At 35.7% G+C, this 72,089-nt stretch overlaps 3 protein-coding genes across 10 annotated transcripts in view; all 3 read left to right on the top strand.

Moving 5' to 3' along the window:
* Window positions 1-1,081, top strand: part of LOC135226155 (zinc finger protein 513-like) — a 12,203-nt gene extending 11,122 nt beyond the window's left edge. Inside the window, exon 4 of the mRNA XM_064265596.1 lies at window positions 683-1,081. Coding sequence (XP_064121666.1) covers window positions 683-1,081 — 399 coding nt within the window. The remainder of the gene's footprint in view (window positions 1-682) is intronic.
* LOC135226365 (zinc finger protein 219-like) lies at window positions 1,080-5,554 on the top strand. 2 transcript variants are annotated; one of them, XM_064265839.1, is made up of 2 exons: window positions 1,080-1,558; window positions 3,227-5,554. In XM_064265839.1, the coding sequence occupies exon 2, from the start codon at window positions 3,317-3,319 to the stop codon at window positions 3,710-3,712; it is 396 nt and encodes a 131-aa protein (XP_064121909.1). In that variant the 5' UTR covers window positions 1,080-1,558; window positions 3,227-3,316; the 3' UTR covers window positions 3,713-5,554. The 2 variants fall into 2 exon arrangements, with proteins under 2 accessions (XP_064121909.1, XP_064121908.1); XM_064265838.1 differs by having other exon boundaries at window positions 1,080-1,566.
* An 11,359-nt stretch (window positions 5,555-16,913) lies between these two features.
* Window positions 16,914-45,519, top strand: LOC135226364 (methionine adenosyltransferase 2 subunit beta-like). Of its 7 annotated transcripts, none has more exons than XM_064265836.1 (6): window positions 16,914-16,935; window positions 32,459-32,570; window positions 33,078-33,265; window positions 40,730-40,882; window positions 42,595-42,785; window positions 44,306-45,519. In XM_064265836.1, the coding sequence occupies exons 2-6, from the start codon at window positions 32,464-32,466 to the stop codon at window positions 44,549-44,551; spliced, it is 885 nt and encodes a 294-aa protein (XP_064121906.1). In that variant the 5' UTR covers window positions 16,914-16,935; window positions 32,459-32,463; the 3' UTR covers window positions 44,552-45,519. The 7 variants fall into 7 exon arrangements, with proteins under 7 accessions (XP_064121906.1, XP_064121905.1, XP_064121902.1 ...); XM_064265835.1 differs by lacking the exon at window positions 16,914-16,935 and adding an exon at window positions 30,439-30,460; XM_064265832.1 differs by lacking the exon at window positions 16,914-16,935 and adding an exon at window positions 30,611-30,651.
* The last annotated feature ends 26,570 nt before the right edge of the window (window positions 45,520-72,089 follow it).

Here is a 72,089-nt window from a genome sequence, read left to right as displayed (position 1 = left end):
GATAAAACTCCCTGCCAACTGAGTAGTATTAAACCCGATACTAGAAAATTGTCTACTGTATACAGCAGCAGCCTTCTTAGTGTGGATTTTGGTGTATAATAAAAATAAAACGTTCGTTTTTACCTAAGTATATAAAATCTTACTCGTGATCTTTTATGGAAATTGGTATGGGATTGTATCGATATGAATAACTATGTGAAAGTCTTGTAGTTTTTTCCATTATACTGGTATTGAAGGGGTCTTTGTAAGATGATGCAATAGCTCGTCTTGGATATGCATTGTTGCATCTATTTTGATAGATTTGAGTGTAAACTCGAGGGGCAGTAATATTGACGAAAACCCCCATGCAAACACGCACACACACACACACATAGTATATGTACACATGCATACATAGACACCACTGCCTCCCAATTTTGAAAACGAGAAACTTTCACAAACACGTAACTACGCTGATAAATTCTCTCCACTCAGAATTAACACTTGACCCATGAAACTCACACAAAGTTATAGGTGACCCAAACCTGTCCCTAGAAGCTTGCAGGTTGTGAAATAGTAAACGGTGACATAAGCTCAACCAACCCCTTCCTCGCTTCAGATCTCTCTAATTTTAGCTTTGCCGAAAAAAAAAATAAGTGGTGCCAGAAAGTGACCCTGGGTCCTCTTTGTCTCTCCCCTGCAGCAGCTGCAACTCCAACACCCACAGCAGCAGCAGCAGCAGCAGCCCACAGCAGAAACAGCAGCTGGCGTTGTGGTGGTAGACCCTACCATGCCTTTGCCTCCTTTGGGCCAGCAGCAGACTCCCCAGCAGCACCAGTATCATCAGCAGCATCCAGCCCCTTCTGCTGCTGCTGCTGGAACGGACGGCCGTATCCGGCCGTGTCCCTTCTGCTGGAAGTACTTCCGGAGGAGCGACCACCTCCGCAGCCACATCCGGACCCACACGGGCGAGAAGCCGTTTGCCTGCCCCGTCTGCCCCTACCGCGCCGCTCAGAAAGTCACGATGGACAGGCACGTCAGGAGACACCACATCCACCAGCAGGAGATGGAACAGCACCAGATGCACCACCTGCAGCTTTAACAGAAGGAACAGCAGCTGCAACCCCTGCGGCTTTAACAGCAGAAACAGCTGCTGCGCCACCTGCAGCTGTAACAGCAGCAGCAAAGTCACCCTGAACAGAAAAAAAACTGAGGCAAATCACCTTGAACAGAAAAAGACTGAGGCACAACCTTCAGCTTTGAGAAACAGCAGTGGAAAAGAGCATAAGAGGACAAGTACCTTCAAAGATATGAAAAATGGCAGCTCCACCATTTACAGCTGAAACAGCAGAAACAGCTGCGCAACCTGCAGCTGTAACAACAGAGACGACACCTTGAGTAGAAAAAAAAAAAACAGGCACAATCTTTAGCTTTGCAGCTTTTCAGAGATGAAAAATAAAACCTGTACCATTTACAGCTGTTGCAAGAAGCAACACCGCCGGTAACGAGAACAGCTGAGAGGAACAACAGTCAAAACAGCAGAGTCGTTCACTAGAGAACCTCTCGAGGGAATGTCCAAGTAATTAAGTAATTATTAATTTTTTTTCCATCACGATACGAACTTGTATTCGAAGATTGAAATGGAAATACGGTATCTTGTTTAATATGAATAAGCTATTGGTGAAAAGCATTAAGGAATCCTGTGGGATTGTTTACATCTCTCTCTCTCTCTCTCTCTCTCTCTCTCTCTCTCTCTCTCTCTCTCTCTTTGTGATAGGGATCATGATCATCACAATTCTTCTGATATTGGCATATATTGCATTCCTCTCCTCTCTCTCTCTCTCTCTCTCTCTCTCGTCTCTCTCGCTCTCTCTCTCTCCTCTCCCAAACCACGCAAAACACACAAACACAATTCACACAAAGAGAGAGTAGTAAAAGTATTAATTAGTCGACTGGCGTTGGTCGTAACCAGTGTAAAATAGACCTGAGGATAATTATCTAATTCCAAAATCTTTTGAAAGCTGGGAGGATAATGACTTTGAAAGGACGAGACATATATGGTTTATATAATATATATATATATATATATATATATATATATATATATATATATATATATATATATATATATATATATATATATATATATATAGATATATATATATATATATATATATATAATATATATTATATATATATATATTATATATATATTCTATATATATATATATATATATATATATATATATATATATATATATATATATATATATATATTTATATATTTTTTCACAAACATACAAACATTAAGCTAGGAATGTCGTTTAACAGCGAATTGGATATTAAAAGACATTTATAGCTTAATGATTGTGATATTAAAAAGTTACGGGGTATGTAAGGAAAAAAATATAAATATTTATATTTATATGTGTATATATATTATATAAAGAATTAAGAAATAAAATTAAATTTTAAGGAAATAAAAATTAAAAAATTTTAGGAAAAACTGTTCGGCAATTTAAAATTGATTATTAGAAAAACGAATTTAAAAATTGAAGAACAGAATAGAACAGAATATACTCAATACATTCTGTGTTTCAGCTCCGAAATGGATATTTCTAAGTCACTAGCCAAAGCAACTTGGAAAAATCTGTTTTTTTCCTTCTTTTCTGTCTTATTTTTTATATATTTTCTCGGTTGTAATGCATGCAGTTGACTTTTTTTTTAATAATTTCTTTATTATTAAAGGATCTTGTGTGCAGGCACAATAGCTAATTCGGAATTAAATATTGCACTTGTTCTTTATAATTATTGAGAACAGTCAAGAAAAAATTTAAATTATCTGTGGCTTTTACGCTTTTCTATACATTTTTTTTGTCATTTGCTTTGGTAGAATAACTTTTAGGAATTAATAGCTATTAACAAATTTCTTTGTTAGTGTGTATGTGTATATATGTATAATTTCCTTATCATTAATTTCTTTCGCCATGGTTTGACAGAGTACCATTTAGATTGATAACATTATCAGATAATTCATTTGCGTGCCTGAGTGTGTATGTGTGCGTGTGTGTTTGTGTTAGTGCGTTTGCGCTTGCTTGCATGCAAGCTTGCTAGAACCCCATTTAGAAGACATAACAACCCCAGCTATTTATTCATTTGTGTGCATGTGAGAGATGATGTGGATCATTACCTACACGCATTGATGTCACCTGATCTGACGAAGGGTGTTGCTCTGTGTCCCCCACAGCTGAGCGGAGCAGGAGCAGGAGGACGCTGCCGCCCGCCGCGACCGCCGCCGTCGGAAATCCCGCTGAGGCCCGCCGCGCCCTTCTCCCTGATGAGGGGCCCCTTGGCCGTAGTGGCAGCGGCTGCAGCAGCCGCGGCGGCTGTCCAACAGCCGACGACGACGCCGACGCAGAATCAGGTTCCTCCTCAGCAGCAGCCGGCGTCGGCAGCATCACAACAGCAGCATTCATCGTCCTCGACTCCCGCCGGAGGCGCTGTAGGAGGAGGTGGTGGAGGAGGAGGAGGAGGAAGCGGAGGTCTCGAATACCTGATCTGCCCCTTCTGCGGGAGGCAGAGCAAAAGGCGCGACCACCTGCGCCTCCACATCCGCACCCACACGGGCGAGAAGCCCTACAGGTGTCCCTACTGCGAGAGGCGGACGAACCAGAAGAACAACCTCAAGTTGCACATCAGGAACGTCCATCCGGGACAGCCTGCCGAGTTCTGAAGAACAACTGTTGTTTTCTTTTTTTTTCCTTTTCCTCTTGTTATGAGCTCTCTCTCATTCTCCTGTCTTCTTTTTCGTCTTCTTCTTCTTCCTCCTCTTCAAGTGTGGTTCATCTCCAAACGCTTTTCTCATTTGCTGTTCTTCATCATGTTCTTCTTCTTCTTCATCTTCTTCTTTGTTTTAATCCTTAATCGTTTTAAAGTTTTTTTATAGATCGTTAGTGAATGGTGCACTAGCTTTCAATCCTTTTGTTGCGTTTATAAAAAAACACAGAAATTTAGGATGCTATTTTTTTATAAAAAAACATAATTTTATTTAAAGCCAATCGAAGATTTTTAAGTTAATTTTTGGTAGCCGAACGACTCATATTCTTAAATTTTAAGTTACAGCCTCAAAATCGTAAATTTTTCCGCGTCTATTCAGGTCAGGTCTTCAGTTCTTTCAAAACATTCGAACAACAGCTTAATTGAAGAATCCAAAGATGATGAGCCGTATCGAAGTCTCAATCATTGACATAAGTCCCATCATCTGATCCATGACGTCATTCGTAACGTAAACTCTTCAAATAATTCGTTATCTGTTACGTAATAACTATTTGAACGAACTCAATCTTAACACACTCCCTTTTCTTATGCCTAGTCGCGTTCATTTCTTCACTTAGGTGCGTTCATTTCGTAACTTTAGACAAGTTCAGTGTCTTTTAAGCGCGTCGTCACCTATAGTTGCGTTTAATCCAGCGCTTTGGTAAGGCGCCCTAATTGAGGTCAGGTGTTGACAATCTAACCTTCATCTTCTGCTAGAGAGAAATTCTGCAGGTTTTATACAGCGTTGATGATAATGACGAATAATTCCATCGAAATTAACGTATATCCTGTGACCATGTTTGTAAACCTGGCCTATTTGAATATTTTATTCAATAAATTCTGAATTTCAGTCGAAGAATCTGATGCTATTCTTGAAAATGCACACCAATAGAATATGGTTCAAGTTCAGCATATTTGTAATTTTTTTCATATCATTATTAAGTTTACACAAGATATTTTTAACATTTGTTGCTTGCTCTTCAAGATGACAATGAGTTCTTCAATGGAATTTATTTCAAACATTTTTATTTACTATTTATTTATTTGTTTAATTTTTCTAGTTACACGCATTATTCAAAGTTCGTCAGTAGCATTTTTTTTATCGTTTTCGGAATTTTCGAAGATTCATTGACACATGACAGTTGTAAGGACTGATAAGTTTCCTACTTTCAAGTTGATGCGTATTTTTCTGGTTTGCAAGTCCTTTGTAGTTTTTCACGTTCACTTCATCAAGTGTTATGAACGTTTCCAGATATGGAAATTTGGTTTTATGAATCAAGCGCTATTGAAACTTTTACAAATGCTGCTTTTCAAGTGGTCTGTAACTTCACCTTTGATATGTCAAGTACTTCTTTTGACATTTTTTCAAAGCGTTCTTTAGGTTTAGTTTCTTAACATCGAATTCTTTAACGGCTATTTTTCAGATGTTATTAAAAATTAACAATTAAAAACAAGTACTGTTTATTTATGTATTTATTTTTATTTTCTGAACGATCTTTTTTTCTATGTTTTTATTCAGCAATTTAATATGCCATGTCATTTTTTTGCGAGCATCACTTCCCTTTCAGTTGGTAATTGCTTGATTACTTGTCTTAAGTTTTCGTCTAAATTTTCTGTTAATTGTAGCACGAATAGCAGGTTCTCATCGTAAGATGGAATTATAATCATATCAGTTTAACCTTGACCGTTTATCGATACTTAATCAGCCATAAAGATAGAACGGTTTTTTTGTCGGTCTATTTGTTAACAGGCCACACACTTTTTTTTCAAAAAAAAAAAAAAAAAAAACATTTATACGCTAATTGCACCTCAAGATTAGCAGCAGGTGATCGGATTTTGGTAGAGATAAAGTGAGTCGGGAGAGGAGACAATGAGGTGAGGGGGTGGAGGTGCTAGTTGTTACTTCTCACACGTAAGGTATGTTTTGGCAAAAGTTAAATCTACAGTTTTACAAAGTTTTGACCAAGTGACCGTCTTGAGATAGAAAGGAATCAGGGTAAAGGACCTCTTTTATTTATTTATTTTTTCTTGGGGGTGGGATGTCAAGAAAGACATTATTAAACATTTCTGCCTTGACGAGGTATGTGGTCTACGAATGCTAGTGTGTTATTGGTATAGTGTATGTTCTGGGTATCATGTCAGGGCATTGAGTCAAGTTTGCAGCAAAGTTAGATTGAATCTGATAGAATGCAATTAGTAATTAGTTCCATCTTCATCAGGGTATGAATTATGAGCATCATAAATTGATGCTCAGTTCCAGAAAATTATCAAGGGTTATTTTTCTTTTTATTATTTCATAATATATATATTTTAAGAGCTGCTATATGTTGTCCTCACTCGAGAAATTAATCCCACTCTCCAAGAACATTTTGTTGCTGTTAAATTCTGTAACCAATATTGTTATGTTGTCTCTAGCCTTTTTAAAAAGCTGTTAAAGGATTTGTCATTATACATTTTTAAAAGAGTGATTTAGAGCATTGTTATTGTTAACTCTCGTTCATTTATACATCTCCCATATTTTTCTATATATTTGTTCCCATTTCGTTTCATAATTTGTTTTCTTATTTCTTTTATTTACTCGTGTTTTCTTTCATTAGTCTGTTCCTATTCATTTATTTCCCATTTTCTTTCATTTTCTGTTCCTATTGTCTTTCATTTATTTACCATTTTCTTTCATTTTCTGTCCCAATTCTCTCTCATTTCCCATTTTCTTTCATTTGTTTTCCATTTTCTTTCATTACTCCTATTTTCTTTATTTTATTTCCCACTTTCTTTCATTTTTCGTGTTCCATTTTTTCCGTTATTTGCGTCCCATTTTCCTTCATGCTTTGCTTCCTAGTTTCTATTATTATCTTCTTCCCATTTTCTTTAATTTTTTGTCTCCCATTTTCTACGATTCTGGAAGCACCGTTGTTATTGTTAACATTGTTTTGTTTTCCATTCACCAATTTCTTATAGCGTAGCGTTAATTCCACTTCACTCCGCTGTAGTAGAATGATTGTATATAAAGTTGTAGATAGTTCACGTCAATAAATTATTCATTTCTTAATTGTATTTTTATTTTTCTTGTTCCTCCATAAATCAAGTTTTTTTTAAATGAAAGAATGGAATTGTATTGTAGTTTTATTGTTTATCCATTAATGTAGTTTTTTTAAAATGAGAGAATGAAATTGTTTGCATTTTTATTTTTATTATTTAATTTTTTTCTATTAAGAAAGGTTTCATCTCTGTTTAGATTTTAAAAAATGTATTTTTATTGACTTCAATTATTTTGTATCAAAACTATTTATTTTTGTTGCACTGAAAATATTTTATTTTAGTCTATATAAAAGCACAATATTATTGAAATAAAATACTTTTAACGGGACTGAAATATTACATAATGTATTTAATTGTAATGACCACAATGACCTCTTTAACTTCTCGAGTTCTTAACAACTTTTGGATACACTACTCATTAAAAGCCTGAGATCCAAATGCAAGAATCTGAAGTAATTCCGATGCCCGCAGCAGGATTCGAACCTGCATCCAGAGTATCAGAAGAAAGCTGAACCAGCAAAGTGACCTCGTTCTGATTCTGTGGGAGAAGGTTCGAACCCTTTTTCAGTCGGACGTCGGAATTGCTTCATGTAGACTTACATTTGGAACTCAGGCTTAGTAGTGGTAAGAGTATTCAAAAAGTTTGAAGAATTCTCGAAGTTAAGAGGGCGCTGTGGGTGTTATAATAGTGTCTAGTAAAAAATGAGTCGGTAGATTATATATATATATATATATATATATATACATATATATATATATATAATATATAATGTGTGTGTGTGTATATATATATATATATATATATATATATATAATATATATATATATATATAGTATACATATATATATGTATATATATATATATATATATATATATATATATATATATATATATATATATATATATATGTGTGTGTGTGTACACACACACACAAAGGGCGCATGGGATTCAGATGTCACTGATAAAGTTTTCATTTCAACCAAACTCAAGAGGGGAAAAAAAGAAGATTCTCAGTGGAAGAATTAAATTGGCTTAACTGTGGATGGATCTCTTGGTATAAATACCACCTTGTCTGTAACTTTTCTCATTCATCTACCTGAAGAGGGAGACAGCAGTCTCTGAAATAATATAGTATTTTCTCTCTATATTTTGGCGTTTTTATGGGAGCTCCTTTTATTAGATGGAATTCTGTTGTAACAGAACATTTTTACCAGTCATATATATATGTGTGTGTGTGAGTGTGTGTGTATGTATGTACTTTACACATATAGTTATATCATGGCATTAAGAGTCTGTATTCTCCACCCCACCAGGTTTACACGCCCACCGTGGACGGCTTGGACGGACAAGGAGTAAGGGCAGCAGCAGCAGCTGCCCCTCCACCCCACCCACCGCCGCCTTCATACCCAACCTACGACCTGCCCCTGGAAGGTCCTGCGGACAGGGGAGCGGAAAAGGGGTACCACGAATGCTCCTTCTGCGGGCGTTCCTTCGACCGTCGCTGGCTCCTGACGAGGCACCAGCGGACGCACACGGGAGAGAAGCCTTACCAGTGCCCCTACTGCCCCTTCAGGAGCGCCCAGAAATACAACCTGGTGACGCACGTGGCCAAGAGGCACCACCCGCAGTCAGACGCCCAGAATCCGTATTATAGTAGATTCTCTCAGCTCTCCGGAGGGACCTCTTGAATGATGTTCGAGAGGAAACTGGTTCTGCTCTCTCTTCGGGATGTGTGGGTTTAGTGCTTCTCGAAGCCTTCAGGTAGTCACACCAATGCCCGTGACATTGACCACTTAAAATACTGGAAAATAAATAATAATAATAAATCCATTGTATTTATAAATGCGAGCTAAGCATAAATATTTAAATAGAAATCTTTAGCTGTATGCGTGCATGCATATACCTCAAATCATTATGTATGGTTATATATACGTTTATATGCATATGTATGTTTGTACAGCCAGTTGATTTTCGTATGTATGTATGTATGTCTAAAAAACAAAGTTTAGTGCACTTTGGTAATATCTAAGTAAATCCTTTTTTTGTATTTTAAATCTACCTGATTTATTTCAGTTAAAGTGAGAGAATAAAAAAAACCACTGAATGATTTGTGTAAGACTTTGCCCATAACTGAAAAATCAATCTTTTTTTTTTTTCACATCAAACTGTACTGTATATATTCGTTCACGTTTGACAGCTAATGCACATACAGATATATTTATATTTTTCCACGTCAAAAATCTGTAGAATAAGTTTCTATTATATTTATTTGTTCACCTTTAAAAATCTCACTATTGATTTTTTTAATTCCGAAAAGTAATTTTGTCCACACCTGAACGGTATCTATTTATTGTCTGAATCACACTTAAAGGTATCTATTTATTGTCTGAATTTTGAATGGTCATTCTATTCACACCTGGAAGGTATCTATTTATTGTTTGTATTATGAAAGTTAATTCTGTTGACACGTGAAAAGTATTTATTTAATTTTTGTTCCTGACTCAAAGATACTCTTATTTATTTCTTCACCTTTGAAAATCACAGTATTCATGAATTTATACTCGAAAGGTATACTGTATTTTACTGTGTACACCTGAAGGGTAATGTATCATTTGTTCAGAATTCATTTATATTGTACACACTGTAGAAGTTACTGTATTTTTTTTCGTAAGTCAAAGTTGCTGTATTTTATTATTTGTATGCCACAGAAGGTGTTGCAAAAAAACTTGTTCATGTATAATAGGTTACAATTGAATTGTTGTTCAAATCCTCAGTGTATTTATCACCTTTGTTCAGGTAAAGTAACTGTTCCATTTAACTATTCACATGTGAAAGGTAATTATGTTCGTCTGACCACATCAATAAGGCATTATAATATTTGTTCAAATGTACAATGTATCGCCTATGTTCAAATAAAAAAAAGGTAATTTATCACATCGCATCAAAATGGTCTTGTTTAGGAAGACGGTTTGTACGAAGAACAAAATATTGAAGGAAATATTTATTCCAATATTTATTCCATTTGTTCCTTGAGCCAATATTGCTTCCATTATCAGAGAAATAAAGCTGTGTAACGTGTAAGAGTCTTCAATACACTTACCTGCCACTGGTAATAAAAGACATAATAAGCTATTGTTTTTTATATATATATATTACAGTCATCCTATTCGACTGGGTGGTTTTATAGTATGGTTCCAAGTTCCATCCTACCTCCTTAAGAGTCCATCACTTTTCTTACTATGTGCGCTGTTTCCAGGAGCACACTCTTCTGCATGAGTCCTGGAGCTACTTCAGCCTCTAGTTTTTCCAGGTTCCTATTATTATAATATAGAAAATTAACCCTATTCATATGGAACAAGCCGACATGGACCATTGATTTGAAATTCAAGCTTACAAAGAATATTATTATTATTATTATTATTGTTATTATTATTATTTAGAAATTTTTGAAATTGATGTGAGAAGATTTATAGAAAATAATTTATGAATGGCTTCTAGAAACTGAATCGCTTTCTCTCATGTCTGATGCACGATAATCCTTCATTTTAATTTTGCATTTATCACCCAAATTCCGGACTGATGATTATTTAACCTTTGGTAGTTATTAAATCAACAGTTATTTGATAGTTATTTCTCCCTGTGAACACGTTTATAATCTATCTGATCGACCATTCTTGAAAATTATAATAATCGTCTTTTGTGTGATTGAGAGAAAAGTTTCCAGTTAGTTTTTATTGTTATTTTTTAGTAATTCTAGTTGTCACTAGATGGCAACACCCGTTTGTAAAACATTGCCTCATTTAAATATGGCGGTATGTACTACGGGGAAATAATGAACTGTCATATATAACTCTCCTTTATAACATTTGAAAGCTAAATAAATGCGTACATTAATCTATTAATTAATTTATGTCGCTATTTCTTAAGTATTTTTGTGTAAGTTCATAATAATTGTATTTGATACTGAAGGTAACAAAGATCCCACTAAAGTAGAAAAAAAAAATGAAAAACCCTCTAGTTTCATCAGCCAATAGGAGAATAGCCTAAAGCTTCGGCCAGTGAGAGAAGGCGTTAGAAAACAGCCTAATTTGGGTTCGTTGGAGGCCTCTGATTGGCCAAGAGGAAAACTATCTTGAGTGACGTCTTGGTCTTTCCCGTTTTAGAGCAGTTCAGTGAGCCATGTTGGACAAAAGTCTAAAGTTCTAGACGCCGAGTTTCGGCTGCAAATTTGTAACGACTATTTTTTGGTTAAGACCAGGATCCTGTAAGACATGTGGAATTTTGTAAGTAAGTATACGCTTTTTGTGTCAATCTTTTCTAGTATTTATTGTTTAAAGTGACGTGGTACTTATCTACTTGAAAGTGAATGAGTATGGGTACTTTATATTTGATTAGCAGAATTCCCAGTGCCGTTCGAAGACCGGTTGGTTGTCTGGTAAATTTGGCCAATTTTATGATCTGAAGATTGGTTTTAGCCGTTTAATTTAATAGTTCGAAACAGTGGTCTCTCTCTCTCTCTCTCTCTCTCTCCCTCTCTCCCTCTTTGTGTGTGTGTGTTTAACAGTTTCATTTTCTTACGCTTATTGCATAAAATACCTCTTACATTTAAATTTCAGTTTTCCGCAAAAGATAGGAACTTAATTCTTGCGCCTGGTTTTTTTTCTTCGAGTCTACCTCCCTTGACGTGCTCTATTCAGGCCTGGGCTAGATGCGGACTGTGTTTTAACGTTTCACGAGTTTCTAAATTAAACTTTAAAGTTTTATCAGATATTTAAGAATCATTCTGTACGAGACAAACCACGCCTACTATATAGCCTTTGAGCTGATGTTGGCCATTAAGAAAATAATTATATCACGTGGTGATATAATGTCTCGTCACGTAATCTTTAGTAAAATTAAAATTACTTCAGACGCAATTAACATATATGTAGAAATTACAGGGAATGCATGTTTAGGTTAAGGAAATTACGTTGTTTTGAAGTATACTATTACATAAGCAGAGACTGTGTAGAGAAGCAGGACTATTGACTAATGTAATTAAGGAAAACTCCAATTTGATTTGAACTGAACTGAATATAGAATTTACACCACTGGCCAGGCACTGGGGACCTATGGGGTCATTCAGTGTAGAAACTTGAGGGAACAATTGTAAAGAGAGTGGAAAGTAAAATGGAAGACAGCTTCTGAACGTTTATATAGCAAAAGAAATGAAAAGGGTTGCAGCTACTGGTCGAAGGGACGCCACAAAGAACCATAAGGTAATACCTACATTGCACCGAATGAGGTGCACTGGCTACACAGCTCCCCTGCGGGGAATTTGATTTGAAATTCCGCAAATGCAAGATTAGTGTTCCACAGTTCGGAAATTCTAATAGGGCCTTCCAAGGATGGAGGTTACTGAATATTTAGTAGTTCAGTTCAAAGTATTCCTGGGGGTTTGTCTTGTTAAACTAACTTGTTGATATTCAATAGATTGCCATCCTATCCTCTAAGTTTTGTTGACAAAAGTTTTCTCATGTTCCATATAGTCGTGTTAATAATGGATAATTTTAATATATCTAATAAAAATTTTATTTTCAGGTCAATATTACAGAGGAATAGGATAATTCTCAGACCAGTATTCCATAGGATAATCTGTAATTGGACATAGGAAGTAGTGTTACCAAATCGCCATGGAAATGAAATAGGATCCTTTGTTGCAGTGGAAAGATTCTTACAGGGACAGTCCTTAAGCAACCGAGACCATAGGATGTTAACACGACGCAATTTGATGGTAACAAAGGGTATTATTAATATACAGTTTATTACCTTGCATATTCTTTTTAAAAATGATTAAGATATTTTAAAAGCTTTTATTCATTAAGTATTACTGATTTGTACTCATTAGTTGTGGTTGAGGGAAAGTTTTCAGTAATGCGTGGAATCTTATCTTTAACACCACCTTAGTTTTCTTCTTATCAGTTCATATTCCACAATACTGAATGTTTTAAGCGTTGAAATCTGCTGCAATATGGAGTTCACTTGCTGAAAAATTTAAAGTGCTTTAGGCTATGCTATTCTCAGCTGATATACAAATTGTTTTGATGAAATCCTTAGCTAAGTAACTTTTGCTAATATTTCAATTACGTCGATTATACACTTTGTTAGTAGTACATCAAGCCAACACTAGAAAAACGTAAGTAGTATACATACTGTACGATATGTATACTATTGTGTACAAACTCCCTGTAAAGCATAAAATATGTACATTGATGCATATGCATATCGTATAGTACGCGTTTTTAATAGATCAAGCCGACACCTAGCAGTCGTACTGAAGTACGTATATATGTTGTATGGTATGTATACTATGATGTACAAATTTCCTGTAAACTATGTGGATTCTGCATATATATATATATATAATATATATATATATATATATATATATATATATATTATATACATATATACATACACATACTTATATACATACACATACATATATATCGTAGTATCTACAATGTCCATACTGTGATTTTAAAGTTTTAAGTGTCTTCACGATATTTTTGAAAAATTTTAATGCCTATCTGCACTAAGACAAAACTGTGAGCTTATATTATTTTTCAAGGGAAATATTTCATACCTTTATAATGAGGTTTTAGGATTACCAACTGTGCTATTTTAGTGTTATTCAAAATTCAGTGACAGGATTTATAAGGAGAAAGTTCTGCAGTTTGTCACTGTCATGTTAGGCCTATGTGGGCAGTCGTGAGGCCTTTTTCCCTGCTTGTCTTGTGAATTCAGTTGCTTGTCTTGTGAATTCAGTTGCTTGTTTTGTGAATTAAATTGCTTGTTTTGTGAAATAAATTGCTTGTTTTGTGAGTTCAATATTTCATTTGAATTTGCTCTCTGGATATGGCATAAAATCTAGAGGATGTCTTTGTATTTTTAAGTTGTGGTTGTAGGAGACTACATATACTCTTTTTTTTTCATCTGTCCATCCACCTGCGGTGTTTTTGTATGGTAACACTCCGTCCCGGGCTTTAGATAGTTACGCTAATTGTAAGTTTTAGGTAAATAAAAGGATATCTGGGTGTACATTTGTAACTGAAAAGTGTTTTAATAATTTACTGTATGCGAATTACACCGTTAATATTCGAAATAGGATATTATTATAATCGTTGAATGTAAGCTGAATGTAACTATCTAAAGCCCGGGACGCAGTGTTACCATACAAAAACACCACAGGCGGATGGACAGATGAAAAAAAAAAAAAAACCAGAGTATAGTCAGTTTAATGCAAGTCTAGTAATTCCATCAAGGGTATTCCTGCTCATGTCTTAAGCCATCCTTTGGCCACCAGCCGTGTTTTGTCTTACTTCACATTTAGTTTCTCGTAGTCGTCTTGACTATTCACTTGTTTAAACCTTCCCCTGCTCTAATGTTCACCTTATTTAAGGGCATTTTCTTCAGCTTGAACGTCGGTCTGGTTTTTTGTCTTGAGGTCATAATAGTGTGATGGCACCCACGTTTCTCATGGCTCAAGAAGTGATAAAATATCCTTTCCTTTCTGTTACTAGGCATTACGATAAGTTCCACTGGGAAAGAGATTTTGTATCATTATACACTTGAGACTTAAACTTAACTCTGTTGCCTGGTTAAACACTTGAATTATGTGGTTATAGCCTCAAAGATATTGAGTGATAAATCTTTCAGGTAATTCTTCAGAAGCAGTCCGCACTGGATATTAAAATAAATAATCACCTACATGGAAAGAGCATGTGAAAAGCAATATAAAAAGCATAGTCATTATATGAGAGATGGAACGGGGTGGAATTAAATGAGCTTGATAAGTTTTTACCTCGAATTTTTCCTAAGTCGGGAGAGGTGTTTCCTCTACGGTAATGTTTACTTTTAATGAGCCCTCTAACTTATTTTCTTACGCAAAACAACCAGAAAGGAGTGCTTTGCAGCAATAATAATAATTGGGAGCACCTACTGATTCGCGGGCCCACTCGACCGCCGACCGAAATCGGCGGAAGAACACCAAAGCCAATATGGCGGCGATACCAAAAACAACAACAAACAAAGTAAGGACTACATATCGCGACCATCGATTATGTGTGCTGTCAGTAAGGCCGTAGCGGAACGGCGCTTCGCGCCTTATCCGCAAATTTAAAGATTCTTGGCAAGCACGGCATGTACGGCAAGAGGTAATGTTGCGCTGCGCGCGCTACCCACAGGGTTTACAGTAAGGCTACTTACCGTGGCAGATAGATTTGGGTGTCGCATCGCTTACGCCGACGTCCTTTCGTCACTACAGAGCGATCACACCCAAAGGCGTTCCTGTTGTAGTCGATCCGACAAATAGCTCCACAACACTCGCAGTTTTTTTGGCTGAAGATTTAAATAATGTCTCTGAACATATTCAATCACAACTTCTTTACCACCACCACTAGACAAATAACGATAAAATTCACCGTAACCCACATTGCACTGCAAACAATCGGTAGGAAATCGAAGGTCTGTCAAAATTAATGCCAGAAGGGCCAGCCACTACCTCTGCCATAGCTACAGGAAGACAAAATGCCAGTTTTTGCTTCATTTTTCGAGTATTCAGTCAAACAAGGATTCCAGTGGACACTGGACAGCTAACTTTATTACTCCGCTGAAATGCTAGTGAAACTTAGTTTTCGACTAAAGTCGTTCGTAATTGGTTATGAAACCCATGACGTCATAACGATGTCACACCTCTCAGCCAATAATGAGTAACTGGAACTGCTTTTGTTTCCGTAAGAAAGTAAGTTAGAGGGCTCATTAAAAGTAAACATTACCGTAGAGGAAACACCTCTCCCGACTTAGGATAAATTCGAGGTAAAAACTTATCAAGCTCATTTAATTCCACCCCGTTCTATCTCTCATATAATGACTATACTTTTTATATTGCTTTTCACATGCTCTTTCCATGTAGGTGATTATTTATTTTAATATCCAGTGCGGATTGCTTCTGAAGAATTACCATCTTTCATTTCTGCTGCCAGACATTAAGCATTAGTTCCAATTGGAAAGAAACTGTATTAGTATACACTGAAGACTTAAGTTTTAATTGTCTGGGTAGACACTTATAACAACACAGACATTCTTCTTATGTAGTTGGGTCATAGTCAGTCTGCTTTCTCCTAAAAAGGTGTTTTTGTTGACTAATCAGGCCATACTGCTTACCCATTAAGGCCCCATACCAGACTAAAGGGGTTGCATTCTGTAATTTAACATTGCTGTGAAGTCTTTCATATCAGCCATTCATCCTATATTAAGTTTTTCATCGACACTGGCAGCGTAATTGATTTGTTTCCGTAAGCTGTCGTCATGACAGTGGTAAACTGAAAAATAAATACTAACCATTTGGTACTGGCCGTTTCAAATAAACTGAAGCTTACAAAAATGTATCCTTACATTCATTGTTGTCGTACACATCTGAATAATTTTTTCGCAATTATATCTATAATTATATAGAAATAACCAAAAAATTTTGCAAATCTGTAAATTATATCTTTTGGAGAACGACCACTAACACAAATAACCAAAGCAAATATACAACAAGATTTATTAGGATAGAAGTGATTTTCACGAAGAGGTCCAACAAGGGGTGATCTTAGTCACCTTCTGCAGAGGCTAGTTCTCGTCCTTCCTTTGACACGTGTAATGAAATTAAGACCTAGAGGTGTTTTCCAAGTCTGGCAAAAGGGATTGTTGTTCTGTCTGCACTGAGCTGGCAATCAAGCTAGCAAATACAGGCACTCCCTGCTCAGAGAGCACACTGTAGTATTAAAAGTCAAGCTTTGATGTACGTAGTTTATTAGGTGATTCGGATATTATGTCGAATAGAATATCTTGTTTGCTTGCCATATATGTTTACAAGCTTGCTTTTAGGTAATTCAGTAGTTGAAAAGTTTTACAAAATATATCTTTTCTGTCTTTATATGATAGTTTTTTTTCTATTCCAGTTTAGAGTACTGTACATGAAAGGGAATCTTGATGTCAACTAGTATTTCAAGTTTGAGATATTCTTTGGACCGTCTGGGAAGAGGGACATCTGGTCATTACTTAAGATTAATATTGTAAGTATCAAGGTCTACATATCAGCTTTTGGGTTACTGACATTCGTCTGTTTGCTAGAATATTTTGAAAATGTAGCGAAAGTTTTGAAAGTGTAGAGAAAGTTTTGAAAGTGTAGAGAAAGTTTTGAAAGTGTAGAGAAAGTTTTGAAGGTATAGAGAGAGTTTTGAAAGTGTCGAGAAAGAAAGTGTTCAAAAGGTTACAGAAATTTTTAAAATCTTAATATGAAACTTTTGGATTAAGAATATTATTATTTACTGTTAATCAGTAGATGATACCTATACATATGGAACAAGCCCACCAAAGGTCATATCGACTTGAAATTCAAGCTAAGAAAATTAGGGTGTTCCATTAGGAAGAAGTAAGAGGAAGTAAAGGAAATACAGAAAAAGATAGCACTTAATAAAATAGGTACTACTACAGTACTTACATCTTAACGTATGCCGTATTTTTTTCTTTTCAACTTATTTGGAGCAATACTCTTCGGAAGTTCTAAGGTATTTTTGCATGATTTAATCGTAAATTTGAATAATAAAATCAGGGCGACGTTTAGTTCTAAAGATGAAGGTATATAAGCAAATATTAACCGCCTTTTTACAAATAAATTTTTTCGTTGTTACCAATATTTCAAAAGATGCCTAATTCAATTTTGAATAATTTTTATCAATTGAAAATTTTAAATTTAACTGATTTGCACCTGAATATAAGTAGTTAAATAGGCTGTATGTTTCCCACTTTACAGTACTAGTTCAATACTGTTCAAAATCAAAATAATTTTACTTAGAGAAATTCTACCACATCATATCATTTTACTTGAAGAGAAATTATACCACACAATTCGCCCCTCCATCTGTGTTAAATATTTAGGCCTTTAAGTGTTAGTCTATTATTCCTGTAATTTCTAAAAGTTTAACAGATTTAAGTTAGAATGATAGTACAGTATTGGGCATCTTGTTACTGAAGGCGCCTCACTGGTTTTAAATTTGTTACACGGGGGTGTCATGATAGTTTCGGCATGTTTTAAAACTTAATTATAACTCATGAACTAGCTAGCAAGCTCGCTCTCTCTCTCATGAAATACAATCTAATGCCGCAGCCTATTTCATATCTCGGATTAAAGTAACATTTGCACATGTACCTTCAAATACAAATTGAAATGTCATTAGGATGTATTTTCAAAGTTTAGGATCAAACCAATTTAAGGTTCAATTTCCAAATTAAATATTTTGAAAATAGAAACGCAGTTACCAACTGACTCGAATGGCGTAATATGTAGTTTAGTTATCCTTTATATTTTCTAGTTTTCTTTAAACTTCAAAAAACTTCTAAAAGAAAACTACTAGTCAGAGACTACGTAGTTTGTTTGTATTTGTCTTCAGTTGTTTAGAAAGTGGAAATACCCAATTTGTATTTATATTATTGTAAATTAAAGAAAGCATTGTGGCTTTTAATTTTATACCGTTCGAAATATGTAAATTAAGGTTTTTGTTATCAAGGTTTAGGCTATAAATACTTGAAACTTTACTATAATGTAAAAAACAAACACAGTTGCTTTGTTTATTGTAAAATATTCACATACTCATGCTTCTTTACTTCATGCCATTTCTTGCTAGTTAATGTACATAGGCGGGGTATTGGTTTAAGGAATTAGGTTGTGCTTTCGTTTAGATTACTAATATCTTATCGATTTTAATTGAATGTCTGTACGAATACAGTACACTCAAACAATATATGTGCACTTTTTAGGGTATATTTGAAATAAAATATAATTACTCTTATGTAACTAGTAGGTTAATTGCCATTACACGTAATTCTGGCGTATGATCTAGTATTCTGTGGCATTATGAATAATGCAATAAGGCATTTTGTGATTTCTGAGACATAGCTGTTAAAAGAAGGTTGAATAATGGCATAGACTTTCAGAATTAACTCGCTTATAATTACTTTTTTTATATTTAAGCAAACAAAGAGCCAAATGAGTAAATTTAGATCATACTGTTTGATCAAACTGTTTGTAAACATCAGTACTTTCAAATCAGTTAACGCGATGGATTAATTTTACTATAACACAAGAACTCGCTTTACTACGAATTGCAAAATTAATAAGTTATATTAACTTATGAATTACCCTAAGGACGCATTTTATCACCATAAGTAATCACAAGAGCTCTTTGAATTGCTATAAGAACTCCATTGATTTAGCATACAAATATCGTCCATATAATTAACAGCTCGCTGAAATTTTATCTTCCACCAAACTAACTCGATATTTGGTAAAGTCTTTTGTTATTTTCCACAGAATCTCGAGAATATCGGCGTGAAAGGAATAGAGAAGTCGAGTGCTGTTGGAAAGAATTTCGTGAGGTAACCAGATTACTATACACCAGTTACTTGCGCGCTGAGGAGGGTCATTGATGTGCCACCCTTAATGCCGAGAGCAGGTCTAGAGAGATGTGCCCAAGATGACCCCAAGAACGGGTCTAAAGAGGTGCTCAAAAAGAGACCAAGACGACCTCAAGAACAGGATTTTAGAGAGGTGCTCAAGAGGAGACCAAAAGATGAAGTCGAGTTTAGTCCAAGAAGAGAAAGTAGATCGTCTGGTACTTGGTCCTACTTTGTTACTAGTTATCCAAGGTTGTGCTAAACAATTTTAGTACTATTTTTTACCTCTAAAACTTGGTAAACATCTTCGTAATTTATTAAAAAGGTTTGTTTGAATAAAAACTACTTTTGTTTGAATTTCTTCATAATTTATTTTTATGTCCAAGAATATTTCAAAATTAATTTTTGTTAGACACTTGTAATTTTATTGTAACTAAACAAAATTTCAAGACAGACCTGCTTGGAACCCATGCAGTTCTAACTGTCCAGTACTTGTTACCTCCATAAATCCTTAAATATTTGGAGATATGCCACCTCCATAGATCCTCAAATATTTGGAGAAATGCCAACGACCATGGGATTCTCTGCACGACTGCTTCTATCTCCAATTTAAAAAGACCTCTTCTGTACTAAAGAACGCTGGTCAATCCCTTCTTTCGGCATGGGGTTCTTACGGATGTCCTTAGATGCCCAGAGCTGGCCACTCCCTTCCTTAGTGAGAAGGTCCTTAGCTGGGTCGTCCTTTGAAGAGTCACGGTACTCCCTTTCACATATCCTTTAGCTGTGGTCGTCTTCAATTTCGTTCTTTTCGATGCCCTATGCTCATCTGGCCAAGGGTGGCTCGCTTCCCTTCCTTTGGCATAAGGTCCTTAGCTGGGGTAGTCTTCAATTTTGTATTTTTAGATACCCTCTGCTCTACTGACGAAAGCTGGCTCCTCCTCTTTGGCATGAGGTCCTTACCTGCGTCGCGTCATCTTCGATCTCTTAATTGGACACCCTCTGCACATCTGAAATGAGTTTCTCGTATAATAACTAAAACAGGCAAATTATTATATAGCCTTCAGCATAGTTATATTTTTTGAGGTAACTGGGAAAGTCTTCACCATATTTATTTAAAATCTTTACCATATTTATTTAATAGCGCTTCATTCATATGAATAACACTAATCATTACGATGAATCACTGGAATTTATGCCAATATTTCAACAGTGGCCCAATAGCAAATCATATTTGATACAAAAATATGTATAAAGTCTACGCTTATTAAAACTACTGAAGGTGTGAACATTAAAGAATAACCCTACTTCAGTATCACAAGGTATGTAAGTTCAGATACGTAATTGTCGTTTATACCGACACATTTCCCTCGAAGAATGTTTTAAAACTATTGTCTTGTGCAAGATTTTACACAGAAAAACGCTCTAGATGTATACCATTAAAACAAATATTAACAAATGGCAACCCTCACCCTAATTAGTTCAGAGAATTTAAGAAGAGATTGCACAAATCAATGAACCACATCCAACATTTAAGCAGCAAGCAGGCATAAAGAACTGTAAAATGGTGGACAAATTAGTAAGAAATGCAAAGATAAATGTGGATAAGAGTTGCATCAGTTGGTAAAGAAAACCCAAAAGAATTCTTTACACATGTTAATAAGAAACCAATAAAAAATAGCTTATGTCCCCTAAGGGACAATAGAGGAAACCTGGTGAACCCAGACTTGAATAAGTTTTTTACTAGTTTTTTCACAATTGAAGACTACCCCAATACCGGAACCTGGTATTAAAATATGAAGGGGCAGAACCGTTGGACAAAATATTTACATTAGAGGACATTTTAAGACAAAATAGGGGGACAAACTCACAAGAGAAATTAAAGACCTAAAAGAGGAGATAGTTCCTCACCTATATAAACTCTACAGAAAAAGTGCCGAACAAAGAAAGGCACCAAAAGGATGGAAACTAGATAATGTGCCCTAGTTTACAAAAAAGGTCTAAGAGAAGAGCCGGGGAATTATAAACCAGTCTGTCTAACATCGGTCGTTTGAAATATTTTTGAGTCCATAATTGCAGATCAAATAGTGGACCACATTGATATAAATAACTTGTTAAACAGCCAAACATGTTTCCAGACCCAAAAACAGATCCAGCATACAAAAATCCAAAACTGAAGTTTTTTTCAAAACATGCTTGGTATTACGACAGTAGAGAGGGAATATTATATATTTAGATTTCCAAAAGGCCTTTGACAAAGTTCCACACCAGAAAATGACAAAAGTTAAGAGCTTTAGCAATTTTAGGAGAAATAGACTGGGTCGAAGACTGGCTAACTTACAGAAAACAGAGTCGTAATAAATGGTGAAGAATCAGAATGAGCCGATGTAACAAGTGGAATTGTAGGAGAAAGACTGGATCGAAGAGTGGCTAACTTATAGAAGTCGTAATAAATGGTGAAGAATCAGAATGGGCAGATGTAACAAGTGGAGTTCCTCAGGGTGCTGTCCTTGGCCCTCTTGTTTTTTGTTGACATTAATGACATTGATGTAGGCTTAACTAGCAGGAAAGCCAAATTTGCAGATGACACCAAACTAGGTGTAAATGCAGCAGACCCAGATACAGTGGAAAGTTTAAGAAATGATCTAATGAAAATAGGAGTGGTCAAAAAGATGGCAAATGCATTTTAATTTGGATAGGTGTAAAGTATTACAAATAGTGGTATTTCTACAGAAGCAATCTGAGGTGGCCTAGACTATGGCAATTGACTTTTTCCTATGTTATTTTACCCACTGAACAAGAATTTAAAGTAATATTTATTCGGACGACTGTAATTAACCCCCAAGGGCCAGTACTAAACACGGCGGTAATTCTTCAGAAGCAAGCCGCATCACCAGTTTCTTAAAGACGATTAACAATCCTTCATTTAATGGTGTTTTTTCAGTGAATCATCTTGTTTTCTTGGGGAAATGTTATTTTAACTCCCTTTTCCACCCAACAAGCTTGGGGCCTCCAGTTGGGAATCGGGGGTTTTGGGTGGGGAAATACCAGAAAGGAGTGCTTTGCAGCAGCAATAACTGAGAGCACCTACAGATTCGCGGGCCCACTCGACCGCCGACCGAAATTGGCGGAAGAACACCAAAACCAATATGGTGGCGATACCAAAACAACAACAAACAAAGTAGGGAGCGACTACATATCCGCGACGATCGATTTGTGTGTGCTGTCAGTAAGCCTGTGGCGGAACGGCGCTTCGCGCCTTATCCGCATATTTAAAGATTCTTGGCAGGCACGGCATGTACTGGCAAGAGGTAATGTTGCGCTGCACGCGCTAGCCACAAGGGTTACAGTAAGGCTACTTACCATGGCGGAACACATCTTAAGGCGTTCCTGTTGTAGTCGATCCGACAAATAGCTCCACAACTCTCGCAGTTTTTTTGCTTTAGAATTAAGTTATTTCTGAGCATATTCAATCACAACTTCTTTACCACCACTAGACAAAGAATTATTGAATTCACTGTAACCCACATTGCACTGCAAACAATCGGTAGGAAATCGAAGGTCTGTCAAAATTAATGCCAGAAGGGCCAGCCACTCCCTCTGCCATAGCTACAGGAAGACAAAATGCCGGTTTTTGCTTCATTATTCGAGTATTCAGTCAAACAAGGATACCAGTGGACACTGGACAGGTAACTTATTACTCCGCTGAAATGCTAGTGAAACTTAGTTTTCGACTAAAGTCGTTCGTAATTGATTATGAAACCCATGACGTCATAACGATGTCACACCTCTCAGCCAATAATGCGTAACTGGAACTGGTTTTGTTTGCGTAAGAAAGTAAGTTAGAGGCTCATTAAAAGTAAACATTACCGTAGAAGAAACACCTCTCCCGACTTAGGAAAAATTCGAGGTAAAAACTTATCAAGCTCATTTAATTCCACCCCGTTCAATCTCTCATATAACGACTATACTTTTTATATTGCTTTTCACATGCTCTTTCCATGAAGTGATTATTTTAATATCCAGTGCGGAGTGCTTCTGAAGAATTTCCTTTAGGACTGGCCCCTGGGGGTTAATTACAGTCGTCCGAATAAATATTACTTAAAATTCTTGTTCAGTAGGTAAAACTGCATAGAAAAACCGCAACTGCCATAGTCTGGGCCGCCGCGGATAGGTAAAGTAGATCTACCCAAATAGGAACAAATAACCCTCATGCCAGCTACATGCTGCTTGGGAATGACAAATAATGTAGAAGCGAACGACGACCTTGGAGCCATTATTACCAGGGACTTAAAATCCACAAAGCAGTGCATAAAAGCTGAAAAGGCACAGAAACTAATGGGATACATAAAGAGGCAGTTCAAATACAGAAACAAGGAAACGGTGCTGCCCCAGAACAGTTTTGGTCACCAACGCTTAGCAAGGACAAATAGATTAGAACGGGTACAAGCAAGAGCCACAACGTTACTTCCATCCATCAGGCAAATAGGTTATCAAAAAAGACTAGAGCGCCTGAACATGTATGGCTTAGAAACACGACGATTGCGAGGACAACTAATAAGACATTCAAAATACTGAAAGGCATAACAAAAGTAGACAGTAACCTATTTACGTTAAACGAAGACCAGACAAGAAATAATGGATGGACACTAACTGAAGAGAAAAATCTCATTGTGGGAACTTAACATACAAGATGTGGCACATGGAATAAAATGTTACCAGAAGTTGTAAAAGGCAACAGTGTGGAAGAGTTTAAAAGACAGCTAGACAAAATCATTAGGACACTGAATGAACAGTAAAACCTGCTCCTACAGATACGTGAGCACACGATGTCTCCTTGGATGGACTAACAAGTCTGAGACATCGTAATCCTTTAACAGGAACCCCCAGAATGTGTTTTTAAATGTTCCCAGCCACTGTGACGCCATACAGGACCATTGGAGGTTACAAAGCTAAAGTTAAGGACGGCCTGAATAAATATATTAAGACTCCCACCTTCAGTTATCAGCAAAACTTCACCTTGATACTTAACTTCGCTTTTGAACAGAAGTGGTTTCAATGTCGGTTTTCGTCGAAGGACAACTTTGAGAAGACGCTGTCTAGATAAGGTCGTTTACCTGGAAAATAAAAAATGATGAATTTCTAATAAATATCGTTACACGGTCAATTATTTACGTAAGTTTGGATATTCAATTAAAAGAGAGAGAGAGAGAGAGAGAGAGAGAGAGAGAGAGAGAGAGAGAGAGAGAGAGAGAGAGAGAGAGAGAGAGAGAGAGAGAGCAATTAACTTAAATTTAGTTATTTAACACATTCAGCCTTATTCATACTTAAATTATGAATATCCTTCCTAAAATTCCTGGCTTTTCCATAGAGCTTTCCTCGCCCCCCAACAACAAGAACAACAAAAACAAAGGTTGTAGGCTTACTCCCCGAGAAAGTGACAGACGTTTAAATGAATAGTTCTCAAAATAATCAAAATGAAACTAAACCTTGTACCTTATAATTTACTTATATTTTTAACTATATATTAGCTTTTTCTTCTTGTTAAGTACGTTATATTTTCTTTGGCCTTGTGGTTTTTTTTTCATTTGAATAGTGTTTCCCCTCTGGATAATAATCAAATCAAGATACCAGAGTAGAAGAGAAGGAGAAAAGATTGGCAAGTATCAGGACCTGAAAATAAAGGATATGGGATATGCCAATAGTAGTAGTAGTAGTAATATTTGGAAGCTTGAATTTCAAGTTAATGGCCCCAGTAGTGGGCTTGTTCCATATGACTAGGGATTAATATAATAATACTAATAAAATACTAACAATCCTAACAATAACAATAATAAGAATAAGCAATAATAATAAAATAATAATACCAATACAATAATAATAACAGTAACAATAATAATCATTAACAATAATAACAATAATAACAATCTAACAATAATAACAATAATAATAATAATAACAATAACAAATACTAATAACAATAATTAACAATAACAATTAATAATAATAATAATACTAATAATAATAATAACAATAACAATAATAATAACAACAACAATAACAATAACAATACTAATAACAACAACAGCAAAAAATAATAATAATAATACTAATAATAATAACACTATAATAATAACACTAACAATACTAAAAACAACAACAACAATAATAATAATATTAATAATAACAATAACAATAATAACAACAATATAATAACAATAATAACAATAATAATAATAATAATAATAATAACCAATAATAACAATAAAATAATAAATAACAATAATAATAAAAATAATAACAACAATAATAATAATAACAATAACTAATATAACAACAACAACAACAACCACAATAATAATAATAATAATAATAATAATAATAATAATAATAATAATAATAATAATCTCTTGAATTTCAAGTCAATGTCCCATATGAATGGGGTTAAAGTTCTGATTAATGAAATACAATATTTCTGAATCTGTTATGACAAAGGACAATCACACGAACATATAAGCTGTAGATAAACACCACATCTGTATACATAATACAGGAGCTTTCGTGGCATTGAACAGGTGATCAGCCAGTCATCGGTGGTTCGTTTGTCGTCACTTTTTTTTTTTTTTTTTTTTGGGGGGGGGGGGGGGGGGGGGGGTTTTTTTTTTTTTTTTTTTTTTGGGGGGGGGGGGGGGGGGGGGGCGCCCTTAGAGCTGGCTGGTTTCACAGTCGGCCGAGCATTCAACTTAAGTCGCCAAGCTTGCAAGTTTACACCCTTATGCTCTATGCTCTAATGCTACAAGGTTCGTTTTTGTTTAGCATCAGGGATTCAGTTTGATTGCACAGATGCTGTCGCGCTGCTGACACCTGTTACGGAGCTAAACGGAATAGGAATTGGGAGTGGAATCGTTAGGAGTGTGTGGATGGCAAGATGGACGGAAGATAAGCACGGAGGTACAGTAAAAGAGGGGTTGCAGCTATTGGACCTAAGGAAAGGACGCTGCAAAGAGGCTTCAGTACGCCTACAGTGCGCCCAGACGGATAGCAGAAGAATGCCAAAGTTGTGAACAGGATTCTACAATGAACACTAATGTAGAAGCAAATGTAGGAACAGCCTCTGATTATTTGTGATTAACTGAACTAGTACTAGTATAGAAAACAATGACAAACCTTTCATAGTTTCATCTGATTTAAATCTACTTATGGGTGTTGTATTTTGACTTTAATAAAATTAAACTAAAATTACGATTAATTACATTGTAGTTTAAATAATTTTGATGTATTGAACTATAGAAAACTATAAAATACACAACCGTAATGATAATTTTAATCTACTTGACTTACAACGAAACTGAGTATATTTAGAAATATTTCAGTTTATAGAGTAGAATGAACTAGATGTGTTTATATGAATACCACCAGTGAGGAAATAGGACAGGAGAAAAGATTAATCATCGTAATACGACTGGACTGATCATCAACGGAGGAGGGGGAGGAGGAAACACCTGTGCTTTATAATAACCTGCAATCTTATGGCGACTACAATTTATAACATACTTGACGACCCGTAATAATTCGTGGTTTATGGTGAGAAAAGATTAACCATTTTTCGGGAAGATTTGTGTCAGCCTAGAAAGCTGTCTAAAATGTCTACCACCAGGTGATATGAACCATATCTGGCGAGAATGTCTACCACCATGTGATAATGTGAACCATATCTGGCAAGATTTGCATCAGCCTAGAAAGTTAAGTATCAATTGTGATAAGAATACCACAGGAAAATCCACAATATTTTGCATATATCAGTTTTTACTCGTGAGACCCGAGTACGTAAATATATTTCAAGACATTCGCAAACTGCTACATTACTAGCTAACCTTCAGCCATAACCTTTAGAACTAATAAGGAGTTTTAAATGACATAATATCTGCTAGGATAGTTTGTCTCCACAAACAAGTATAGTGTGTGACAAATTTTCGTCTACCCCTCTCATCTAAAAACTAAATTCCTAAGTAATTCCTTTTAATAACTTCACCTATATTGCATTATAGTTTTATATATTCAACCTGAAAATAATTTAATAAAGTTATCCTAGCGCGGGAACTCTTCTGTACAAATGTTAAATAATGAAAAACTCATTTAAAACAGTTAGGCTTAGTAGCCACCGTATGGAACCCTACTATAAATAGTATAGACTTCCTAACTAAGCTTGTACGGAAAAGCCTGTCTGACCCTGTTTTGTGTCACTGGCTGTTAGTAAGTCACATTATTTAAACTTCCCAGTGAATGACTTAACCGCTTAAAACCCTTGGCATCTCGAATTAGTAATTTCATAAGGTATTCGTTACTCTGGTTTTTCAGCTTACACTTAACCATAGAAAACATCTGACGTTGAATTACATATTCGCTAGTCCTATGTGGCCTAGGGTTCTTGGGCAGCATTTATGAAATAGTTATCTGTATTACATCAACCTTCAACCTACATTACCACTGTATATTAACAGTGTCAACAACTCGGCAACTGCCAAAGAAAGCATACTATCTTAAAACATTAACAATAACGACCAAGGATAATCATATTTAGCGATTTAGCTTACCTACAGTAGGCTTACTTCCTGTGGACGTCTTTTCCTGTCCATCTCTGAAGGTGCTCCGCAAGGACCCACAAATCCATTTTGGAAGATATGTTAATGTCATTTGGTGTACTCCATATTGGCAGTCAAATCTACTTATACCACGTTGGAAAATAAGACAGCTTTTCTTGAAAATGGCATTTTAAGGCCTCCTGTCAAATGGGCGTTCTTATACAGTTTTGGGGCTGCAATTTGACAGCCGCAAAAAGACAATGGAGGGGCAACTTGGCTTTAACCTAACTGTAGCTAGTTTCGTAGACTGCATTAGTTTAAGTCCATTATTTCAATTCAAAGCCACCAATTTCTCTCCAGATTGGTTAAATTAGACTTCAGACCACCTGTAGCTAGTCTCGAGTCGATTAAATTCGTTGCCAGTGTAAACAATCATTTAGTCCTTTATTTCAGTTCAATGACCTCAATCTCTACAACCGGCTTAGTTTAGACTTCAGACCTCCTGTAACTGTAGCTAGTCTTGTGCAGATTCAATTTGTTGGCTGTATTAATAGACAATCACTCTATTCCATTATTTCATAATTCAAAGACGCCTTCATCAAGTCACAATCACTTAAAAACCCATTATTTTACCCCCAATCAAACTGACAGCTGAGCTGACACAGTCTCTCTGAAAGGACTATAATGGACTAAACCTCTGAACCAATCAGAGACCACCAGCATGCCCCTAAACTAGAGATAGTTGTTACGCCTTCTCTCATTAGCTGAAACTTAAGCAATCTGGTTAGTTATGCTTGTCACGGTTTCTCCAATTGGCTGGTAACAGGCAGCTTTTAAGTCAAGATACGGAACTAGCAAACAAGATAATATAGTCAATATCAGCTGTAACTCCAATACAGTCATTTCTGTAATTTTAAATAAAAAAATGCAAAAAGTTTGTTAAGGCATTATTTATTTAACAAGATGATATTTATTTATCTATTTAAAAATAATTTTAAAAAATGCTAAAATTACTAACAGATGTTAATATTTATGCATAGAATGTTGTATTAGGAATGAATACAAAGAAATAGACATAGTACATTCTTGCTAGGCGTATTTATTATTGTTATTCCCAAACCACACCACAAGTCCATTGACTCAACTAACAAGTGTCCACAGTTTCGTTGAAATAAAAATAAATAAATAAAAAACAATGAAAAGATAAAAATAGTACAGAGATAACGAAAAATGGGGAAAAAATCACACAATAAATAGGGAAACTTATCATCAGTCATATGATTTGGAGTTTTGAAAATGATATATAAAGACAAAGTTGAGGGAGAAAGATTGAGAAATAGTGGGTCTATTATCTACTACAGGTGCTGTGGTCGAGCCATCAGAATTATATTGAGAGGAGTTAATGCATTGTTGCGGGTTTATACAGATAAACTATGATATAATAGTCATCAAAGTCAATAACGGATCTCTCTCTCTCTCTCTCTCTCTCTCTCTCTACTCTCCTCTCTCTCTCTCTCTCTCCTCTCTTCTCCTCCTCTCTCTCTCTCCTATTTTTTTTTTTCTGCCTCTCTCTCTTTCTTTTTTTTTACTTGAGACGAGCTTTTGTCTGGAGCTGCCACACATCCTCTGGACTAGAAGCTGAGGGTAATGGGATAGTTAATAATAATACTAATAATAATAATAATAATAATAAAAATAATAATAAAATAATAATAATAATAATAATAATAATAATATAATAATAACTAAAAATAATAAATAATATTAATATTAATATTATTAGTATTTTATTATTATTATTATTATTATTATTATTATTATTATTATTTATTGATTATTATTGATATTGATATGAATATTATATATTAATAATTAATAATAATTAATAATAATAATAATTAATAATAATAATAATAATAATAATAATAATAAATAATATAATATAATAATTAAATAATATAATTAATATATAATCAACACTGCATAAACTGGTATATTTCCCGACTGGCCCAATAAAATAAAAAAAACGTATATTTATAAACTAAAAGGGCGCTTTTTTGTTTTACGTTTACAAGTAGGTAGATTTGATAGGCTTGAATACATTTCTATAGATAAGACTGGGTTAAAAATGCATTATTATTATTATTATTATTATTATTTATTATTATTTAGTATTATTATTATTATTATATTTTTATTCAACCAAATTAGGATAAATTTGTAAGTTAGTTCTAGATCAAGAAGGGTTTTTATATACGAAAACCACTACTGTCTCTCGCTCACCTTTCAAAACAAATTTATCTCCTACAACAATAGAAAAAGTCTTTGCGGTAAAAGGTATAATTGTTATAATTTGGCTAAACTAGGATAAATATATAAACTTTGATTGGGTAAAGGAGGTTCTTATATATGAGAAATGAATATGAGCAAATAATCCAATAGATGAGAAGTGCCGTTACAAAGTCAACTCTGCTTTCGACGGTCCACTGCCACTCTTGATTTTCAAAACAAACTCCTCTTCTATAAAAAAAAAAAGGTACAGAAAACGAAAGCTGCTGACCAAAAGGTATAATTAGAATTATTTGATACATTTATGTTAAATTAGTTGAAAATGGTCAGGTCAAAATAGATTTTTAAAGGGCTTTTATATGTAAAAACTACGGATATCTCATAGGGGCCGACCAACTAGACTTTTCAAAACAAACTCTTCTCCTTCTATAAAAAATGCTGCAGGAGAGGAAAGCTGTCAACCAAAACGTAGTATTATCATTATCTTACCAAATCAGGTTACATTAGTGAATTTTATGGGTCAAAATAGCTTTTGAAGGAGTTTTATATAAAAAAACTATGATCTTATCTCTGGAGTCAACTTACATGCATAGGTAGTAGTAGATAAGATACTAGCTTTTCGCCCCAGGCTTGACAACTCGGTAATGTCGGAGTTATTTGTTTGTTTTTGTTTATTTAACCAATTAAACCCCAACAACAAACCAAAAGTGAATAATTTAAGCCAAATTACATATGTATATGTATATTCCACACCCTAACGCAGTATAACACGTAGCTAGTATTCTACACGGACCAATACAAGATAATCCAGACAATCTTGCGAACACCTGCGACAGATGTTACATCTGTTGTCAAACAGTGTATCTATTTTTTTTTATCCATGTGTGAATTAATCACATATAGCATCTGTACGACGAACAGGTGCCGGCCGGACTTAAATACTGCACCTGTATAGCCTAACAGAGGGGTAAGGTTAGCCAGCCTAGGCTAAAGGAGGATAGTAGGCTATTCGAACTGTTTGGCTGTTAGTGAGAGCACAGACTTCAAATACCCAATAGCAGTAGTATAAGCAAATAGCTAAGGTAAGCCAACGTCAGATATCCTTGGATTGAGGTAGGATTGAAGGTAATCCTACAGTTTAGGGGTCCAAATTCACCGTGAAGTTTTCTTTCCTATTTTTAATTGCTTTGTTTGACGGATCAGCAAGCAAAATTATACTTGCTGAAAATGAGCAATTTAACTGTTTATACAGAAGCAGAGATTTACGATTTTCCCACAATTCTATGGTGGGGGTTGGTCCATATCCCGTAAGACATGCTTTTGTTTGTTTATGTTCACCCTTTATTCACTTTGTTCTTTTACAATCTCTGCTTCTGTAAGCAGATGAATGCTCATTTTTTTATTGTTTCCATGATTCAGTAAATACTATTCAATAAATCTGTGTGCTGATCTTGATTTTATGTAATGCGGTGAATTTGGACCCCTAAACTGTAGGGTTACCGGAATGAAAACTGAAGGATTTTGCTAGCCTAACCTAGGATATATATTAGCCTGTGTGAGGTGGAGCCTAATCTACCCTATAGCCTATACAGTTTATAGATGTTAATTATGAAGTATAAATGTGCATAGGCGATAACTACATTTGAAGGTAGTAATTCTACAGAAAAGCTCCACTGGGCGCTGTGTTTAGTACCAGACCCTCAGGGATGAACATTAAAACATGAAAAAAAGATGGTCAGTTGCTCAAATTATTTCTGAAAGTATCTATAAATTTCTATTGTAAATTTTTCTGATTGTCTCTGTAAATTTCTCAAATTTTCTGTAAATTTCTTAAATGATCTCACCTGCACAGCATTATATACATCCTTTTCCATACTGTTAAGTAAAGCAAATTAAATTAATTAATGATATATCTGTTTGGAGCTCTTCTGTAGAATTGCTCAGTTAGCCTACATGTGCAAGAAGGTTCCCCATGACTATGATACCCACAGGTCGTAGGATACCTTAAGGAAGGAAACTTCTGCTATAGAACTTTCTTACTAACAATAACCTCTGGTCAGAATGGAAAAGTGCGCCATAGCCATTTCATGATTGGTTCGTTTCCTGTAGGGTTGTATTTTGTATTTTAATTCTTTGTAACCACAGGAAACCAAAGGAAATCAAAATTGTAGCAAATCAGTAAGCTCTGCTTTTCCATTTTTGACACTGGAGTAGGCTAGTCTGAAAAGATTCAATATATTTTTCTAATTTTATTTTTTTTGAATTCTCATTTCAGGAATAATGTCGCCAAAAGTTTTAGTTACTGGTGCCTCGGGCCTTCTTGGTCGGGCGATTATGAGGATATTCAAAGAAGCTGGCTGGGAAACTGTGGGACTTGCATATTCCAGGTAGTACTGAGAAGAGTGGAACTACCTCTTCTTTTGCTTACACTTAACACCTAGTAAAGTGTAAGAAGTATTCGCAATGTTCTTGCAGCTTTTCTTCTTTCTATCGTCCCGATGGCTTGCCTAACCTTCTGGTTGTTATATTCTTTATTGGATCAACCATCATGTCAATATCTTGTTCATATTCATTGTTTTTTTAGTAAATTTCCAAAATAATGCTTCCATTGTTCCATTACTCCTTCAACTTGCTACACTAAAGAAAATGTTAGCCTATGTGGCATTGAATTTAGTTATTCTTGTGGTGTGGGCAGGGGGGGAGCAAAAATAGCTTGTCATCTATCAGTGATTGCTGTTTTATTATGCCCATCTTCCATTACGAATGGGAATTGTAATTAGTTGCATTGTAAGGTGAAGAATGTCCCAGTTTTTTTTAGCATGGGGTTTCCTAAATAGTGTGGCAGTATCACTGGAATTTCTTATAATGGGACTAAGATTTTTATTATTTTCCAGGGTAGGACCAGGACTTGTGAAGTGTGACCTTACTAAACCAGAAGAAGTAAAATCATTAGTTGAGAAGGAAAAACCTGAATTTATTGTTCATGCAGCTGCAGAGCGTGCTCCAGATGCTGTTGAGAATAGATACGATGAAGTGTGCAAACTGAATGTAAATGCCTCAGGTCAGCTGGCAGCCTTAGCAAGTAAGTTTTGGATTTTAATATTTTACCTTTTGATTAGAAATATATTGATGTGATAATTGTGTGTTGAGTTAGTATGAAAAATAGTCTTTATGGAATGAAATAGAAAATTTCATACATTCAACTTACCCTGTCAGATATATACTTAGCTATAGACTCCGTCGTCCCCGATAGAAATTCGAATTCGCGGCACACGCTACAGGTAGGTAGGTCAGGTGATCTACCGTCCCGCCGCCTGGGTGGCAGGAATAGGAACCATACGTTCTAGAACCAGATTTTCTCTATCGGTTGGAATGTAAACATACGTTTTGCGGTTCCTCTGATTTGATTTCGTGTTTCATCGCCCATCGATCTTCTGGGCTGTCTTTGGAGGGAAGTACTGGGTCTTTGGAGGTTCGGCATACGCTTTTATTAACTTTTTTATGAATTTCGCTTCCGAAATTTCGAAGAAAATATTAAGTGAAACTACCGACAAATTATCGGTAGACACTCACATAGTTTGCAATAAAGGGAATTATTAATATTTATCATTATTACATGTAATAAAGGTTACAACTTATGAGGAAATATTAAACTCTAATTCCTACTTTAGGAAGTCAGAAAAGCATATAACTAGATACATACACTTACTTAGGAAGCTTTAATAGCGTTTGTGCTAACGAGCAGTTAGAGTATTAGCAGTACTAGTAGTTGTTGCATCTCATCACTCTTACTCCACAGAAACTACAAATTTATATATGCAAATTTGAAGATAATGGATGTAGCTCAAAATGCGAGCTCTTAAAAGGTAAGAAGTGAATATAGTGTTCCCCATTGAAGTGGAGGGTGTGTCTGATCGGCTCTGTCTCGCTCCCAGGTCTAGACCTCTTCCAAACTCACAAACCCAGAGGAGAAGGAATGTCGAAAGCCGCACGGAGGTTTCAGAAAATCCCCACCGATCAGGCGTCCCCTCGGCAGACTCTGTAGAACGTCCCAGACTGCCAAGTTCGCCATTGGAAAGGCGTCCTAAAATAGTGGAGGGTGCGTTCCGATCGGCTCTGTCTCGCTTCAGGCCTAGACCTCTTCCAAGCTCACAAGCCCAGAGGAGAAGGAATGTCGAAAGCCTTAAGGAGGTTTCAGAGAATCCCCACCGTCTGGCGTCCCCTCGGTAGGATCTGTAGTAGCGTCCCAGACTGCAAGGATAGCCGTTGGAAAGGCATCCTAAAAACAGTTGTGTTTTTTTTTTTTTTTTTTTTTTTTTTCGTCATCCGAGTCTTCATCGAAGGGAAAATATAGGGTGGAGTTCTGACAGCTGTTGAGACCTTCTAAAAGATCGTGGAAATCGCCAGCTTGGGATCTAGCCCGGAAAGTTTTCCGGAAGACTATCCACCTGAGAAGAAAAGAAAGACATTTATTCATTAAATCCTCCTTCCCCTAGATCGGATACGGAGAAAGAAGACGACGCTACGAAGATCCTAGGAGAAAGGCAACAGTAGATATCTTCGTTAATAGAAGTTTTGAAGAAGGATCCTCCCAGGAGAAAAGGATCGCTTCCTTCCCGTTAGGAAATCCGGTCCGATAGAAGTCTTTGACAGCTTGGACGAGGCGGCCAGGCGCAAATCGCCGACAAGGCGAGAGGATTCTAAAGAGTCGCCTGAAGCGGCTGAAATGAGGCACAAAGCGCCTGAAGCGCCTGAAACGAGGCTCCTGAAACGAGGCGCAAAGCTCCTGAAGCGCCTGAAGCGCCTGAAATGAGGCACAAAGTGCTGAATTGAGGCGCAAAGCGCCTGAAGCGCCTGAAACGCCTGAAACGAGGCGCAAAGCACCTTAAGCGCCTGAAACGCCTGAAGCTCCTGAAACGAGGCGCAAAGCGCCTGAAGCGCCTGAAACGAGGCGCAAAGCGCCTGAAGCGCCTGAAACCTCTGAAGCGCCTGAAATGAGGCGCAAAGCGCCTGAAGCTATAAACCAGGATCTTCATCGGAGATGGAGTTAGAGCCTGATTCTGCGAAAAGAAAGTGAAAGACATTCGAGGCCTTCTCCTGATAAGGACGGGAGTTGTCGCACAGGCGGCCGTCCGCGCCCTTCTCAGGATAGTCTTAATGCAAGTAAAGGCAAGAGCAAGATCGGCTTTTTTCCTGGCGGGGACTCAAATGTCGCACAGGCGGCCGAGCCCTTGTCAGGTTAGAATCGGTACTGCTAAAAGCTCTTCACCTTACGAAAGCAGGCGCTCTCCTCCGGTTGCTCATTCTTCTCCCAACTTGATGGAAAGAAATGGAAGATAGATTGGAATTGGAAGCGACCTTTTTTATTGGAAAAAATTAGTTCATTACTAATAAGACGATATTAAAATCTTCCCCCTTCTAAAATAATGCAACCAACCATTTACAGAAAGAGTGGCAATCGTTTGCAAATTGAACAAGATTCGTACGAGCTCTCATTCATATTGATCAGAGGTCTTCAGATAATAGAGGCGTAGAATACGGCCTTATATCCAAGAGAATAAAAAATTTGAGGGATTCTCTCGATCCGAGGTTTTTCATTGCGATCTCTTTCGACTAATACTAATTCGTGTTTATGACGAAAAGAACGAAGAGGGCAAGATTTCCATTCTCTCTCTGCATCGGAGGAGGAAAGAATGTAGTAGGAAGACTTGCTGTATACGACTACTGAATGACAAGTCATATACGCATACCATAGTTGCCTTTGTGGTTCGCTACGGAATTATCTATATCCTTACAGGATGTTTCTTGGTAAGGACTTCGCTTAAAAGGTTTGTTATGACAATACCTACTCAGCTTCGGTATTTAACAAAGGTTGTTTGGCTTAAATTTGCAATATTGAGAGCTTCCTTAGGCTCGAGAATAATTTTATTATATTCCTTCATTGAATGAAGTAACTGGCAACTCAGGATGAATGCAGCCAGGCAGCGAGCAAGACGGCCGGGCTGTCATTGTGTAAGGCCAATACAGTACCATCCAGTTCTCGGTCATGAGCAGTCGGTTACATCTCTCTCTCCAACGGGATCGAATGGTTAACCGTATATTCCCCCTACAATCATGGACTTAGTCTCGAATGGAGGGGATAGTTAAGCTAACATAAATAAAATATTGTCTGCCTTTTGCTAAGAAGCTTTCAATAAGAATGATATTATAACCTTTCAATGTTCTTTACCGTAGGTAACATTATTAAAGGATTCTAACGCAGCAGAACATTATATTATATAAGCTCTTCATGCTTACGAAAGCATGGCTTATTAGAATACATGCTTAGTGAGAAGATGGATGTAGTAGAGAATTTCACTTTATAACTACGTATGGTCAAGTCTTTCGAGAAACGCACAACAACCTTTTAGAATCGAATATTGTCAAGAGAAGATGGATGAGTGGGATGGGAAACATTCTCTTCGTGGCAGAAATGGTTTCCCTGAATGGACTATACTACTTGTATAAGAGTTTTTTCCTACTAAGAACGGAATTAACATGTGTAAGGATGTCGGGTACCATAAAGGCACAGATGTTCTGGCCCATAACATGAAGAGAATTAGAAGAAAGCGCCAGCCTGGCGTAGAATCGCCAACCTGGCGCAATGCGCCAGAAGCGCTAGCCTGGCGCAAAATTGCGCCAGAAGCGCCAGCCTGGCGCAATGAGCCAAGAGCACCATCCAAGATATTTTCTCGTTTTAGCGAGTTATTAACCTAAGAGTCCAGTAGCCTCTCAGACAGCACGCTCGGTAACGGCAAGATTCGTTCCTGATTTCGTTACCCATTTAATCACTTAGGCCAATTCCACGACTCTCTCATATCGCAAAGAGCATCGAGAATCTCTTTCGCTCCTGTTCGCGTTAACAAAGAGAACCTATTGGAAAAAGAGGTTCGATGCAAGATTTTGCATGTCCGTGAGAAACCTTCTCGATCGACGATAATAACTGTTAACGTATGTCTAACATTTATTGCAAAGAGTTGTGAGAACCTGCGAAAAGTCTTCTTCATAGATCTCTTAGCAAGGTAGAAGACAAACAGGCTTCCTGTAGACTGCTCCTTTTCCTCGAACCAAGAGAGGTAGCAAATACGCATCTTTATTTATAGAAAGGGGAATAAACTTTAGTCTTTTTTCCCCTAAAATATAAATTCTTTACAGAATTTAAGATAAAGGGCTCAAGAAAGAGAGGATAATACTTTATGCCTCATTTTGGCCTTAGAGAGGTTGGATCACAGAGGTCACGTTCTTCTCAGCATGTTTTGGAAGTCTTTTCCAAGACAGTCTGAATATTCTATCAGCATCTATTATAAATGGACCTTAACAACCTCTCCACTCTGAGTCTGTCTGCGTGCAGACTGACCAGAAGTGGACATGAATGAGAGGATTTTTCAAGGTGAATGACAATAGTCATGGCCAGGACATAGAATTGCTGCAGATCGTGTTTGATGGAAGAGGAAACTGTCCTCTTCCGATACCTCTGTGAACCACATATAGGTTTTTTCTTCCTTTTCAGAGGGAGAATCACCTTTGTATTTATCTGCTATCAGAGCAGTAAAAGGCTATACTCTGTCTATACAAGGAGAATTAGAGATAGCAGAGGATTAAGATCTTCTGGGTCTTATACGATACCTCAATACGACAAGAGTAGGATATCATGTACTTCGAATGGGATCTTTTGTGGCCTCAGATTCCATGTTCGACAAGATGGAAACTGCTCCTCATCAAACTTCTTTGAGAAATTTTATGAGGGAATTCTTTGTTTCTCTTGGCCCTTAACTACCAGAAGACAAGTGAATTTTTTGTGCATTTGAATCTCGCATCAGATCAATGGAGACTCGGCAATGGGTTCTTGCCAGCATAGTATGTCTGGCAAAAGAACTAAAACCCTCTATTCCTGACTCAACGATTTCAGATAGAAGTTCGTTGCCCAGGCAGGGTACTTACGTTTTCACCTACATAGAAGAGATGGTTTAAACGTTTTTGCCTACAAAGTCTTTGGGATGCGATGAGGGCTCTAAATGCTTCCCAGAAGGTATTCAGAGAGATACAATGAAGAGCTAGAAATCAGGAATCCTCCCAATTTCAGCTCTGAGTCTCCTTCGACTTCCAAGCCCCTTCCCTTCCTTCGGACAAGGATAGGGAAGATTCTGCAACGAGGAACTCATCAGCAAGTAAGAAGAGATCTCGTTAGTAAACGGAAGGATTCAAGAAGGATCCTCCTCGGAGGAAGACTCTTATCTCTCGTACTATTAGATGTCCTATCGTCTAATGGATGTAGTTTACTACAATCACCTCCCCTTGCCGGAGAGTCCAGAAGCTCAAAGTGGAAGAATTTCTTCCACCACTTCTCCAATCTCCTGATAAACCATTGTGGAGATTCAGGACTTTCGGACAATGTAGCGCCAACCAGGCGCCAAATGCCAAAAACAGGCGTAAAAGACGCCAGAGGCAGACAGTTTCAAGGAACACTGTCATTGTCTGATGAAGAGAAAGAGGGGGGATCCTCCAACCTAGCGCAGATGCGCTAGAGGCGAACAAATCGGACAGATAAGAGTGTCCGATGTGGGCATCGCGAGACATCCTCGAGACTCTACCAAGCTCGAAGCTCTAGCAAGTGGAGAGGAGTCAGCCAGGCGCCAGGCGCCAAATAGTGCCAGTCTGGAGCCAGGCGCGAAGCTACTTCCAGGCGCGAGGCGCCAGCCATGAGTCAGGCGAATAGCGCCTTCCAGGAGCTAGGCGCCAAACAAGTGTCAGGTAGGCGCGAGGCGCCAGCCAGGCGCGAGGCGCCAGCCAGGCGCGAGGCGCCACCCAGGCGCAAGCCAGGCTCTAGGCTTCATCCAGAAGCCCTGGTCTTCTTTGAAATAAGTGTGATCGCTAAAGCACTTCATGAACAACTTGATGATTCCTTCAAACAGCTGAGAATTAAAAGCGCTTGAAGTGCGAGCTTTTATGAATTCTTGTTCGTTACATAAACAATATGTCGTGAAAGACATATTAGCTGTAACTTACGGGAGATGCAATCTCTGTTGACTTCCCTTTGCACGAAGGAGGTCAAGTTGACCTACGAGAGATCCTTCTCTCTTGGTTTTAGTGTCTACGGATACGTTGCTGGGATAGGGAGCCGACACTGATCCTTAACTAAGTGAGTTAATTTTTATGTTAACATAGTGTTTTTTATTTGGTTTGTTTGAAAGGAGTTTGGGGATAGCTCTTTTCAAACTAAGCACAAACCCTCGTGTTAGGATCAGGTGATCGGGATCGGGTTGTGCTCCTTAATTATGCCCCTAGGCATAGGTGTATTGTCATGTAAGTGGATAAGACCCCATTGGACAAATGACCATTAGATTCTGTCGAGTAAGTGGATAAGACCCCATTGACAGATCTACAAGAACTCTTAGCCATAGGTCACATCCTCGCTGAGGCTCTTGAGACGAAGCAGACTACTAGTAATAGCTAGGAAGTCGACCCTTCGTCTAAACACATAGGAACCAAGGTTTTATTTATTTATTACCTACAACGTATATTGTTTACCTGTCTAATCAGTAATTAGCTGTCTCTTACCCTCCGCCAAAGGTGCCAATCAGCTAAGTATATATCTGACAGGGAAGTTGAATGTATGAAAATGATATTGTTATTGTACAATAAAGTTTCATACATACTTACCTGGCAGATATATACGATTGAATGGCCCACCCAGCCTCCCCTCAGGAGACAGGTGGAAGAGAAAATCTGGTTCTAGAACGTAATGGTTCCTATTCCTGCCACCCAGCGGCGGGACGGTAGATCACCTGACCTACCTACCTGTAGCGTGTGCCGCGAAATTCGAATTTCTATCGGGGACGACGGAGTCTATAGCTAAGTACATATCTGCCAGGGGTAAGTATGTATGAAACTTTATTGTACAATAACAATATCATTTTAAACCATAGACTAAGTGTCAAAACCTATTAATTCATTCAGCACTGGTAGGGAAATGGAGAGTAAAATGGATTGAAAGGTATAACAGAAGAGAAACCTCGCTGTTGCAGTATAAAATAATTGCTAGGAGAGGTATGAGGAAAGTAAGATGGAAGAAGAGACTATGAACAGAGGTACAGTGAAAGGAAGGAATAGAACCACTGGTAGGGACCGAAGGGACACTGCCAAGAACCTTAAGTAATGCCTTTAGTGCAACTAGTGAAGTGTACTGATGGCACTTCCCCTACCCCCATATGTAGAATTGTCTTAATGCAAGTTTGCAGTATTTGCTAATTTTTTTTTAGAGCATTACAATATTCCTTTCAGATCTGAATGACTTCTAAGTCCCAGCACTTGACCTTTGGCCTAAATTCTATATTACATTTCATTCCATTTATTTACTTTTGAGTACTCTAGCACCAGTGAATTATGGTCGTAAGTATGGTACTGTAGTAGTATTTAAGATATTTCAGTTGGTAATGGTTTATGCATTTTTATAAGATTTATTAAGTCAAATACATTAGTAATTACAGTAGATATGTGCTATTTTCAGAAAGTGTTGGTGCCAGAATAATTTACGTCAGCACTGACTATGTTTTTGATGGAACATCTCCACCTTATAAGGCAACGGATCCTACGAATCCTTTAAACAAGTACGGGATAACGAAACTGGAGGGCGAAAAGGCAGTTGTTGCTGCAAATCCAAGTAAGTGATTTACAGTTAGTATTTTATTAGAAATATAGTAAGCTAGATTGCTCAAAAGTGATACACGCAGCATTTATTAGTTCCTTGTGATTCTGTGTACTGTATGTGATTATCAGAATGGTACAGTAATTATGAGATGTAGGTAATGTTGAGCATGTCTCTTTGAAATAGACACACTGCAGATTATATACTTTTGTATCAAGATTCTTTGTGACAACAAGAACTTTTAGTTTTTGTATCTAAAAATTGTACTGTACTCATGCAGAATGAACACTGAATATCACCTTAAGTTAAGGCTGTACAATTTTTCCCCCCAGTTAATGTCTGTTTGCTGTGAAGTTGAGACTTTGTATATGGTAAATAACTAGAATGTTATGAGAAAACTCTACCAAGTGTTTAACTGCATGCAGTACAGTATAGCTCTTTAATAATTAATCTCCATCATAAACTTTCTTACTATTCAAACCAAAAGTTTACAGATTTGAAGAGGAAATTGCAAACCCAGTTAACTAAATAGGGAGATGCTTTGGTGACACTATAAAAGAAAAAGAAGTCTAGCAAACAATTAGCTGTCAAGTTAAAAGAGCAGTAATGGATGAGGTACCATAATACAGTGTATGTGTTCATACAAATTACTGACTACCATTTCATTTAATTCCATTCTATCTTAGCTGGGTAACCTGTTAAATTGAAACTGTTGTACTGTATGCATTAGTACAGAAATATTTTGCAAATTAATCTGAGTTGTTTATGCACACCTAGCGAAGGTTACTAATTTGGGTAGTTTGGTTCCTTTATTTGGTTTCACATCTTCTCCCACCCCTTGTTCATCTTGTTCGATTACTCCTTTTTTCCCCTGTATTCCTACTAGATGGGAACCTACACCGTAACTTTTGCATTTTCCGGCTTCTTAGTTTTGGGTTGTCAACCAGTCTCCATTTGAGCATTCTGTCGGCTCTTGGATCAGATACTAAGCTAGCTAGCAGTTCTGCTATATGCCTGAACTAGAGGAACTCCTTCATTTTGACAGTTGTTAAAGAGTTGGTGTCAACTTTAGTTGCTGTGAATAAGTGGTAGCTCCTTAACCTAAAATACTTTGGGAGGTCTGGCTTTCTGATAAGTAACAAAAGCCCTATACACATCACAGGAAGTACTTTTAATATTTTCTAGATATCTTGCAGCTAACAACAATTAGACATAGTTCCTAACCTACCCTAATGTGCATGTGCTTGACACTCAGCATTCAGTTTAAGAGATTTATTTAAAAATGTAGCATGGCTAAGATGGTAGCACAGTGGAGAATAATTTCATGATATCACAGTTGATACTTTTGGGTTCATTAAGTTGAAGTGTTCCTGCTGCATTTGCCTGTCTAAGGTAATTGTTTGCTTCACTTGAACACCCCATTTTTAAAAGAAATTTTGTTTTGTGCATATAAACAGTTACCTTAATACTGTACTGAGGTACCCCTACTCACTACACTGCAAATGACAACAAACACCCACTTAACCAACTCTTGTAGTAACTTTATCTCGCTCAGATTTTCAACCTCATTTCAGAATATGTACTTTGGAGGTTGGCACAAGTGCCTGTTTAATTTGGAATAACGTAACAACACCCGAACCATCACTTCGATGATGGGCTGTTATCTTCTTTTCTTAGATATTCATTTTGATTCAGGACAAATATCTTAATAATATTTTACTTCTCAGGGGCATGCATTCTCAGAATACCACTTCTTTATGGTAAAGTCGAGACGATTGACGAAAGTGCTGTGACATGTTTATTGAAACTTGTTAAAAGTTCTGAAGAGAAGTATGTCTCTCATTACGAGAGACGATATCCGTGTTTGGTTGATGACATTGCTCGCATACTGAGAGACCTAGTGCTGCAATTAATAAAGGTAAGTTTTTCAAGATATTGTCACAGTTTTTATGAGTGAGTAGACCAATGCACTAATCAGAATATAATCTGAAGATATTTACTGAAATTGCTGTTCTCATTGGGAATACTTATGATTGAATTTGATGTTCTCTGGTTTGTTTTGCCTTTTATATACATAGTACTGTTCTTTACTCGTTAAAAAATCCTTGCATCACACCAAAGAACCTTTATATATATGCAAGAATATTTTTTTTTAAACTTTCAAGCAAGCATGTGTTAGTGTTGAAAAATTTAGGCCAAAGGCTAAGAGCTGACACCTGTGATTTAATTCAATACTGAAAGGGGAATTAAGAGTAAAAAGGTTTTAAATGTGCAATAGGAGGAAAACCTCACAGTTGCACCATGAAACATTCGTTAGGAGATGGTGGAAGTAAGATAGTAGAAAAGAGAATATGAATGACAGAGATAAGAGAGAATATTTATATGTAATAATAGTAAACAAGACAATTTTGCTTTAAGGACTAGGGATTATGTGTTAAATACAGTGACAAGCCTGATACCAACAGCCATACTACAGGCATATTGCCATCTGTCCAATCTCCAGAATTTCCCTTCAGGATCAAGTTAGGTGGCTCATGGGCTAGTACCCTAGTACCTTTGATATCCTCAATGAAGTGTAGGGACAAAGTAAGGATCTTCAGACATAAAGCCACTCTGGAAGTAGAGTAAGCTTGAATTTTGTGGAGCTTTGCCTGTATGGGTGCACCCATATCATTCTAGATCCTGAAAAATAAGGTTTGAATTTTCCTAAATTTCAGACCCAGTATTAGCAAAGACCAATAAACATTAAGATTAAGTAATGTTTGTACTTCATCTGTTCATTTTAAGTGGGACATTTTTCTTCTTTTTAATTTAACTGAAGCGTCTAGAGGGCTACCCTCAATGCACAATGCAATTTATTTAAGAAATTTAACTCAGAAATGGGTAGCTTCAATAGGTCTGATAATAGTATCTAGGTGTGTTTTTTTTTTTGTATACTCCAACATCATTATTTCAACCCAGGTGTCACACACTTAGTGCAAGCTGATGTTACTCCACTGAGCATAGGTCTCTGTACGAGGGGAAACAACAGCTCAAAGAATTTATAAGAAATATGTGAGAAAAGTTGTGATTTTAGATCTAAACCAAGTTGCAATAACAATGTACTTTCTTGATAGTTTTTTATTCTTACATCAGAAATGTCTAAAACTATTATACTGTTTCACACAGCATTAATAATTCTGCATAAAAACTGTTCTGAGAATATTTTATTTTGTTTTACCTTATTGGGCGCCTCAAATTTCTGCTGTTAAATGTTAGAACATTGGAATGGGCTGTAGTTTATAGATTTATTGTTTTTTATGACTTTTGATATCCTGAGGATGCTATCACAGTATATTTCTTCCAGGTTTTGGTTTTTGAATGTACCAGAACAGGTTCATTTTGTACAGTATTAGAATTTTGTTCTTGAAATACTGTAATGAATTTTCCTCATTCCAGGATGACTCCATCACTGGAATATTCCAGTGGAGTGGCAAACAGCGGCTCACAAAATATGACATGGCTATGGCAATGGCTCACGCCTTCTCTCTGAAACACAACATCAAACCAGACCCCAATTCAGTGCCAGGTGCTCAGAGGCCTTTTGATGCTGAGCTAGACAGATCGCGCCTTGAAAATTTGGGAATTTCTCATCACATGGACTTTGAAACTGCTATAAAGGAGTGTTTGTCTGAGTGGGTATGATTGCAAAGCAGTCCTGAGATTGTTATTGGTGTGTCTGTATATGGATGGAATTCCTAGGCTTGGTTAAGGAGTCTCCGTAGAGGGGTAGTGCCATCAGTGCACTTCACGCGGTGCACTGTAGGTATTACTAAAGGTTCTTTACAGTGTCCCTTCGGCCCCTAGCTGCAACCCCCCTTCATTCTTCTATCTTACTTTCTACCTTCTAATAATTGTTTCTTAGTGCAACTGTGAGGCTTTTCTCCTGTCACACCTTGAAATAAACCTTTTTGCTCTCAATTTCCCTTTCAGCGCTGAATGGCCCCAAAGGTCCCAGCGCTTGGAGTTTGTCGTAAATGCTGCATTCTATTGGTTGAAGGACGTATGAATTGCTGAAAGTAACGCTTCTACTTAATTACTCTGCACTTATCAGCTACATTATTATTATTATTATTCTTTGCTAAGCTACCAATTTAGACATAAGTTTTTGAATAAATCAGTTAAACTAAATATTACTTGTAAAGTACTGGTTAGTTTAGGTTAGTGACTTTATGGAATAGTTGTTGGCTGTGAGATATCCATAAAAACTTCAAGAGCAGGCTACAGTTTAAGGTGTTTGTTTCCTAACAGGCTTTTCTACTTATCAAAAGCATCTGGTGAGTTGAGATGCTGCATTATAAATGAACTTGTGATTGATATTAGTTAAAGTATAATATATTTTTGGTGTTGATTCAATCATAGTCTTCCACTATATTGCTACGCATGTTTGTTTGTGTAAGTTCAGCTCTCTGTCATGAATAACTGAGTAAGGCAAAGTGAATATTATTCTTTTTTCTTTGTTTGCCGTTGACAACACAGATGTCTACACTGATTAAACTGTTATGATTTCTGTGGGTTTAATTATAGTTTTAGTTTTAATCTGATGATGTTTTATTGTTGTTTTTTGGTAAATTTTATGTTGTTGGGATACTAATAAATAAAAAGAATAATACTGGTGTAATTTACTTATAAATAAGTTCTGCATAAATATGTAAGAAAAATAAACTGGTATATTTATCAGTCTAAAAACATTTCCAAATCACTGGTAATAGTAATCTGAAGAGTCATGGAAAACTAGGAATATTCCTGCAGGTTTGCACTGTTTGGTAACAGCAAAGAAAAACCCACAGAGCATGGTGAAAAATCTTGAAAGGAACAAAATCATTTAGGAAATGAATGTTTTGGGATGTCTGCCACAAGTCTGGTAAGTAAAAAAGTGCTTAATGAAACACGAATAGCGTGTGGAATGGGTGACATTTACAGGTTATGCACCACTGATAAAGACGCAGTAAAGATGAATAGCAGAAGCTGGTAAAGGAGTCATAATGGATCAGATTTCATGCTAATGAGTGGGTTGTGTTGCTTTGTGGAGAAGCATTACAACTGCAGGAGAAAATACATGACCTTTATTCTTGCCCAAAACAGTGACCTAACATCTCGATGGCTCACGCTCTTGAATAAGCGTATTACTGCAAACCTTTAATTCAAATAGGGAGTAAATGGAGAAACTTAATCATCCGAGGTGATAATTGAAACCACAGCCTCTTGCTCGAGGCATTGTGGGTATTAAGTAACTTGGCTCTATCCTGAAAGGTGTGGTTTTGAATCCCACCATGGAAGGTTGAATGTTTTTTAATTTCCCACCTGGATTCAAAGAGTGTAGTGATAAATGTACCCAAAATAAGTTGTGAATGAAAGTATTGTTCTGAGTCAGACCAGTGGCAACGACTAAATATATTTCATAACTTTAAGGAGTCTTGTAACTAGATTACGTAACTTTTACAACTAGCATAGATATATTTTGTAACTTTTACAACGAGTATAGTGCATCCCTTTCCGTTTACAAATACTATATAATTATGTATAGTTTAAAGTATTCTTTGGGCCTAATGGGCAAGGGAAAATCTTTTATTCACCTAAGGTAGGTCGAGGAATCCCCAGGATTACATTGGTAGCAGTAAAAATCACACACAAACACACACACACATACAAAAGAAATCCCTGTTCTGTTTCTCTCTTTCAACAAGTGTGTGACAGCTTTGATGTGGAGTGACCTATAAGGTTATATGGTTTTACTATGTAGAGACATCTACTGTAATTCAATATTGATTTTCGTTTTTATTTAATGATGAAAATAATCCTAAATCTCCCGATAAGTCTTCTAAACAATACAGGATTTGAATCCATAGTTAACCTTTGTAATTTATCTTTGTCAAAGTCAAGAAAGAATAAGAAATTCTGGGTGTGTTATTGAACAAAAAGAAAATACTGTCATCACAAGGTGCAACTTTAACCTTTGACAAACTATAATAAGAGTAAAGAATTCCAGATGTCCCATTACTGAACGAGGTTACAGAAAAAAACCATGACACAACTATGACCAGAAATGGCTTGGTACCTACATGTAATTAAGATCTCCACCAAGGTTACCAAACTAAAAACAGTCATTCCTTAGAATTAATTGATAATGCCATGACCAGAGATGGCTTAGCAACTAGACCTAAACAAGACTTTGCCCAGAATTACGACTCCTTTTAAACAACAGAACAAAAGTTTTGACAACAAAGTGATTGGCTTTCGTAAGTTTCGCCTCCTGCGCTGGCCAAGAAGAAGAAGCAGGAAAGAAGAAGAAGAAGAAGAAGAAGAAGTGCTTTTCGGACGCAGTGGTGCTTTGAACCGCCACACCTCACGATTACATTTGCATATAAATGGAAAAGCTGTTGGTTCTAGAATTCGTTCTCCGAAGAGACAGATAGGACTGACTGTCAACTGTTAACCGAAGGGGAAGATGCACAGGAATAACCACCAGTCGGGCCTTGTTAATCAAAGACCATACGATCGCTGAATGGTTATAAATGTACCACTGGTTATAAGTTGCCTGATTTTTTGTTGTTGTTGACAGGTGAATGGAAGGTATTTTGTTTATAAACAAGGCTATATAATCTGTAATTAAGGGTTGACTGTACATACATACATACATACATACACACATAGTGTGTGTATATGTGTGAGAAACCACACACAAATGTTTCTCAAAAGCTCATTCTGGGAAGAAGAAGAAGAAGGAAAAGAAATACGTGAACTCGAGAGGCCTCTGGATAAGTCTTTGTAAACTAGAAGACGTCAGATACCGGACAGAAATACATGATTTTTTTTTCTCCTTCTCCTTCTTCTTCCCGTTATTAAAGAAAAGTTCTAGAAGTTTTTTCATCATGGGGTACGGAAGGCCCGGAGATAGATATATCTACGGCATCAATGAACCTTCTTGCAACCGACAGTGCAACAGTTTTTACATTGTTTTTTTTTTTTCTCTCGCCTCTCTCTCTCGTCTCTCTCTCTTCTCTCGCTCTTCTTCTCTTCTCTCTTCTCTGTGACATTTTTCCTAACCGAAGGTAGTGCTACGAATCGGTGAAAGATGTATATATATATATATATATATATATTTATATATATATATATATAGATATATATAGCTATATATATATATATATATATATATATATATATATATATATATATATATATAGATACATACATACATATATATATATATATATATATATATATATATATATATATATATATATATATAATGTACATACCTGTTCCATATGAATATGGGTTTATTGTCTGGAAATAATATAATAATAATAAAATAATAATAATATAATACGTAATAATAATAAATAATAATAATAATAATAATATCAGACGTGACGCAATTGATTGCAAAATCAAGAAGAACAAAGTATCACTCATTGATGTCGCAATACCATGGGACACCAGAATTAAGAGAAAGAGAAGGAAAAAATGGATAAGTATCAAGACCTGAAAATAGAAATAAGAAGGATATGGGATATGCCAGTGGAATTGTACCCATATCATAGGAACACTAAGCACGATCCCAAGATCCCTGAAAAGGAATCTGGAAAAACTAGAGGCTGAAGTAGCTCCAGGACTCATGCAGAAGAGTGTGATCCCAGAAACGCCGCACAATAAGTGGAGGACTGTGATAGAGCACAAAAAAAAAAAAAAAAAGTAATAATAATAATAATAATCCACTGGGCTGAAATTAAAAACAATATACAGTTACCAACATATGTATCACGAATTTCATTTATGTAGAAACCGAACGCCAAAAATACGGACTGCAGACAGTCCTCCATTTTGCAATTTTGCAAAAGAATAGTGATTCACTCGAGTTAACGAAATATTTTATCGAATTCTCTGCATTCGGTGTGGGCGCAATCATATTTTATTCCGTTCATATTTAATTTCAGTGCCAGCGGAACATTCTCACCGTGTTCATCATTTGTATTTAATTTTTTTTTATAATATATTCCTAAATATATTTCGTTCAGGGGATTTCGTTTTTGGTCCTTAGGGAAACGACTAAAGGAATAACATTATTGTATATTATTATAAACGTGGAACCTGATTTTAGTCTTGGGTAGAAAAATGGGGATTAATTAAATGGAATCTTTTTGATAACGAGATGTAAAACTAGTCCTATTGACGCTGGGCAAGCCGTAGTGTATGGACGTTTATGTATATGCGTATACACTATATATTATGTATGTATGTATGTATGTATATATATATATATATATATATATATATATATATATATAACCAAATGCAATTTAAGGCTGTGAAAATCGTGTGTGTTTGTGTATATATATATATATATATATATATATATATATATTATATATATATATATATATATATATATATATATATATATATATATATATATATATATATATATATATATATATATATATATATATATATAACCCAATGCAATTTAAGCCCATGAAAATCGTATGTACGTATGTATATATATGTATGTGTAATGCATGTATATATATATATATATATATATATATATATATATATATATATATACATATATATATAGATCACATATAGTATATATATATATATATATAATATATATATACTATATATATATACATACATATATACACCAAACCACTGGAAACTATCTCAAAACGAAATAAAGTTTGAAATACAATTGTCTCTGTCTGCACTACCTCTGTCGGATATGCAGAATCCATAGGTCCACAGCAGGCTCTCACTCCCCTTCACAACCTACCCAAATTACTGTGGGCCACCTTGGGAAATGTCCTTTGCTGGTATTAATAATAATAATAATAATAATAATAATAATAATAATAATTTAATAGTTTTTGAAATGTTATGTTGTAAACCCGTAGAGTTATTGACACTAGGGCTTTACACGTATGCTTAGAAACAATCTATTTAGTATATTAATTAAAAATGCGTATATAATTTTTTCTGTATGTCTCAACGATAGTTAATGAGTAATAAACTTTATAATTAAGTTAGACTTGCCGTCTTCCAGTCCCGGGACAACTTTTTATCTCAGGTTACAACAGAATTCCATCTAATAAAAAGTCCATAAAAACGCCAAAATATAGAGAGAAAATACTATATTTCAGAGGCTGCTGTCTCTCTCTTCAGTCAACATATCAACTATTTTCCCATAATCCTTCCCCGATTCATCCTGACCTAAGCCAGACAAATATTAAAATTCTATGAACAATCCTCTCACCCATCATCCTAACATTTCCAAAACGACCAACCATTCCATAGATTAAAAAAATATATATTTGAAAAAAATAAATATTCCATCTCGGAAAATTCCACCCATTCCAAGGACGTCCCACAATGTAGGAAATCCCCTTGTCAAATTCTCCATATAATCCTCCACCCACTGTGGGGATAGTATAGTACAGTTAGTGCACCTCACGTGGCTCACTGTAGGTCTTGCTTTGGCCCCTAGCTGCAACCCCCTTTCATTCCTTTTACTGTATCTCCTTTCATATTCTCTCTCTTCCAACTTACTTTCCTCCTCCACCCTCTCGTAACTTATGCTTCATGCTTAAAAGATCACTGAAGATGCACGTGACTTCATAAGTAAGCGAATACCACAGGCAAATAATAGTCAGAAATCCAAGCACTTTCGTCTTTACTCAGACGTTGTCAAGGAGTTAATGAAGTACAATTGGAGATAAAGGTCTCAGGTACAAAACAAGATCAAGAATACCAGATGGTTAATTGTCAAAAGGGTAAAAATTAAAAGAGATAATCCAGGATTATCGGATATCACACGGTCACAAACCTAACCGTAACTACAAAGTATCTTTACAGTCCAAAACATGTAAAAACTGAATATATTAATTTTGTTGCTTATATTTATCTACGAAACTGAGGTCTGACCCTAAACAGACAGTGAACTCCCATTTTAATAAACAAATTAAATCCATTTTGAAGGGCTTTGACCATTTAATTAAACAGTTTACACCGCAATGCGCCTCCCTACCTTATATGTATGGTTTAGTCAAGACACATAAAATCAACAACCCTATCAGACCAATCATTAGTTCAGTGGGCTCAGTTACGTATAATTTATCTAAATGGCTTGTAAAAATTCTTACTCCTTTGGTAGGAAACATTTCTAAATCGAATGTTAAAACAATGTTGATTTTATAAACAAATTGAATAGTTTAAATTTGATTTTTTTATTTTAATATGGTTAGTTTTGATGTTGTCTCTTTATTTACAAAAGTGCCTGTAGATGACTTTACTTGAATATTTGGAGGAGGAATTAGAACGTCATGACATTTCCCCCTTTAAGTGTAGCAAACCTCATTACTCTCATAAGGTTATGTATCAAAGATAGTAAATTTTGTTTTAATGGGGAATTTTTTGTACAAAAGTTTGGCATGGCTATGGGTAATCCCTTATCACCTGTCCTTAGCAATATTTACATGGAATTTTTGAGACAAAACTCTTACCAAGAATTTTGCTCCAAAAAGTTATTTGGTTTACTTATGTGGATGATATCTTCCTCTATTAGGCACCTTCACCGAAAACCTCCAGGGAATTCCTTAATAATCTCAATAATTTAGTCCCTTCTAAAATTTATTTAACTAGAGGAAGAAAGAAATTGTAATTTGAATTTTCTTGATGTAACTGTCCATAGAAATGATAGAAAATTTCACCTTTTCAGTCTTTCGAAAATCAACTAACATTGCCTCATTACTCTCCAATCACCATCAAAATGTTAAATTCTCTGTATTTTTCTGGGATGTTCCTAAGGGCTTTATGTGTCTGTAGCCCGCAGTTTATTGACGCTGAAATTAAAACTATTTATGATATTGCATTGAAACTTAAATACCCAAGGACTTTTGTAGATGTGGCATGGAAAAGAGCTAGAAAAACATTTTATTCAACTAATGACAAACTTGAATTTAGGAAGCATAACATTCTAAATTACCCTATGATGAAAGGTTTTTAGATATTCCTAGATTTTAAAGCTATTTAACATAAATGTTATTTTCAGTAATAATAATGTCAAGAGTTTAATAATAAAAAATTATCCTAAGATCTTCCAGGCTGCATATATGAAAATTCCATTGCCAAAAGTGTGATTAAAGTCTATTACGGACAGGACCGGTAAATCTCTTTCACCCAACGTCTCAAGCAACATCAATATTCTGTGAGGAATTGGGGCAAACATCGAACTGCAATTATTCGTACATATGAGAGTATTTAGACCATCCTATTAACTGGAGTCAAGCAAGAAGCCTTAATCCCATGTAATGACACAGTTAAAGGAATATCATTGAATCTTGTTTCATCAAGTCAAATAATAGAAATGTTCTAAATTTAAGTCTTGGTTTATTTAAACTTGATGCTTTCATTATGAAAAAAGTTGTAGATAAATATAAGCAACAAAATTAATATATTCAGTTTTTACATGTTTTGGACTGTAAAGATACTTTGTAGTTTCGGTTAGGTTTGTGACCGTGTGGTATCCGATAATCCTGGATTATCTCTTAATTTTTATCTTTTGACAATTAACCATCTGGTATTCTTGATCTTGTTTTGTACCTGAGACCTTTATCTCCAATTGTACTTCATTAACTCCTTGACAATGTCTGAGTAAAGACGAAAGCGCTTGGATTTCTGACTATTATTTTCCTGTGGTATTCGCTTATTTATGCTTCATGGTGCGACTGCCTTTCAAACCTTTTCATTCTCAACTTTCCTTTCAGCGCTGATTGACCTCCACAGGTCCCAGCTCTTGGCCTTAATTCTATACATATATTTTCTTTCCACTCTGTAATCATCCATATGCTAAGGTCAATAATATCTTCTCTCGTGCTTCTGTCAGAGCAATCGAAGGGTTTTAACAAAAGATCTATCACGGTTCTTTGCACAATTTCTACTTGATCTTCCTTCAGGAGAAAGCAAAATAATTTCTCAGTAGCTTTTTTAGATCCTTTTACAATTGTGTAAAACAATTATATATCTGGTGCCTAGTTTCAAGGGAAACAAAGCTCTTATCGTTACAGGTAAACTGTCCACTTCTGACAGGCAAGCCTCATAAGGTGGTTAATCTCAAGACAGAAATTTTTCAAAATTACAGGTTCCCAATACAGACAGGTAGTCCCCATGACACGGAAAATAAAACCGATAAAAAATACCCAAAAGAATGCCCCAAAATCAGGTGATTAGCTCTGGCAGGAGTAATCTGCTAATGAGGTAGTTTCAAGCGAAGGTGCCGAGATTAGTCAGAAAATTATAATTTTTAAATGAATAATAAAAAAATCAAGTTTGCCTCTAAAATGTGAATAAAAATAAGTAAATACATAAATACAAATCAAAACTAATCAAAATAAGGAAATGTATGAATAAAAATGAAGCTTAGAAAATTATGTATAAAAAATCAAGTTCAACTCGAAAATATGAAAGAAAATAAGTAAATACATAAATACAAATCCAAATTAATGAAAATAAGGAAATATTTGATTACAAAATTATAAAATAAAATAGTAAAAAAATCAAGTATACCTCGAAAATATGAATGAAAGTAGTAAATATATAAATACAAATTAAAAGTAATCAAAATAAGGAAATGTATGAATAAAAATGAAGCTTAGTTAGAAAATTATATATAAAAATAAAAAATCAAGTTTATCTCGAAAATATGAATGAAAATAAGTAAATACATAAATACAAATCCAAATTAATCAAAATAAGGAAATATTTGATTACAAAATTATAAAAAAAAAACTTTACCTCGAAAATATGGATAAAATAAAGATTAAGATGAATCAATATAAGGAAATATATGAATACAAGTGATGTTTAGTTAGAAAATTATATATAAAAATTAATAGATATAGTTCACCTAGAAAATATGGATAAAAATAAGCAAATACATAAATACAAATGCAAATTAATCAAAATAAGTAAATATATGATTACAAGTGAAGCTTAACTAGAAAATTGAAATACGAATCAATATTAAAACCCTAAAATTGATTATATCGTAAACCAGGGGTTCCTAACCGTTTGATGACTCAAGACCCTTAATGAATTGCCCAGTATGGTTCCATAACCCTTTTGCTTACGTTCACCTAAGTGCTATTTGTTGATAGAATAACTTAATATACTTAGTTTAACGCATACTTTAGATGTGAGTAACTATGAATATTACATACAAGAAAATCAAAAGCATTTATTGTTTGATAGAGTTATCTATTAACAAAATGTACCCATGTATACATTGACACATTAAAATCAAATATATATGAATTTCCAGAGATCAAAAGTACCATACCCGCAGCATGTAGTTCTCATACCCCTCATACCCCCAAGGGGTATGGATACTCCTGTTAAGAACCCCCGCCCTTAACCATACGACTGAAATGTTGTTATATATTTTGCTCAAGAAAAAACCGATAGAATATAAATGAATGATTTCAAAATGCTTTCGACTCATTAAGTAAGGAAGCATTCTTCTTCACGGTTACATCTAAGAGGTACTAATCCGATTACGTCCCGAGAGAGAGAGAGAGAGAGAGAGAGAGAGAGAGAGAGAGAGAGAGAGAGAGAGCATGTTGACATCCTGGAAGGTAACTTTAATTTATTTATTAGAGAAGAGAGAGAGAGAGACGAGGAAGAGAGAGAGAGAGAGAGAGAGAGAGAGGAGAGGGCATGTCAATCATCGTTGAAGGTACGTTAATGTTTATTTGAGAGAGAGAGAGAGAGAGAGAGAGATAGAGAGAGAGAGAGAGAGAGAGAGAGAGAGAGGCGATGTTCATCCTCGTGAAGTAACTTTAAATTAATGTATTTATTTGAGAAGAGAAGAGAGAGAGGAGAGAGAGAGAGAGAGAGAGAGAGAGAGAGAGAGATGAGAAAGAGAGAGAGAGAGAGAGATAATTTCTTTATATGTATACGTATATGACATATGTATAATGTATAAATATATATATATATATATATATATATATATATATATATATATATATATATATATATATATATATATATATATATATATATATATATATATATATATATACACATATAATATATATATATATATATATATATATATATATATATATATATATATATATATATATATATATATATATATATATATATATATATATATATATATATATATATATATATATATATATATATATATATATATATATATATATATATATATATATATATATATATATATATATATTTCTTCACAATCTTTTACCATCTACAACAACGGGAGATAAAGGAAGCGAATAAGCCATTTCATTTATCACTAACTAATTTCTACGACGACCAAATACCTTACTGATAGAGCCAGATACACTCTAAGGTAATATGATATAGTATATAATCGGCCCATCAGTATTTCGTCAGTCTACCGTGAGAAAACGATAGTTTTTTTTTTTATAGATATATATCTTTTACGCGGCCCCAGAACGAGGTAGGCTACACGTCTGTGAAAGATAGTATCTCTCTCTCTCTCTCTCTCTCTCTCTCTCTCTCTCTCTGCCGTGTATGGACACTGTTGTTGTAATGAGAGTGGATAGAAGGCAGTTCATTTCTCTCTCTCTCTCTCTCTCTCTCTAAAAAGACACCTTGGTTTAAAGATCTCTCTCTTCCCCTCTCTCTCTCTTTAAAAAGACACCCTGGTTCAAAGATTCTCTCTCTCCCCCGCTCTCTCTCTCTTTAAAAACACACCTTGGTTTGAAGAGACTCTCTCTCTCTCTCTCTCTCTCTCTCTCTCTCTCTCTCTCTCTCTCTCTCTCTCTTTTCCACGGGGCAAAAAAGGTTGAGGTCTTATACAAGAAAATCTAAAAAAGAAGATATCTTGGTTTGAAGAGCTCTCTCTCTCTCTCTCTCTCAAACGGCACCTTTGTTTAAAGATTATCTCTCTGTTGCTTTAAAAAGACACCTTGGTTTAAAGATTCTCTCTCTCTCTCTCTCTCTCTCTCTCTCTCTCTCTCTCTCTCTCTCTCGCTCCTCCCTCTTCTCTCTCTCTCCAGCTAATACCGCCGTTTCCTTGGGCAAAACATTCGCTGACAGTCGCCTCAGTAGTCGTTTAATCGCTCGTTTTGCGGGAATTCAAAACGAAACCCCACACTTTTCCATCACCATTAAGTGGCATATTCGTCACATCCTGACAAACTATACGTCCGTAGGAAGCCGTTCCCGTGATGGGGCAATATTCTAAAATAGCCTTCCTTATTATTGTCGGTTTGACGAAAATAAACCTCAAATCTAACTTTTAACATTTGACTAAAAATAGTTGGGCTAATAAGCTTCCTCAATGATGTTGCTTGATAGAAGGTTGACCTCGCTTTTAACCTTTTAAAGAAATGGTTCCGTACGAACTTCTCTCCGTATTTGAGATATATCTGAGATATATCAACGGGAAACCGCAGATGTCATATTATAAAACGCGGATATACCGAACGCAAGGCTGGAGTGTATTTAGAATCTACTAGTGGTCACTCTTAACCAAAGACATTATGTGAATTTTATTAACTACCGGATTTCTTCATCAAAAAGATTATTATTATTATTATTATTATTATTATTATTATTATTATTATTATTATTATTATTATTATTATTATTATTATTAACCACAATGCCAGCTTAACTACCCAATTTCTTCATCATAAAGATTATTATTATTATTATTATTATTATTTAGATTTATTATAGAATATTAATTAAATAATAAAATAATAATAATATAATAAATAATAATAATAATAATAATAATAATTAATTAATTATTATGTATTATTATTCTATTATAGTTATTAGTTATGGATTATTATTATTATTATTATTATTATTATTATTATTATTATTATATTCAGTCATCCGATGAAACAGAAGTAATTTTTGTGCCAAGATTTTTTTTTCTTTTTTTTAAATACTTTCATATTTTCCAAAGCCTTTTTTCCGGAAAACTTTTTCATGACTCTTTTTGCGAGGGTTTGCTTTGGCGAAGCCTTTTTTTCGCGATTTTTTGTGAATCAAAGCCTTTTTCGGGAATTTTCTTTAAAGCCTTTTTTCGCGAATTTTTTGTAAAGACTTTTTTCCGCGGATTTCGAACAAAGCCTTTTTCACGATTTTTTTTTATGGAAAGCCCTTTTCGCGAATTTTTTTGCAAAACCTTTTTCGCGAATTTTTTGTAAAGCCCTTTTCGCGATTTTTTGCAAAGCCTTTGTTATGCAAATCTTTATTTTTAGCGAAACTTGTTTTTAAAGTGTTTTTTTTGTGATTTTCTTTGTGAAACTTTTTTTTTCAAAACTTTTTATTTATTTTAGCGAATTTCTTTGCAGAGCATTTTTTAAAAGTTTTTTTTTTTAATCTTTTTATTTTTTAATGCGAATATTTTGCCCCAATGGTCACTTATCACAGTCTTCATAAAAAAAATATATATGGAGGGATTTATACAGCGGGGCTTCCCCTGAGATGATGATGATGATGATGATGATGATGATGATGATGATGATGATGATTATTATCATTATTGTATACTCTAAAGCGTTTGCCTACGTTGCTTTTAACAAAACATCCGCCATCAAGCGCACTTCCGCCGTACAAATTTTCCGACAGTCTGCTTACGATCTCTATCTCTCTCTCTCTCTCTCTCTCTCTCTCTCTCTCTCTCTCTCTCTCGTCTCTCTCTCTCTCTGGGCTGCAGGCGGTGTGGACAAACTTATAACTCTCTCTCTCTCTCTCTCTTTCTCTCCCTTCTTGGGCTAAGGCAGGCCGGTGTGGACACTAGGATAGATATATATATATATAAACATATAATATTATATAGTATATATATATAATATAGAGAGAGACAGAGAGAGAGCCGGGAGACGAGAGAGAGAGGAGAGAGAGATAGAGATAAAGTAATCTATCTATCTTTTCAACGCGTAACACTCGTTCGTCAGAACGTAGGAGCCGCCAAATCTACTTACTAATTTCTCTCTTCCCTCTCTTCTCTCTCTCTCTCTCTCGTCTCTCTCTCTCTCTCTCAGTGAATAAAGCTTACAGCAGTTTTCGCGTGTAATACCCGTGTCGTAGATCGTTTTAAAGGAGTGACCGCCAGTCCGCCAATTCTCTCTCTCTCATCTCTCTCTTCCTCTCTTCTCTCTCTCTCTCTGGGACTAGCAGCCGTGTGGACAAACATATATATATAGTATTTATATATTATATATAATATATATATTATGATATTAAGAGAGAGAGAGAGATATAGGGAGAAGAGAGAGAAAGTAAATCTTATCTAGATCTTTCAAACGCGTACACACTCGGTTTCGTGTGTCGAACGTAAAACGAGCCAGCAATCCACGTCCTAATTTCTCTCTCCCTCTCTCTCTCTCTCCTCTCTCTCTCTCATTGAATATATCTACAGCAGTTTTCTCGTGTAAATACCCTTCGTAATCTTTAAGGGTGACAGCCAGTCCGCCAATTCCTCTCTCTCTCTCCTCTCTCTCTCTCTCCTCTCCTCTCTCTCTCTCTCTCTATCCCCCTCCTCCTCTCTCTCTGGGCTAGCAGCCGGTGTGGACAAAAACATATATATATATATATATATATATATATTATATATATATATATATATAGAGAGAGAGAGAGAGAGAGAGAGAGAGAGAGAGAGAAAGTATCTATCAGATCTTTCAACGCGTAAAACACTCGTTCGTCGAACGTTAAAAAGAGCCAGCCCAATCTATTACTAATTTCTCTCCTTCCTCTCGTCTCTCTCTCTATCTCTCTCTCTCTCACGTATATATCTACAGCAGTTTCATCGTGTAAATTCGTCGTAGACGTTTAACTGACAGCAGTCCGCCAATCTCTCTCTCTCCGGCTCTCTCTCTCTCTCTCTCTCTCTCTCTGTCGGGCAGGCCGGTGCGGAAACTATATATATATATATATATATATATATATATATATATATATATATATATATATATATATAGAGAGAGAGAGAGAGAAAGTAATCTATCTAGATCTTTCAACGCGTAAACACTCGTTCGTCGAACGTAAAAGAGCCAGCCAATCTACTTACTAATTTCTCTCTCTCTCTCTCTCTCTCTCTCTCTCTCTCTCTCTCTCTCTCAGTGAATATATCTACAGCAGTTTCATCGTGTAAATACCCGTTCGTAGATCGTTTAAGGAGTGACAGCCAGTCCGCCAATTTCTCTCTCTCTCTCTCTCTCTCTCTCTCTCTCTCTCTCTCTCTCTCTGGGAATTACGCTCCGTTCTGGTCAACGGCTCTGTCGGCAAAAGTGCGTCTTTTTATTTATTTTTTCTTTTTTTTAAAGTTGCAGGAATTACGTGGGCGACGCTGTGGTTAGGTGGTTTAAGTGCTAAAATTGGGATGCGTCTCGTAATGTACAACCTACGTCAATCCCTAAAAAAATAGGCAACGGAAGAAGGCGAAGAAGAAGAAAAAGAAGAAGAATGCAAGCACGCGCGAAAATGGATCCCGTGACGTCATTTGTTTTTTTATCACGAGGTCAAATCGTCAAAAGACGCGAGACAAAAAAACTAAAAACACAAAAAGAAAAATTCTTGTACAAAACCTTACATAAAACTTATAAAAAAACTCACGGAAAAACCCGAAGAATTCGTGAATGATGGGACTGGCAACATGGCGTCATTGGGGACGATGATAAATCCATTTTTAGTAATGGTAGTAGTACGAGTGGCGGTTACAGTAGTGGTAATCACGAAGCGTCGACTTTGGAACGGCTCATCTCAATTAGAGCCATGATAAAACAACTGCTAGAAATGGATACGAGAAATAGAGAAGAATTCTCTCTCTTTTTCTAGACTTTGCAAAAGCTTTAGACAAGATAGACCATAATATATTAGCGAAGAAAATTAGAAACACAATATCGTGGATAAAGTAGGAAGATGGTTAAAAGTATTTTTACACAACAGAAAACAGATAGTTATTGCAAACGATGAGAAATCGGATGAAGCTAAGGAATATCCGGTGTGCCACAAGGTACGGAGTTAGCTGCAATACTGTTTGTTATTATGATTGCAGACATAGACAGTAATGTTAAGGACTCGGTAGTGAGTAGTTTCGCCGATGAGACACGAATAAGTAGAGAAATTACTTGTGATGAAGATAGGAACGCTCTACAAAGAGACCTTAACAAAGTATATGATTGGGCAGAGGTAAATAGGATGGTATTTAACTCTGATAAATTTGAATCAATAAATTATGGAGACAGAGAAGGAAAGCTATATGCATATAGGGGACCTAATAATGAGACAATCACAAATAAGGAAGCAGTTAAAGACCTTGGTGCGATGATGAATAGGAACATGTTATGCAATGATCAAATAGCAATTCTATTGGCAAAATGTAAAGCAAAATTGGGAATGTTGTTACGGCACTTCAAAACAAGAAAAGCTGAACACATGATTATGCTTCATAAAACATATGTTCGTAGTCCACTTGAATATTGCCATATGATATGGTACCCACACTATCAAAAGGATATTGCACAAATAGAGAGTGTACAAAGGTCCTTTACAGCTAGAATAGAAAAAGTTAAGGACCTTGACTACTGGGAAAGACTACAATCCTTAAAATTATATAGTCTAGAAAGGAGAAGAGAACGCTACATGATAATTCAGGCATGGAAACAGATAGAAGGAATAGCCGAAAACATCATTGGAGCTAAAAATATCAGAAAGAGCAAGCAGAAGTAGATTAATACTGCCCAAAACTATACCAGGAAAAATAAGGAAAGCACACAGGACATTAATCCACTACGCACCAGCATCGATAATGCAGCGTCTATTCAATGTGTTGCCAGCTCAACTGAGGAATATATCAGGAGTGAGCGTATATGTGTTTAAGAATAAGCTCGACAAATATCTAAGCTGCATCCCAGACCATCCAAGATTGGAAGATGCAAAATATACCGGAAGATGTACTAGCAACTCTCTGGTAGACATTAGAGGTGCCTCACACTGAGGGACCTGGGGCAATCCGAACAAGATGTAAGGTCTGTAAGGCAAGGTCTCTCTCTCTCTCTCTCTCTCTCTCTCTCTCTCTCTCTCTCTCCTGTCCTAACCCCCTCTCCCCCCACACCGTCGCAACCCCTTCCGAAGCTTATTGTATCATCATATAACACCATAACCTCTCTTTCTCTCTCTCTCTCTACCTCAGACAGAGACGCTGGTAATGATCCCGCGCATTTCTCCCGAGGACGTGGCGTCACGCTCGGCGGACCGAACCCCGGGTTTTGGTCGGGTTCGGTTCCGCTGCGGTGGGCAGAGCCGCCCTACGGAAGTCTCGGAAGGGGGTTATTGTGACAGCGCTGTAATAATAATAGTAGTGTTGAGAAAGGTTCAGTACATAATCACGTTTTGTTATTATTAGTGTTACTATTATTATTGTTATTATTATTATTTATCATTATTACAAAAATATTCTCTTCCGTTTTTATAATAATAATAATAATAATAATAATAATAATAATAATAATAATAATAATAATAATACTATAATAATAAAATGATATAGAAATCCACAGTGGTATATATATATATATATATATATATATATATATATATATATATATATATATATAAGCGAATACCACAGGAAAATGATAGTCAGAAATCCAAGCGCTTTCGTCTTTCGTCTTTACCAAGACATTGTCAAAGAACGAATGAAATACATTTGGAGTGAAAGTTATCAGGTAAACAAGATAAAAAATACCATATGGTTAATTGTCAAAAGGGTAAAAGTTATAGAGATAATCCAGGATTATCGGATATCACACGGTCACAAAACTAAACATAGATTTAACCCTAACAGAAACTGCAACGTGTCGTGTAGTCCAAAACTTGTAAAAACTGAACGTATTAATTTTTTTTGCTTATATTTATCTACAACTTTTTTCATTATGAAGGCATCAAGTTTAAATAAACCAAGACTTAAATTGAGAACATTTCCATTATTTGACTTGATGAAACAAGATTCAATGATATTCCTTTTAACTGTGTCATTACATGGGATTAAGGCTCTTGCTTGACTCCAGTTAATAGGGTGATCTAAATCTCTCATATGTACGAATAATGCATTCGATATTTGCCCAGTTCTCACAGAATACTGATGCTGTTTGAGACGTTGTGAAAGATATTTACCGGTCTGTCCGTAATAGACTTTATCACACTTTTTGCAAGGAATTTCATATATGCAGACTGGAAGATCTTTAGGAAAATTTTTTATTACTAAACTCTTGACATTAATATTACTGAAAACAACATTTATGTCAAAAAGCTTTAAAATTCTAGGAATATCTAAAAACCTTTCATCATAGGGTAATTTTCTTGATGTAACTGTCCATCGAAATGATAGAAATTTCACCTTTTCAGTCTTTCGGAAATCAACTAACATTGCCTTTTTTGTTCATTACTACTCCAATCGCCATCAAAATGTTGAATTCTCTGTTTTTTTTCTGGGATGCTCCTAAGGGCTTTACGTGTCTGTAGCCCGCAGTTTATTGACGCTGAAATTAAAACTATTAATGGTATTGCATTAAAACTTAAATACCCAAGGACTTTTGTAGATGTGGCATGGAAAAGAGCTAGAAAAAACATTTTATTTAACTTATGACAAACTTGAATTTAGAAAGCATAACATTTTAAAATTACCCTATGATGAAAGGTTTTTAGATATTCCTAGAATTTTAAAGCTTTTTTACATAAATGTTGTTTTCAGTAATATTAATGTCAAGAGTTTAGTAATAAAAAATTCTCCTAAAGATCTTCCAGTCTGCATATATGAAATTCCGTGCAAAAAGTGCGATAAAGTCTATTACGGACAGACCGGTAAATATCTTTCACAACGTCTCAAACAGCACCAATATTCTGTGAGAACTGGGCAAATATCGAATGCATTATTCGTACATATGAGAGATTTAGATCACCCTATTAACTGGAGTCAAGCAAGAGCCTTAATCCCATGTAATGACACAGTTAAAAGGAATATCATTGAATCTTGTTTCATCAAGTCAAATAATGGAAATGTTCTAAGTTTAAGTCTTAGTTTATTTAAACTTGATGCCTTCATAATAAAAAAAGTTTTAGATAAATATAAGCAAAAAAATTAATATATTCAGTTTTTACAAGTTTTGGACTACACGCCACGTTGTAGTTTCTGTTAACGTTAGATCTATGTTTAGTACTGTGACCGTGTGATATCCGATAATCCTGGATTATCTCTTTAACTTTTACCCTTTTGACAATTAACCATCTGGTATTTTTGATCTTGTTTACCTGATAACTTTCTCTCCAATTGTATTTCATTCGTTCCTTGACAATATCTTAGTAAAGACAAAAGCGCTTGGATTTTTTACTATCATTTTCCTGTGATATTCGCTTATTTAATTAAGTCACGTGCATCTGCTGTGATTTTTTAAGCATACATACTAATATAATATATATATATATATATATATTATATATATATATATATATATATATGACTGGTAAAAATGTTCTGTAACAACAGAATTCCATCTAATAAAAGGAGCCCATAAAAACACCAAAATGTAGAGAGAAAAGTACTATATTTCAGAGACTGCTGTCTCTCTCTTCAGGTATATGAATCATATACCTGAAGAGAGAGACAGCAGTCTCTGAAATATAGTACTTTTCTCTCTACATTTTGGTGTTTTTATGGGCTCCTTTTATTAGTATATATATATATATATATTATATATATATATATATATATATATATATATATATTGCGATCATTTATTCGCGTAATCGTTATCATCTTGGTCTCACATCTCACAAATAGCCTTCCGGATCCCCTCATTGACAGTCGCCTGTAGCCAGCCTGTAAGTCTGTAAGCCTGCGAGAATGATCGCTAATGATCGTTTATAACCCGGAATGACCAAGGAATTTCCAGTCAGAGAGAGAGGAAGAGAGATAGAGAGAGAGTTATGAGGATTAGGATGCCCCAAAGAATTGTTAGTTCATCCGAGGAGACATCATGCACTGACTTATCTATATAAAGAGAGAGAGAGAGAGGAGAGAGAGAGAGAGAGAGAGAGAGAGAGAGAGAGAGAGAGAGAGAGGTTTGGAGATTGTAAGAGGGATAGCAGACTAAAATTAAATCATAAAATAAAAGAGTATTATAAAGGAGTTAAGGTGTGTATGTATGTAAGTATATATATATATATATATATATATATATATATATATATATATATATATATATATATGTATATATATATATATATATATATATATATGAATTATATGAATAACTTGATCACGAAGTATATAAAACGTGATGCTATGTATAAATAAAGGTTTTTTTGCCACGAAGGAAAAAAATGAAAAAGCGAGTTAGCCGAGTACTTCCGGTCCTATTTCTGACCCTTTACTGAGGCATACTGATTTTACAAAGAACACCTATAGTCAAAAGAAGGCTTAATATACAAACTGACACTACCATATTAGCCATAAGGGCGATTTTCACTCTACAGAGAGGAGGAGGAGTCATAGGCTAGCCACACCTTGAAGGATACCGTAGTAAACAATGATTCTTCCAGAAAAACAGTACATTTTGAAAACAACACGGGAGCATATACAATTTAATATCATGAATTTTTACACAAATTTTCCCAACAAAAATTATTATTAATGAAAAGACGAAAGAAAATATAAATATATATATATATATATATATATATATATATATATATATATATATATATATATATATATATTCGTCTTTTCATTAATAGTAATTTTTGTTGGGACTTCAGTGACATTATCGACTTGTTGGCCGAGTGGATAACAACACTGAAGTACTGATTTCTCCTCAGTCCGCTGGCCGCTAGCTCAAACCTACGAGAGGACGAAATTATTATCAACTGAAAAAAATTCCCCTTTGGTTAACATATGTGAAAATATATTAATTCCGAGGTAGATCGAATTGGATATTAAAGGACATTTGTAGTTTGATGCATGTACAGGAATCACGGTGATGCGATAAAAAATTAATATATATATATATATATATATATATACAAATATATAATATATATATATATATATATATATATATATATATATATATATATATATATATATATATGAATAACTTGATCACGAAGTATATAAAACGTGATGTTATGTATAAATAAAGGTTTTTTGCCACGAAGGAAAAATGAAAAAGCGAGATAGCCAAGTACTTTCGGTCTTGTTCGGACCCTTTACTGAGGCCTCAGTAAAGGGTCCGAACAGGACTGAAAGCACTTGGCTATCTCGCTTTTTCATTTTTTCCTTCGTGGCAAAAAACCTTTATATATATATATATATATATATATATATATATATATATATGTATATATATATATATATATATATATATATATATATACATATATATATATATATATATATATATATATATATATATATATATATATATAATTTTTAATTTTTTTCTGAGAAATGACAAAGCCGTGAAGGTTATTTTGAAGTCGTGAGGGAAGGATCTTTATTTTTTCGACTCGGAAAAAAGAAGAAGAAGAAGAAGAAGAAGAAAAAAAAAAAAACAGGCTGACGTCGTCAACCATCTCAGGAAGAAGCTTTTGAAGTTCCCACATCCAATCTCTGATGGTCAGAGAGAGAGAGAGAGAGAGAGAGAGAGAGACTGAAAAACAGCAAAGTTAAACAACAGCTTCAGATGACTGTGGACGACTTTGGTCCCTAAAGCTGGAACAAAATCATGTCCAGTAGTTTTATTTCGGAGGGAGAGAGAGAGAGAGAGAGAGAGAGAGAGAGAGAGAGAGAGAGAAAAGACTAACAGAAAATAAGAGGAGAAAAGACGGTAGAGATAAGTAAGAGGAAAGGTGAAAGACGCTAGTAAAGAACAAGAGACAAGAGAGAATAAGAGATAACTGGGAGATGTTTGCAGTACATAAGAGAATGTACGTATAAGAGAAAAGAGGAAGACGATAACAAAGACTAAGAGAAAGGGGAAAATTCGGAAAAACGTAAGAGGGGAAGAGAAGATGTCAAAAAGAAAGGAAGAGGAAGACAAAAGACAATATCTCAATAATAAGGATAGAGAACCGTTTAAAGAGGAGATAGACACTCACAGAAGTTAAGACGAAGGAGAAAGTAAAGAAAATGTAGCCATCTCTCTCTCTCTCTCTCTCACTCTCTCTCTCTCCTCTTGCTGTGACAGGTCCTTTACAATCTGCCATTACGCCCCCTGTTTCAGAATTTCTCGCTCTCTCTCTCTCTTTTCTCCTTCCAAAACAAAACGATTGTTCACGATTTTGTTCCAGTCTTAGGGACCACATTCGTGGATAGTCATCTTCGGCTGGAATGGAACGTAATATGTGATTTTGGCATAAAGGCAAGCACTGGGACCCATAAAGTCATTCAGCGCTATAGTGATAATGAATAGAAATGGAATTATAAATAATTGTAGTGCTGGGACTTGTATAACGAGGTGCCCTGTGAGGTTATTAAGACCTGCGATGTTATACGCAAGTATCTGTTAGTATACTTCCCATCCTCATCGGAGATTGCGACGATAATTTCTAAGTCAGTATCTTCTTTGGGTATAAAGGCGAAGATGTTTCAAACTCATGATGATAAACTTAACAATATATTTGCAAAACTACATCTCTTGAGTAGAGGCAAGAAGGCGGTTAAGAGAACTTGATTCTAGGAGGGGAAGTAGAGTTCTGAGTTACAATGCATTTACAAAATCATAAGAGAGCAAAGCTTAGCTCAGCATACTAACATACAGACAGACGAACATGTGAGAGGAAGTCACGTAGACGTCTGTGGGTTATAGGTCAACAGGTTCTCAGGCGAAAGCACTGTGAACTGTTTGACACAACAATGGATTTGATTATCACAGGCAAATGCAAACCAGGGCGCCGCTGATACAACACGCCAAGCCTTAGCTTGCATTCTGTTTATCAATCCCTATCACACTCCTTGCTATCTCAACAGTGACCCCTTGGGTCATCGGCTTATTTATATATGGAATATATATTTTTAAATGTAACACTTACATTAATTGCTCGGTCGGCTACAAAACTGAACATTAAAGTTTGACTTGCATTTGACTTGTAGGAGTGTGATAGAGAAATTAATGTGAATATATAGTTAACCCATAGTTACCAGCAAGTGGTTAAGGAATGATATTCAACTGAATATAGGTAAAAAAAATCAGATATATAGAAATACTCATAAATAAAAAGAATAATACATGGAAGATACAGATCCACGTACAAAATAAATGCATGTGATATCATACTAATATTAAAGATAACATGTCATACATAATGATAGTTATATACTGTTATTCATGAGAATACATATTCAGCAGAAAGTACTACCGTACGTCTGATGACACAAGAATTACATTCTAAAAATCATATATTGTTAAGAACTAAATGGTACCAAAAATGTGATAAGATCAAAGGTAACTGATTAAGAATAGTTGCTACCTGATTAGCATATATGTATATAATGATTCAAAAAGATAATAGGTAACTGATTAAAAATAGTTGCTACCTGATTAATAAATATATATATATATATATATATATATATATATATATATATGTATATACTGATTCAAATAGATTCAGATAAGTGTGCACATCATATAGATTCCTGGTGCGTACACGCACAGACATATTGATTCGTTGTAGAACTTCAATTGATTAGGTTCACTACCAGATATATTGAATGATAAATGATAATCAAGCTTCTCATACTTTACATATGGAATGCAATGTCACAGAGGTTCCTGTTGCACATTTAGCCAGCGTTCAAACCGCTTTTCACACAAAACACAATTCCAAACAACTTCCCCCCGAGTCAAATGAAATGGCCAGTTTCAAGTGGCTCTAAAGTCAAATGCCTTAAGGGCTAATGGGAAAGTGTCAGGGCGGAGTAAGACGTTCTGTTGATGATCCATTCTTGTTTGCCTCAACTTACGCCAAGCAAATACGTTAGCGGTGACCATAACCACCACCAACACGCATGTCACAGCCAGCAGTGTGCAGAACCGTAGATCCTCGTTGACATGGTAAGCCCTTGAAGTGCGGTCCATACCAGACGGTTTTGATAGTTGATGGGCCACTTTCGCGTTGTATGGAAGGGGTAAAGCTGGGATGATTGTACTCGACCAAGAAAAATTCGTGAAGTAAGCTCGTTCCCTTATGATGGTGCTTACTCCATGGACCGTGTAGTTGGGCGTCACTCCACTGCAGCCGTCCACAGCGACGAACTTCCGTGAAGAGGCCGTTGATCCGTCCGGGCATGCGACGTGAAACCCTGCTCTGTCGTATAATATCCACGATCCGTTATTCAGCCTGTAAGCGAACTTATACTCGTCAAAAGGGTAAAGGTGTTTCAGACATCATTCACTTGTATGAGAGAGAGAGAGCTGTTTAGCACTAGACCTAACTCGCACGAATCCCCTGATATATTGTGGAATTCAAAGGAGTCAGCTGTACAAACTTTATTACCCATGGCATCTGAACAGTGAGTGAACCTATCCAGGTCTCTGATAACCTTAAGATGTTTCCTTATTAGGGGAAATCAATACGTATCCCGTCAGATTAGATATTACTAGTAATGAGCTATTCGTCATGAAAGTAGGAAATGGTGCAATTTTGTAAGAGTGCCAGGCATCAGAAGAATTAAAAGGAATGTTAATCATGATCCTGTAATTCTCAACACTTACTGATATTAAGCTATAATAAAATTCTATCTTATGTGCATCTAACAAAGGAATATAACCAAGTTTCTCTCGTCCGTTCTCTAAAGTTAATGTTAAATCTTTGATAGGCAAAAGATGTGGTGAAAGAACACCCTTTGTAGCTAGCGTGATAGCTTCCACATAGTCTTTTGATTTTTCAATAAAATGTGAAATTTTTGTACGGATATGGTCTACCTTAGAACTGTAATATGCTAATGTTGCCAGCAGGTGTTGCACATCCATCATCTGATTAATATTACTGGAATGTTCGTTCACCAATGTCATAAGTTGATTGATTGATGATAATTGTTTACGGAGTTTGAAAAAAACTAATTCATTTTCATGTTGCAAAAATTCAATTCTCTTATTCTGATCGTTAATCTTAAGACGATTTGAAATTCCCAAACCTAAACTTGCAACAGACCTGAAGACATTGAGCGCCGCAAATATAAACGGATTACGTCTTTCTATGCTACTCTGTCTCACGGTCCACATAAGTAGATCACGAGCCAACCATTCTGCTTCAGCAGTTTTGTTTTGCAAGTCGAATGACAACATCTCTGCGACACTTAAAGTTTGAGCAAGTGAAATCTCTGGATTAAAAGGAAAATGACGATGGTATAATTGATTCAATGATTCGGCAAACCACGATAAGTCACTTCTTAGGTTAATGACATCATCTTCTGGCAGGAAAATCGCTTGCAAATCAACTTCTAGAACTATATTGCTTGCTGTAATGAAAATGTCTTCTGTTCTTTCAATGATAGAGCCATGTGTAAAATGTATATTTTTTGTTTTAGCACTCTTCCCACACGACAAGAATGTCTGAACAAACAGTACCAATTCGAACAATATAAGCTTCATGTTGGAAACCTGCAATTAGTGAGATATATGTAATTACTTTGTGTTTGAATTAACTACTTCTATACAAAACAGTTAAAATATTTTCATATAAATGTTATATATACATACTTTTATCATGCAAGTTTCATATATACTTTTTATTAGGTATGTTTCAAATGTAAAACCATACATAAATTCCTATCTTTTTTCTTTTTTCTTTCCTTCTACCCTCTTTCCCTTAACTGCGAACATGAGCCAACGGTATTGTTCTCAGGTCAGTAGGTGGGGATATGTTTTGAGCTTTTAGTCTGTTGGCCGTTAATATTTCTAAAATGCTAAACGGGCCTTCAAACTTAGGTGTTAGCTTGTAGTTCAAACCCTTGCGTACATATACTTGTATATATATTTGATCGCCTACTGCATATGATTTAGTTGGCTTAGCGCTTTTATCATGATTTCTTTTCATTATGATTTGTGATTCTTCTAAATTCTTACGAAGTATATTATATCGGCTTACACTTGCTTCCATAACATCCCGTGCGGCGACATTTTGATAGATACATGATATGAATGGTTAAGAGTACTCAAAACCTCAGGTATGGCAATATCCCAGTTGGGATCCATTCCCCCAAGTGTAACTCGTAGGACATTTAACACCTTCCTATTTACCCTCTCAACTAATCCATTCGACTCTGGGTGATAAATCATGGTATTGATTTTCTTAATGCAAAGGAATTCACACAACGAGTTAAGGAAATGATTATTGAATTCTTCACCCAAGTCAGAGATTGTCATGTGTGGAATTCCATGTTTACAAATGTAGCACTCGTAAAATTTCTTAGCGCATTCAATTGCGGTTTTAGTTTTTAGTGCTATCAATTCTGTATATCGAGTCAAGGCATCTATTAACACTAGGAGGTGCTTATTTCCTCGGTCAGACTCGTAAAGCCCTGTTAATAAATCTAAGTGTACTCTTTCAAAAGGTTGGTTGGGCACGGGATAAGCCCCCAAGCTGACAGGTGTCTTAGTGTGCCTTTTGTTTTCATGACAAATGTGACAATTAGCTATGTGTTTTTTTTATATCTGTAAGCATCGTAGGCCAATAAAATAGTGATTTGGCTTTCTGTGACATGATAGAGAACCCTGGATGACCATTTAATGGATTGGAATGGAACAAGTTTAAGACGATTGGTATAAGCAAGATTGGTACCCCTACCTGGTCGTTAGTCACCTGCGGGGTGCTGCAGGTTTTCCTTGTCACGGACCTACACAGAATGTTATCCTTGATTATATAATTCTGCTGCGTATACTTCACATATTCCTTTTCTTTAGGATTCCGTTCAAAGCATCTATTATTTTTTTTAACAGCTGATCTTTTCTTTGTTCAGTCTGTACTAGTTCAGCGCTCCAACCCGGGTCTTCCTGTTCAGATACAGTTTTAACAATAGGCACGGGTGTTGATATATCTACTAGTTCAGCTAATGGCTCCATACAAGATGGCGCGGGGTTGCGTGATAGTGCGTCAGCAATGATATTTGCTTTCCCAGGTAGATATCCTATCCTTGCGCTAAAGTCTTGAATGATCACATGCCATCGAGTTCTTTTGGGACTGTGACTAAAGCCTTTGAAGAAGTCGGTGAGGAGCCTATGGTCAGTAAGGACTTTGACAGGATAGCCGTATATTATGAACTTAAAATGTACTAGTGAGTTAACAATAGCTAGCCCTTCCTTGTCTATTACTGCATATTTACTTTCAGAAGGTCTCAGTTTAGGTGAATAAAAAGCTATAGGGAAGAACTGTTTGTCATATTGCTGAAGCAGTACCCCTCCTACCCCTTGGTCTGAGGCGTCAGTTGCGATAAAGAATTCCTTACTGAAGTCAGGGAATCTCAAGATAGGTGAACTGCATAATTCCTCTTTCAAGGTATCGAACGCCTGTTGATGCTTTTCAAACCATATAAAATCTATGTCCTTCTTCGTAAGATTGGTTAGAGGAGCGGCTATAATTCAATAATTGCGTATAAAACGCTGGTAATGTCCACTACAGCCTAAAAATTGCTGTATCCCCTCGACGTTAGTAGGTATCAGAAAGTTACAGATAGCCGACACCTTATCGTGGACTACCTTAAGACCTTGACTAGACACCGTAAAACCTAAATAGACGAGTACTGTTTTAAAAAACTCACACTTAGTTATCTTCACTCTTAAATTATGTTGCCTTAGTCTCTGTAGCACTAGCTCTAGTTTACATAAATGTTCTTTTAAGGTATTGGAAAAGATTACAAGCTCGTCCATATAGGCATGTAGGGTATCCCCTAACAAGTCTCCGAACACTATATTAATCATTCTGGTGAATGTAATTGGGGCCCAACGTAAACCAAAAGGCATACGTAAAAATTCATAATGTCCCCTGGCTGTGCTGAAGGCGGTGTATGAGATACTCGCTTTTTCTAAAGGTATCTGGTGAAAGCCTTTAAGTAAGTCCAAACTGGTGAAATATTTGTCAGTACATACCACTG

Source organism: Macrobrachium nipponense, chromosome 14, assembly GCF_015104395.2.
Source record: "Macrobrachium nipponense isolate FS-2020 chromosome 14, ASM1510439v2, whole genome shotgun sequence".
Lineage (NCBI taxonomy): Eukaryota > Metazoa > Arthropoda > Malacostraca > Decapoda > Palaemonidae > Macrobrachium > Macrobrachium nipponense.
The sequence above is the reverse complement of the archived record's forward strand: the minus strand, read 5'-3'. Positions and strand labels throughout refer to the sequence as shown.

Excerpts from the sequence above, each read along its gene's own strand:
- LOC135226364 (XM_064265836.1), top strand. The coding sequence starts at position 32,464 with ATGTCGCCAAAAGTTTTAGTTACTGGTGCCTCGGGCCTTCTTGGTCGG. Across the intron at positions 33,266-40,729 it reads TCAGCTGGCAGCCTTAGCAA|AAAGTGTTGGTGCCAGAATA; the intron begins GTAAGTTTTGGA and ends TGCTATTTTCAG. Across the intron at positions 40,883-42,594 it reads AGTTGTTGCTGCAAATCCAA|GGGCATGCATTCTCAGAATA; the intron begins GTAAGTGATTTA and ends TTTACTTCTCAG.
- LOC135226365 (XM_064265839.1), top strand. The coding sequence starts at position 3,317 with ATGAGGGGCCCCTTGGCCGTAGTGGCAGCGGCTGCAGCAGCCGCGGCG.